Source organism: Garra rufa, chromosome 9, assembly GCF_049309525.1.
Source record: "Garra rufa chromosome 9, GarRuf1.0, whole genome shotgun sequence".
NCBI lineage: Eukaryota > Metazoa > Chordata > Actinopteri > Cypriniformes > Cyprinidae > Garra > Garra rufa.
The window spans coordinates 11610558-11682428 of record NC_133369.1 but is presented as its reverse complement, the minus strand read 5'-3'; the positions used below and the strand labels follow the sequence as shown (position 1 = coordinate 11682428).

General features: G+C 38.3%; 4 protein-coding genes, 1 long non-coding RNA gene and 2 pseudogenes across 6 annotated transcripts in view; 5 read left to right on the top strand and 2 right to left on the bottom strand.

The window, feature by feature from the left end:
• The window catches only part of smarcc1a (SWI/SNF related BAF chromatin remodeling complex subunit C1a), a 24443-nt gene extending 13191 nt beyond the window's left edge, over positions 1 to 11252 (bottom strand). Inside the window, exons 1-20 of one of the 2 annotated variants that reach the window (XM_073846936.1) lie at positions 11053 to 11252; positions 9496 to 9615; positions 8419 to 8504; positions 8212 to 8293; positions 7978 to 8070; positions 7821 to 7890; positions 7608 to 7677; positions 6768 to 6843; positions 6486 to 6611; positions 6079 to 6194; positions 4989 to 5116; positions 4563 to 4622; positions 4431 to 4468; positions 4104 to 4222; positions 1583 to 1654; positions 1323 to 1436; positions 1060 to 1213; positions 860 to 970; positions 697 to 756; positions 343 to 601 (exon numbers count right to left, since the gene is read on the bottom strand). In XM_073846936.1, the coding sequence (XP_073703037.1) occupies positions 343 to 601; positions 697 to 756; positions 860 to 970; positions 1060 to 1213; positions 1323 to 1436; positions 1583 to 1654; positions 4104 to 4222; positions 4431 to 4468; positions 4563 to 4622; positions 4989 to 5116; positions 6079 to 6194; positions 6486 to 6611; positions 6768 to 6843; positions 7608 to 7677; positions 7821 to 7890; positions 7978 to 8070; positions 8212 to 8293; positions 8419 to 8504; positions 9496 to 9615; positions 11053 to 11238 (2140 nt within the window). In that variant the 5' untranslated portion in view covers positions 11239 to 11252. The remainder of the gene's footprint in view (positions 1 to 342; positions 602 to 696; positions 757 to 859; positions 971 to 1059; positions 1214 to 1322; positions 1437 to 1582; positions 1655 to 4103; positions 4223 to 4430; positions 4469 to 4562; positions 4623 to 4988; positions 5117 to 6078; positions 6195 to 6485; positions 6612 to 6767; positions 6844 to 7607; positions 7678 to 7820; positions 7891 to 7977; positions 8071 to 8211; positions 8294 to 8418; positions 8505 to 9495; positions 9616 to 11052) is intronic. The other variant, XM_073846937.1, reaches the window with a different exon arrangement.
• Positions 11253 to 16619: 5367 nt separating this feature from the next.
• Positions 16620 to 19186, top strand: LOC141342370 (fucolectin-like; annotated as a pseudogene).
• Positions 17930 to 30077, bottom strand: LOC141342371 (uncharacterized). The gene is made up of 3 exons (XR_012356684.1): positions 29776 to 30077; positions 18250 to 18430; positions 17930 to 18067 (listed from the first exon to the last, which is right to left on the bottom strand). It is a non-coding gene; the product is annotated as an uncharacterized lncRNA (long non-coding RNA).
• A 4858-nt stretch (positions 30078 to 34935) lies between these two features.
• Positions 34936 to 42144, top strand: LOC141342368 (uncharacterized; annotated as a pseudogene).
• An 825-nt stretch (positions 42145 to 42969) lies between these two features.
• LOC141342369 (uncharacterized) lies at positions 42970 to 47608 on the top strand. Its single transcript, XM_073846810.1, has 6 exons — positions 42970 to 45034; positions 45748 to 45824; positions 45953 to 46247; positions 46331 to 46485; positions 46680 to 46962; positions 47143 to 47608. Exons 2-6 carry the CDS (start codon positions 45752 to 45754, stop codon positions 47291 to 47293), a joined length of 957 nt encoding a protein of 318 aa, XP_073702911.1. The 5' UTR covers positions 42970 to 45034; positions 45748 to 45751; the 3' UTR covers positions 47294 to 47608.
• Positions 47609 to 50797: 3189 nt separating this feature from the next.
• pkdc (protein kinase-like domain containing) lies at positions 50798 to 53908 on the top strand. Its single transcript, XM_073847613.1, has 2 exons — positions 50798 to 51417; positions 52789 to 53908. Exons 1-2 carry the CDS (start codon positions 51347 to 51349, stop codon positions 53762 to 53764), a joined length of 1047 nt encoding a protein of 348 aa, XP_073703714.1. The 5' UTR covers positions 50798 to 51346; the 3' UTR covers positions 53765 to 53908.
• Positions 53909 to 55815: 1907 nt separating this feature from the next.
• On the top strand, positions 55816 to 64337 carry herpud2 (HERPUD family member 2). The gene is made up of 9 exons (XM_073847539.1): positions 55816 to 55935; positions 56696 to 57066; positions 58545 to 58622; positions 59340 to 59441; positions 60654 to 60790; positions 60890 to 61015; positions 61570 to 61893; positions 61981 to 62083; positions 63716 to 64337. The coding sequence occupies exons 2-9, from the start codon at positions 56920 to 56922 to the stop codon at positions 63890 to 63892; spliced, it is 1194 nt and encodes a 397-aa protein (XP_073703640.1). The 5' UTR covers positions 55816 to 55935; positions 56696 to 56919; the 3' UTR covers positions 63893 to 64337.
• Positions 64338 to 71871: the final 7534 nt, after the last annotated feature.

Below are 71871 nucleotides of genomic sequence, written 5' to 3'. Positions count from 1 at the left end.
GGATCGTTTGAAGCCGCATTTAAACTGCATTTTGGAGTTTCAAACTTGGGGCACCATAGTAGTCCTCTATATAGAGAAAAATCTTGAAATGTTTTCCTCAAAAAAAACAATTTTTTTATGACTGAAGAAAGACATGAACATCTTGGATGACAAGGGGGTGAGTATGTTAGCTGTACATTTTGGTTCTGGAAGTGAACTTCTTTACCCCAAAAGATCTTCTCAACCCAAATTGATGTGCAGTTATTTGATTTGAGATCGACACCAAAGCCTGACACTGAAGTAAAAAAAAAATGGCCACACTCATTTAAAATAAGGTTGATGCATCAAAACTTGACAACATACCAAGAGCTGCTTTAGCAGCAGCTGCCGCCACACGTGGGTCAACCACAGAGGCAAGGAATGCAACAGTGCTCATGACGGGATTTCCTGATTGGCTGAAGGGAATCGGCTGGTAAGCCAAAGGGCCTAGCGAAGCTTCAGAGCTCTCCAGGTACTGATCCTCTATGGGCAACCGCAAAAAGTGCAAAATGCACTCATCTTGCGTACGACTGCCCACGTGCTCCGAAACCTTATTCCAGTCATCCTTATACATCTCCAGAGCCTGAATTAAATTTAAATAACATTATTAAAAACAAAACAACATGAAAGGAGAAATGTATGATGCACACCGTTTTAGTTTAAAGATTCAGATCTCACCTCCAACAGAAGCAATGTTTCTTGCTCAGTCCACTCTCTGCCACCTGCCGCCCCTTTACCCTTTAAGGCAAGGCACATGATCACATCAAGAAACTATAAAAGATTAAAGGAAAAAAAAGCAGTGACAACTTCCAAGTATTAGGTCTGGTATTAGACAACTTGCCTTGGGATTCTTCTTTGAGTAAATATCTGTACGAAGGCCAAAGTTCTGCAGGTCAGTTGGCTTGTCTTTGCCCTTTTCTGGGAAGTTCAGCATCTGCTGAGCAGGGGGAACCTGGAATGAAAAGCAGAGACTTTATTGCAACTGTTTCACAAGAAAGCTTGTGCCTTCTGGGAATCAAAACGGAAATAACCCCTGTTCACCTGTGGGGGGCGGTGGTGCAGCGGCACCAAACCAGAGGGAGTATCAGCCAGGACGTTGAAATGTGGTGTTGGTGGAGGGCCCATGGGGAGGGGTCTGCTCTCAGCATCAACCTGGTAGTTCACCAAACCCCACTGCTCCAAAAAGGCATGCACTCTGAGGAAAAAAAAAGACAACACTGAAACAACTAAAAGAAACAAAGTAATTAATGCGAGGCTCTCTGCATAATATTTGAAAGAATTAAAAGCTAAATTAAAATTCTGACCTCATGACCGCACACACATCTCCAGTGAGGTTTCTCCTACAGGAGGTGGAGGTCAGGTACTCCTGAGGATTCAGCCGGTATGTGTCAATCATGAAGTTACGATAAGCCAGATAGCTAAGGAGAGAGTAACAAACAGGATATAAAAGTTGAGACAAAAAACAAAACAAACATGCATCGTAAGAGAACCGCAAAGAAACGGGTGGATAATATAAAATGTATGAGATTTTAATGTAAATTAAAATGAAAGGGTGCAAACTTACATCTCTGGAGTCTTAGATTTGTTTTTGCCATTAAAGAACTCTGGCAGGGCACGCCTCTCAATTTCATGTATACTGGTAAAAAGAAAAGAAAAACATGAATATGCAATGACATAGATAACTAAGAAAATGTAGAGTGGGCTTTTTCAGATTCCAAATTTAATTTTTGGTTAAGGTGGGATGTCATTTTTACCTTCTTTAAAAATAAAATAAAATAAAGAAATACATTCCAGCTTAACTAAAAATTAGGGGTGGGAATCTTCAGGCACTTCACGATCCGATCCGATTCCGATTCTGGGAGTCACGATCCAATTCCAAAACGATTCTTGATCTACATTTTTCCCCCAATTAATTCTTCTGCTGTGCAAATACAACTTTACAATTTTAAAAACATGTAAAATTGCAGTTTATATGCTTTTTGTTTATAGTTGAAATCTCTGTAAAAGTAGGTGTGTCAATCTTCACTGGTTTCAAGATTCAATCTAATTTAATTACTGTTTTCATTATTAACCAAATATCGTGATGCTCACATTCTTAGTTTTCAATAGTACTGCACATGGCTACATTTTCATATGTTTTATATCAAATTTATTTTGTGCCAATTTTACTTTATTTTTTAAACTATATAAGCAAGGTACTTTTTAAAACAATTACTTATTTAAAATAGGGTGTTCTTTAGGTATCTGAAAGTTTACAGACAATAGTTTTTCTTTTTTCCTCAGCATTACTGCCGTTTTATTATTACTGATGAGATCATAGACAGGCAGCTTTAACAAACTAATGCACAGCAGTGGCGAACGGTGACTTTTTTTTTTTTTTTTAACCAGGCATGCTTAGTGCTAAAACCACCAGTAATACCAAAAATAATTATATCTTTAGATTATTTAGAAACCAATAAAATCAGAGACGAAATCATATTTTAATATTTCCTCTTTTCCCTGTTTATTACCTATTATTTAAAAAAATTATAGTGGACTTTCACATTTTGAATTGTTGAGAAATTATGATAATATACAGTTAGGATGTTCAAACACAATATGATTTTCGGCAATCAGGATCTGGCAGCAACAGTGCGTTTTTCCGCTTGGGCGAGCGCTTCGCGGACAGCTTACCCCGCGAATAAAGTCATGCTCATGACAGAAAAACAGAGAATGCGCATCAATTCTGAGGAGTCGAGGAAGATGCGGAGAATCTGCTTGCCCGGAAGATTCTATCTCAAATAAGGGATCAACTTATAAGCATGTTTATATTATTTAACACGTGAACGCAGTCTCTCTGACAGGCTGGGTATGCGGAGCATTAGCAGCTTATATGGACGGAACGCCACTGATGCACAGATCTATTTCGATATATCAGATGTTTTGTCCTGCTCTAAAAACATAACTGACTGTATGTACAGTTTCGTTTAAAACTATTTGAAAACGCAAGTGCATTTAACCGCATCTGCAATCGAGCTTTAGGACGAACAAACACAAAGCGCACGCGAAAGTCTGTCAGTGCATCTAATAGTACTGCATTCCAGACGGCAGAAATGAAAGCATAACTTAAGTAAAACACGGCGGGTGGAAACACACCATGTCAAGCAGTGCGCACGAGTCTCACAGTGCAAATGCTGTGCAATGAAGCAGGCAGCGTCTCTAGCGCGCACACCTGCCATATGCGGAAAAAAAAACAAGCTCAGAATCGATTCTGAAAAATTAGGAATCGATTCAGAATCGTTGAAGAGAGAATCGCGATGCATCGGAGAATCGATTTTTTCTCCCACCCCTACTAAAAATTGTTCTCTAAACCAAACTTTGTCTGTCTAATTTGTCTGCCAGGGGTCCAACCTCCAAGAGGGCCACAGAATGACTGCAGTTTTATAATAAGTTAAATAACTCTTATTTAATGTCATACTTTATTAAAAGTGTAAAACTACTTCATTGTAAAACATTTTTATACTTTAATTGTCATTTTAAATTACACTATTGTTTTGTAAAAAGCTGTTAAAATCCCCCCCCCCCCCAAAAAAAACCAGCACCTTCATCACAATTATGTCAGAACATACCAAAGGAAATATTACAGCATATGTGACCCTCGACCACAAAACCAGTCTTAAGTAGCATGAGTATATTTGTAGCAATAGCCAACAATACATTGTATGGGTCAAAATTATTGATTTTTCTTTTAGAGAAAGATGTTCCATGAAGACATTTAGTAAATTTCCTACTGTAAATATATCATAACTTAATTTTTGATTAGTAAAATGCATTGCTAAGAACTTCATTCGTACAACTTAAAGGAGATTTTCTCAATATTTTTAAATTTTTTGCACCCTCAGATTCCAGATTTTTAAATAGTTGTCCTAAAAAAAAAAATTACCCTTATGACTGGATTTGTGGTCCAGGGTCACATATGAGGGAAAGTCTTCAAAAATTGTATTGCAACAAGTCAAAACGGTTAAGAACCACTGTTCTATAACACAATTCCATTCAAACAAGCTCTCAAGACATTGTTACAGCACATGGAGGAAGAGATATGATACCTGTTGTAGTCAAACCAGGCAGCATAGCTGGGTATAATGATGTGATGGGTCTGTTCGGTCACGTTGTCCTCAGAATCGATCAGGCGATTGACTTCTGTTTTGCTCTGTTCATCCTCCTCCTGTCAATCACAGTTTGTAAAGACTTTCAGAACAATTTGACTCAGTATAAATGGCTTGGCATTAAAGTCATAAATTGATAGACTACTCAAAAAACAACTTATGCATATAGTGCAAGGGCTGTTACCAACAAAAAGCTGTGCATCTGATGTAATAATGGAAAGAAACTTTACAAAAACATAACTGGATTACAATATGAAGAGACTGTACCTTGCCTCCAGACGCTAGCGAATCATCTTCCTGGTCATCTAAGATGGCAAACAAAATGAATGTGATTATTTACATGTTCTCTCACAAGATATCACATTCATACCCAGAACAAATCAAAAGCAGAGTACTTACCTAAATCAGCAACTGTTCCACCTTTCACAGGTGTGTTCTCACTGTCCTTTTTCTGATTGACTGCAAGCAAAAAGGCAGAAGACATTAAGCAAAGCAGCTGATGATGATGCATCAGACAATTCAATACAATACAATTTAAAAGCTTTCAGTGTAAAGTAGGACAATGAAAGTAGGGCGCAGCGTGTAATAGCAGTGTCTATTTTAGCCATGCACTGAATTGCCATCCATCCAGAGGGGCTTGCATATAAAAAAAAAGTGCTCAGAACTATGAAATGAAAAGCACTGAATAAAAAAGTCTAGTATGCACAGTATTCTTCTAAGTCACTTACTAAGTGTGCTACTGATAACAGGAGACTTGCATTCTTTAAAAAAAAAAAAAAAACCACCACCTGTTCAAATAAGATACTACTAAACAAAAAGACTGACCATTTTTTGGCAATGTAACTTCCTCCATCCCTGGCACAGGGGAGGGATCTTCCAGGTCCTTTGTGAGGTCTTCATCCTGCTCGTCATCATTTTGATGTCCACGGCGCCTCCCCTGTGATCCAGGATTGCTGTTTAAGGTAAATGACTGAGAATGTGACATTTAATTTATACAAGAAATGTTTTTCAAGTAGCAAATCAACATATTAGGATGATTTCTGAAGGATGCCATTAATTGTAAAAGCCCAGTGAGATTTTTGTTTGCACAAAGAGTGACAACAGCCAGTGCTCCAAACAGAGATCTGATCTCATCATGATGTCTGTCTGGTATCACAAAGAAAAAGAACAAACCGAGACAGACTAAATCCAGAAGAAATGTGGCAATGATTCCAAGATGCTTTAAGAAACCTACCTGCAAAGCTACAGTACTGTTAAAAGTTTTAGGTAGTTGTGTAAAAATGCTGTAAAATGAGGATGCTGTTAAAAATACTGTTATAAATACACTTTTTCAATTAAATTCTATTAACTAAATAAATCTACATTTTGTGTGATCACCCTTAACGTTTAAAACAGCTTTTGCCATAGGTGCACTTTTTGCATAGGTGCACTTTTTCAGGTGGCTTTGCAAGAAGTTTTCTTGAAGCATCTTTGAGACATTACCACAGCTTTTCTGGATTTAGTCTGTCTCAGTTTGTTCTATTTCTTCATGTCATTCCAGACAGACTGGATGATGATGAGATGGTTTCAGACTCCTTGTGCAAACAAAAGTCTCGAAGGATTACTACAATTAATGGCAAAATGAATGTTTGGAAATGTAAACTGATATTTCTTACTAACACACTACAGAAAAAGATAGAAATAACTGACTTAAAAACATTTTTAGCTGGTGAAAATAGTGTTGTAATTATTTTGGCCACCACTGTAAAATAATTTTTTTAAAACATTAAAATAGAAATCAATTATTTTAAAATGTAATATATCATAATAATACAGTTTTTAACTATTTTTAGCATAAGAGACTGAAAAACATTTTAAACATCTTACCGACCCCAAACATTTGAACTGTGGTGCGTATTTATATTTAGATAGTTACCCTTTCTTGCCCTTTTTGCGGGACTCTGCAGGGGTGCTGGGTGGGGATGGAGAGCGCCTCCTCTTCTTACCGGCAACCAGGGACTTGCGGTCCTTGCGATCGGGTGTACGGGAAGACTGATCAGAACCATGGAGGGGTGAAGGATGAGAGAAAGAGCGAGAGAATGAGAGAATGGAACGGTCTTACACACAAGGGGGAAGGGGGAGCTGAAGGGATATTTGGGCGGGTGGGTGAGGTACGTGAGGGTGAGGTAGCGAGGAAGAGCTTTAGAGGATGATTGACAGACGCACAGACAGTGACAGAACAAACCCTGCCGAGACCTCGAAGGGTCTGGCTTGGCAACACAACGAAAATCTGAACATGCACCATATCTATTTCTTCAGCGCTTATGTCTTTGGGTCTCTTACCACTTCCTCCCCTGGGAAGATCCGCTGGCGGAAACTCACAGGCTTCTTGTTCTCATCCACTTCGTAATCTTCCTCATTCATCCACTCGTTGAAAGCATCTGTGTCGCTGACCCATTTTGCATGCACCTGAGGGGATCGCAGAGCGTACTGAGAAAAGGCTGGAAAACTGAATCTGTCTGTACCACTTACAATATGATTCTGCTTTATACTGTAAGGCTTTTGAAAAGTGTTTATTTTAAAACTGTAAATTAGGGAACATCAAAACATTTACAGATCCCTTACCCTCCAAGGTTTCTCAGAGCTTGGTGGATCCTCAACATCTCCATCCACATCACTTGTTGATACCCATGTGTCATAACTGCAGAGTTAAACAAGCACAAAGTTATCATAAGAAAAACTGATAAATAGACAACATATAAGATCTTAGATAAACAACATTTAGCTAATCACCTATAAATTATATAACGTTTTCACGACGCGCCATCAATCGGCCATATTGGCAGCACTGAACGAAACGTGCATATTTCGCTGATTATTGATGCTGAAATTGTCATTTATTGTCATGTTTTGGGCTGTACTAATCGGTCAGACATGGAAAACACTTGGGAGTACTATAGACTGCCAAAAGTTATATCAAGGAGAAGAGTGTAAAAAACTGTCTGAGGAACCAAAGGCGTTTGTGGTTGGCCAAACTGAACCAGGATTTCCAGGGCAAAAATCTTGACAACATTCATGCTTGCTCTTATTTACAGTCAGGTAGGTGAAATATTAGGCTAATATTTTAATTAATACTTCTCGTACGTATCTTTACCACCTATTAACTTTAGTTTGTCAAAACATTGCACCCTTTCCTGCTTACGAAGTCCTTCCCTATATGATTTATCAGCTTCCACACATTTTTTTCACAGGTTTAGACAGCATAAATTAGTAGAACAACATATTCAGTAGTACAATAACCATGCAAGCCATGCTGTTGTTTACATCCGAGTATCTCCAATATGGTCGTGCATTCGGGTAACTGAGCAAATCGTGACGTAAGCTGCAAACCCTCTATATAAATTAAAACTTTTTTTTTTTGTTTCACACAAACATACAGTATGTGTGAACATACAAACTACCAACCTGTCAGGGTAATTGCCCCAGTGAACCAAAACTTGCTTGTCTTTGCGCATGACGGGACGTAGCCATTCCTCTGAAAGACAGAAGCAGAATTTAAAAGTTAAGTAAAAAAAAAAAAACCTATAATGTCCAAATAAAAGAAGTGATTGAGGAATGAAGATAGGATAAGACTTTAGTTCACTCAGAAGTCTTTTGCTTTAAAAATCAAACACCAACCTTCTTCCACCTGGGCTGGGGAGGGGTAAATAATATGAGTGGCCTTTGACTTATCCTCAGTGATGGTTCCCTAGAAATGTGAGTGAAACTAAAACATCAGAGAAGTGCAAAGACCACAAATTGAATTTCAACAACTTAACCGATCATCGCTTTTTACCTGATGTCTCTTAATGATGTCTTTGAGCTTGTTGGCTTGTTTTTGCTCCATGTCAGACACAATGTACACAATTGGTCGGGTCAAAGAGTTGTTCTGAAGAAAAGAATGAGATATGCATTAATACATACAGAGAACCTTCAATGTAACCACATATTCAGGACAAAATAAACAAAGTACATTTACAATGACTCCTATTATATATCCACTAATTTGCTTCAGCACAAGGATCGCTACCTGAACAAGCGTCTTCTCAATGGTCATGAACATCTCCACATTTCTATCCATTCTGGATGGGTTCTGCAGATCAAACCTTCTCCTGAAGAAATAAGCACATCAATTAAACATATTAAAGCATTAGCTTTTAAGCATTACTACTTTGGTTGCAGTCATTGCAGGTATAATCCCAACTCTCTTTTTAACCCTTCCTGGGATTCTACTCACCAGCCCTGCTCACTTTTGAACTTGTATGCAGAACCCAGAATGTGGCAAAGGGCTCCTCCAGGTTTGAAATCCAAAAAGCTCTTTGCCTAGAATGACAAAATAATGATAAAATTTCACTTTGGTTTACAATCATGTAAAACTGTGCACATTTCTGCAGAACTGTACTTGAATTACACTACTAGTCAAAAGTTTTTGAACACAAGGATGTTTAAAGTCTGGATGTATACATTTATTAGATCCAAAGAACAGCACAAAAACAGTACAAATCTGAAATATTTTTAATATTTGAAACATGTTTTCTATTTGAATACATTTTAAAATGTAATTTATTCCTGTGATCAAAGCTAAATTTTCAGCTTCATTACTCCAGTTTTAAGTGTCACATGATGCTTCAGAAATCATTCTAATAAGCTGATTTGCTGTTCAAGAAACATTTTGCATTATTAGGTGGGGGGGGGGGGGGGGGTAAAAAAAAATATAGAAATTTATACTTTTATTTAGCAAGGATGCTTTAAATTGATGACAGACATTTATACTGTTACAAAAGATTTAAATTTCAGATAAGTGCTGTTCTTCTGAACTTTCTATTCCTCAAAGAAACTTGAAAATAATCTATTCAGCTGTTTTCAATATAATAAAATATACTCAAATAGAAAGCAGTTATTTTAAATAGTAAAACATTTTCAGAATTTTTTACTGTTTTTGCTTTGGATCAAATAAGTGCAGGCTTAGTGAGCAGAAGAGACTTCTTAAAAAAAAAAATTGTCCTAACCTTGGTAGTGTACATAGAGAGCATCAAATATGATCAAAAGCACCTCAGCACGCAATAGCAAACTTCATTAGTTCTTGTGCTTCAAACATATACTATATTTAATGTACTCTATTTATGTGCACTGATCAGTGTTTGTATGTGAATAAAAACTGTGCCTCTATAAAGGACTTGGATTTAACCACTCAGTTCCTACATTTGCTTGTTTTATGATCTTTGGACTAGCTTTAGTTGTGTTTGAAGAAGAGTGAAGCGTTATAGATTTGGAACGCGAACATGCAGCGTAAACACTGCAAATCCAGACTTACTGGTAGTTTGGTAAGGGCAGGATTGCTGACTCTACGCCCAAATGCATCCTCCTGAAACTGCAGCAACTGCACCACCAGCGCAGCCAAAGTTTTGCTTGTAGGAGAGTCCGTTTGGACATACTGCAGAAAAAGGAAAAGCCACAATAAATAGCAGAAAATCAATCAGCAGTGTCTAACATTGTGTATATAAATATATGATGTTTTCAGTAATGATACAAAAATATCCTCAAATTTTAATTCTAGCAATCATTACAATCTTATATCCGGCTGATAATACAAGGGGCATCTTTTTTGGCAATGTTGCATTCAACAGGCAACTAGGTGAGACACAGGGCCCACGACTGATCCAGATAGAAATTTGTGACCCATTCTCAATGCGAAAGTGCCCAAGCATGTTGCTCAAAAAAAGTTGCCTGGCAAAATTACTCAAAAAGTTGCTCTGTGCATCATCAGCTTGAACATCATACATGAACTTCATTCACAAAAGTGCATTACAGGAGACTATGGACTATGGGTTAAATTATCCAGTGCCAGCAAATATCTGCCAAAGAGAAACAACATGCATGCGTTACCTCTGCCTCAAAACACTAACAAAAGTCCCATGGCTGTAAAAACTGCGGTTTTCCAGAAAACCTTAAAGTACCATGTAAACACAATGACGGGTGACAATGTTAATTATTCTGTAGCACATGTATGTAACTAATGTGAGACCCTGGACCACAAAACAGCTATTTCGTACAATACAATGTATGAATCAATATTTTTATTTTATGCCAGGCATCATTAGGATATAAAGTAAATACCATGTTCCATTAAGATATCTTGTAAACTTCTCTCAAAACCTAATTTTTGATTAGGAATATGCATTGCTAAGAACTTAATTTGGACATCTGTAACGGGGCTTTGCTCAATATTTAGATTTTTGCGCGCCCTCAAATTCCAGATTTTCAACTAGTTTTATCTCTGCCAAATATCGTTCCATCCTAACAACCCATACATCAATAGAAAGCCTGTTTGTTCAGCTTTCAGATAACCTTTATGGCTGGGTTTGTGGTCCAGGGTCACCTATTATATCATTACTGATTCACAGTACCACCAGAACTTCTAATGAACCAACATTAGAGAACCAGTAAACAAACTCCAGCATAAACAACTGAAGCTTTGTGGAGAACCACCAAGTGTGCTCTTACTTTTAAAGCGATGTTCTTTATTAAAAAGAGAGCATGTCTCAAAAACGTTGCAAATAAAGACAGTAATAAGGCACATTTTTAAGACACAACCATCATTATGGCAGATCACGCATCTCAGTCACTATCGTTAGCACGGAAGCTAATACAACAGTCCACAACACTGCCGCTTAAAACATCACAAGAGCAAAACATGCAGACTAAAATGCCAGTCTGGAGCCTAAGCAACATCTGCACCACTGCTCTGATTCGAACCGTTCGAATAATCGATTGTAATAGCGAATAAACTACAGGTAAGCAAGCGTGCCGCTTCTTTTAGCTATTGTGTGATGCGCGCCCCCATTCAACGGGCGCCTCATGAGCCGCAGACCTTCTTATAATGTTTGCCGATCCACAGCCGAACTGTCTCCAACTGAGACACCGTTTCCGAGCTCTCCCAAAATTTGGAAGAAGGCCCTCCATCTTTTTTTCGTCCGATCGAGGAACCGGCGCCCGCCTGGCCGGCCGATGGTCCTCCGGAGCCCGTTCCGCCCGCTGCAGTCGCCGCTGTCGCCATTGTTTCTTTATTAGCGATAGAGGCTAGTCGGTGGAAAATGTTTTAAAACAACACTGCGGCTGCGCAACGGTCGACGCAAGAGTCGTTGGCTGAAGGAACTCTCGCGAGATGTCATTGTGTATGAACCAAACGAGATGTCAGTACATAGAACATGTGTGACCCTGGACCACACAACCAGTCATAAGGGTTCATTTTAAGTTTTCAACTGATGCATTGTTTTTTTAAGATACAACTGTTCGAAATTCTGGAATCTGAGGGTGCGAAAAAAATCTAAATATTGAGATAATCGCCTTTAAAGTTGAAAACATTTTCCACCGAATTAAGTTCTTAGCATATAACTTATCAAATTGCGTTTTGATATATTTACGGCAGTAAATTTACAATACATCTTAATGGGACATGAACTTTTTTAAATATCACAATGATTTTTGCCATAAAAGAAAAAGCGATAATCGATAAAAAAAAATTTCTGTGCAGAGAACATACAGAGGATAGATATACACTTATTTTTTTTTTATTATATATTCTACTTTCTTTTTAAAATTCTTAAATTAAAATATAATTTGGTTGAACTCGTATTCTTGATAATACAATTCGGATACAAAATATTTCAAATCAATGCAAATTAAATTTATAAATTAAACTAAATTTAATGCCCATTATGTAAGTGAAGTTAGAGGCCGTAATCATTACAGATTCAGGAACGATAGCGCTATCTAGTGGTAACAATGTCTAGTAACTGTTTCTTTTACTGAATGAATATTGTTCATCCAAAGTTTTTAAGTATCTTTACATCACCACTTCTATCCACAATATGGTTCTATTTGCTTCTCTTTTACCTTGATTTATATTTCTCTTGTGCTCAGATTGGCTAAAGATATCTACCTTATAATGACCATCCATCACCAACAGAAACCCGGAGATGACTGATTGAGCTCAAGGAAACGATTACAGCAACCCACTAATATGTTGAATGAACTTAAACACAGATATATACATTTAAAAATGTCTAGCTATTAACTAAATTCCAGTAATTATTAATTGGACATTATTATTTTAAGAAAGAGAGAAAAAAATCACAACAATGCAGCAAAATGTCTTATGATTAGGCTACTAAACAAATCAAGCTTGTTTGCCATTCCATCAGACTTGTGATTTTAGGCTTTTGCAGAATGCAACAGGCAGCATTCTGTTATTCTTGAGCTAATCATATTGACTTGACAGAGCCATTTTAGAGTTATGTTATTATTTTATTTAAACGAAATTTTTCAGAATAATTATGCTTTTATTTTATAATTACGCTTTTAAAAGATTCCCAGCATTCCAGGTCATCATAGACATAGATCGTAAAATGTCTTATAAAACTTAATCAGAACCATCTTAATCAGGATCATTTATTCCCACAGTAAACAGCTACCACAAACACTTATTTCTGCAACAGTATTTCTGCTCTAATATGAGCATGATCAAGACAAATCCATCTACAACTGTAATAATCTATTTTCAGTAATTCAGTAAACTCTTTTATGACGAAATGTGTAGTTACCTTGTTTTGCCTCTGTATGGCAGTGTAGGCATTAAAAACAGTTGAAGTCAAAAGTTTACATCAGGAGTGCCAAGCCTGTTCCTGGAGATCTACCATCCTAGAAAATTCAGCTCCAACCCTGACCACACACTCCTGAACCAGCTAATCCATCTCTTTGGTAGCACTTGATAATTACAGTAAGCTGTGTTGGAGCAGACCCCTGGTTTACATACACCTTGCAGAATCTGCAAAAGTTAAATTATTTGACCAAACTAAGAGAAATCATACAAAATGCATGTTATTTTTATTTAGTACTTACCTAAATAAGATATTTCTTATAAAAGACATTTACATATAGTCCACAAGAGAAAATAATAGTTGAATTTATAAACATGTGTTGTTACCTGAATGATCCACAGCTGTGTTTTTGTTTGTTGTTTTGTTTAGTGATAGTTTTTCATGAGTCTTTTTCTTCAGAAAAGTCCCTCAGATCCTACATATTCTTTGGTTTTTCAGCATTTTTGTGTATTTGAACCCTTTCCAACAATGACTGTATTTTGATATTCAACTTTTCACACTGAGGACAACTATTACAGAAGGTTCAAATGCTCACTGATGCTGGAGTAGTAAAAATGATGCATTAAAGGGATAGTTCACCCAAAAATGAAAATTTGGTGTTTATCTGCTTACCCCCAGGGCATCCAAGATGTAGGTGACTTTGTTTCTTCAGAAGAACACAAACGAAGATTTTTAACAAAAACCGGTGCAGTTTGCCAGTCATTTAATGGAAGTGGATGGGCACCAGACCTTTAAATGTAAACAAAAACATGCACAGACATCAAATTACACATTAATGTATTAAGACATGAAACGATCGGTTTTTGCGAGAAACTGAACAGTATTTATATAATTTTTTACCTTTGCAAGCCACGTCCATCTGTCATGAGCACAAGCTCATCATCCAGCTTGTTACACTTGTACACGCTCTGGTGTAGTATACGCAAACGCCGTAAGGGGAAATCGGTGAAAAGTCCCGGATGAGTTTGCGCAAGCAAATGTAATCTTTAGCTTTAAATCGGTTTGAACAATCAGGATAAGCGCAAGTAATTACCATTTTTGAATAGCCGCTATACCCACAATCTCTGTCCACTGTGTAAACAATGAGTGTTGTATACATGACAGATCGCTTCCGGTGTTTACTAAACTAGGCCAGAGCGTGTACACATGTAACGAGCTGGATGCTGAGCTTGTGCTCATGACAGATGGACGTGGCTGTGTATCAAAGGTAAAAAATGATATAAATACTGTTCAGTTTATCGCAAAAAACTATCGTTTCGTGTCTTAGGACATCAATGTATCGTCACGAGTCGCAGGGTTGGATTTGTCTGTGCATGTTTTTGTTTACTTTTAAAGGTTTGTTGCCCATCCACTCACATTATTTAGCTGGCAGACTGCACCGGTTTTCGTTACAAATCTTCGCAAACACATATAGTTGTTGGGATATGACACATTATCCCAAAAGGACTTTGTCTTTACATGTATGATTTTGTTTGTTTTTGGTTTTGTTTGTCCATGTACCTATGATTGACCTAGTTGATGTATGCACTGTAATTTGTACCTACAGTGTATCCAAAGAGTATTCACATGTGCTTCACTTCAGTGAACATCGGTGCACAGCCATCTTCAGATCTCTCCACAGATGTTCAATTGGGTTCAAATCTGGGCTCTGGCTGGGCCACTCAAGGACATTCAGAGTTGTCCCATGGCCACTCCTTTTTTATCTGGGCTGTGTGCTTAGGGTCATTGTCCTGTTGAAAGATGAACCGTCATCCCAGTCTGAGGTCCAGAGCACTCTGGTGCAGGTTTTCATCAAGGATGTCTGTACATTTCTGCATTCATCTTTACCTCGATTCTGACTAGTCTTCCAGTTCCTGCCACTGACAAACATTCCCACAGTATGATGCTGCCACCACCATGCTTCACTGTAGGGATGGTATTGGCCAGGTGATGGCAAGGAGCAGTGCCTGGTTTCCTCCAGACATGACGCTTGGCATCCAAAGAGTCCTTCAGGTGCCTTTTGGCAAACTCCAGGCTGTCATATGCCTTTTACAGAGGAGTGGCTTCTGTCTTGCTCCTCTACCATACTGCCTTGATTGGTGGAGTGCTGCAGAGATGGTCGTTCTTCTGGAAGGTTCTCCTCTCTCCACAGAGACGCTGGAGCATTTTCATTCTCCTTGGCATCACATGCATATTTTTATAATAATAATAATAATTCATTACATTTATATAGCGCTTTTCTAGACACTCAAAGCGATTTACAGTGTCAGGGGCATCTCCTCATCCACCTCCAGTGTGCAGCATCCACCTGGATGATGCGACGGCAGCCATAGTGCGGCAGAACGCCCACTAGCTTACTGGTGGAGAGGAGACAGAGTGATGAAGCCAATCAGAATATGTGGATGATTCAGAGGTCATGATGGTCAGAGGCCAATGGGCAAATTTGGCCAGGATGCCGAGGTCATCCCATCTCTACTCTTTTCGAAAGACAACCTGGGATTTTTAATGACCACATAGAGTCATGGCTTCACTAGCACCTCTTCCTGCAGCAACCTAGTTTTCCCACGAGGTCTCCCATCCAGGTACCAGGACCAGGCTCAGCCCTGCTTAGCTTCAGTGGGCAACCAATCTTGGGCTACAGGATGATATGGCTGCTGATTTTATATGATTTTGGTTTTGTTTCATCTTCCTTTGTACCTATATTAAACACTAGTTTGTTTACTTATTTACTCATAGTCAGTGCTGGGTAAATTATTAGGGTAGTTTATTAATTCCTTATTTCTTTTTTTTCTGTATGTAATACCATTTAGCTTTGACTATATTCACAAATGTCCTGTAAATACATTTAGACTATGTACTGTATATAACAAACAATTATGCACATTAACAAACAATGGTAATGTATAGCTGCGAAACACTAGCAAACATATATATGTAATGTAATACTTGGGCACGTAATGTCATGCATTTTATTATGTTGATATATACAGTGCTGCTTGAAAGTTTGTGAACCCTTTAGAATATTTTCTTAGTGCAGAACCACTTAAACTCTGTAATGTTGGTGGGTTTCCTCCTATGAACTGCTTGCTTAGGCCCTTTCACAACATTTCAGTTTAAAAGGTCTGGACTTTGACTCAGCCATTCTAAAATATTAACTTTGTTCTTCTTTAAACAGTCTTTGATAGAATGACTTATGTGCTTGGGGTTGTTGACTTGCTGCTTGACCCGTGTTCTATTGAAACTTTGTTCTTAAACAGATGTCCTGACGTTTTTTTTTTTTTTTTTTTTTTTTGCTGGTATAATTCAGAATTCATTGTTCCATCAATGATGGCAGGCTGTCCTGGCCAAGATGCAGCAAAACAGCCCCAAGCCATGATACTACTTTGATCCCTGTTCTTTGAATAAAACAGGTCACATACTGACATTTGATCATTGCACTGACTGAAACATATCTGCACGATAGACTCTATTTTCACCTTTAAATTAACTGCAAATCAAAGAAATTCACATACTTTTGCAATGTACAGATATGTAACTCTGGATAATTTTTCTCAATAAATAAATGACAAAGAAGATATTTTTCTCTCACTTGTTTGATTGGGTTTGATTCTGCATACGCAGGCCTTATGCAATCCTAAATGTTACCTCAAGCTCGACAAACAAACTCACAAACAAAATGTAGAGCTATGGTAAAACATGTTTATCTAAGATGACCTATTTAGATAAAACCCCAGATTATGAAACCTAAGATTATAAAACCTAAGATTATGAAAAAACTGACAGTGCTTACCAGATTAGTTTATTTTACCTCTTACGTGCAGGATAATGAAAATGCGCAAGATTTTCCTACTTTGGATTGTTGCGATAGCATATTTTACAGACTCAACTGCAGCTAAAGGTACCCAAATATTTTTAATTATACATTAACACTCAAAATTACATTACAGGCATTAGTAACATTTGACTGCAAATTGCATTTTTATCAGAACAGGTTGTCACCCTTTGATTTACATGTTGTTTTTGTTTGCATGTTCCCTTCTAACATTTTTAAACAAGTGTTCATTGTTAATTGTTGTTTTATGAATGTGTACATAATTTGTTGTTCGTAATTTTTCTTAAAATGTCTTATTCAGCTTATAACAGCAATGTGTCATGGGGGGGGTTACACGTAAAATAAATGCAAAAGTGACGGGATGGACAAGAAAGCTGAGGTTCTAAGCTTTCAACTGATACCATGTACTGTATGTCTAGTGTTATGATTCGTGCTGGACGAAACGAGACGCGAGACAGGTTACAAACAAAATCTTTAATATAATCTTTAGGCAGGAACAGACAGGAACACTGAGATTCCACACACTTCCATTCCAATTCCACCCACGTTGACAACAATAAGAACCGACAATGAACTCATAACAGAGAGAGACTTATACAGGGAGACTAATAATTAAACACAGGTGACGGGGATAACAGAATAATGAGGGCCAAACCAAAGTTAACGAGATAACAGGGGAAGACAAAGGGAGAAACCAAATGAACAGACAGACAAAATGTAACATCTAGTTCATTACTCCAGAACTTATTCATTTATTACAATAACTCTGATGATGCAATTTTGGAGCTGAAGAGGTTAAATGCAATATTATATATTGACTTGTTCATATACTTCATATATGTATATTTATCAATTTCAGGCAGAAACCTTGCTTTATATGGCAAGGCCACACAATCACACCTGGTCAAAAATCCTTTGTCAGGACATGGCCATGCCATTAATGCTATTGATGGAAATCATGATCCATATTATGAACATGGATCCTGTACTTCTACTGAAACGCAAAATGACCCATGGTGGAGGTTAGATTTACTAGACGATTACGTAGTGACCTCCATAACTATCACCAACCAAAAAGAAATATCCTGAAAGACTTGATGGAGCTGAGATACACATCGGGAACTCTCTGCTGAACAATGGCAACAGCAACCCATTGTAAGAAAACTACAAAACATTTTTAAAAGGCTCTCTTACAGAACAAGGTGATTAGGTTACACACACACACACACACACACAATCACACATTGTGCTGTGATTTCTGTGCAGGGCTGGAAAGATTTCATCCATTACAGGTGGGAGATCCCAAACTTTTGACTGGGAGAAAGGCATTTCAGGCCGTTACATCAATGTGGTCATACCTGGATCTAATCGCCTTCTTAGCCTCTGTGAGGTCGAGGTTTATGGTTATCCAGCTCCTGACGGTGAGAATATGAACATTTATAAACAATATTTAAACATTGTAGCTCTGATCAAAGTAATTAATCAAAAGAAATAAAAAACAGCAGAAATTCAAGAAAGTCATATTTTAGATATAACAATGTTGTTGTCCTATATTTTATTTGTAGACTTTAAGACAAGTTCTTTGTTCAAAACTCACTTGGAGCTCATCTGTTGTTGTAGGTGAAAATGTGGCTTTACAAGGGAAAGCTACACAGATTTCTCTCTATGGAAACTACTTTGCATTCAATGCCAATGATGGGAACAAAGATGGCGTTTTCAAACATGGATCCTGCTCCCACACTGAAAAAGCTCTCAGTCCCTGGTGGAGACTGGACCTACTGAAAAGACACAAAGTGTTTTCAGTAATAATAACAAACAGAGCAGAATACACTTCTGTGAGACTGAATGGGGCAGAAATCAGAATTGGAAACAGTCTGGACAACAACGGCAATAACAATCCCAGGTAAATGAATTCAGCTCTAAATCTCTTCATTTTTCTTTAAATGCATTTAGAATTTCCTGCAACATGAAAATTAGTAGTATAACTAGTTACAAATAGGTACAATATTTATGTTTTTGTTTTTAATCTGATCACTTGCATTTAATTACGCTGACTTCGAGTGTAGCTGCTAGGTTTGCTTTGGATATGGAAAGTAGTTCTCAAAAAAGGAGTTTCTCAAGATGTTTAACTCACTCTTTCCTCACACTACATCCCTGCTGAAAAAAACAGCTAAAACCAGCCTAGGCTGGTTGGCTGGTATTGGCTGGTTTAAGCTGGAAGTAGCTGGTTTTAGCTGGTCTCCCAGCCTGGCCAGGCTGGTCAGGCTGGTTTTAGCTGGTGGTTTTCCAGCCTGACCAGCTAAGACCAGCCTGACCAGCCTGGCCAGGCTGGAAAAATGGCCAAAACCCCTCTAAAACCATCCTGCCGACCAGCTATGACCAGCTAAAACCAGGCTGGTTGACCAGCTAAAACCAGCCAACCAGCCTAGGATGGTTTTAGCTGTTTTTTTCACCAGGGATATAATGACCATCACCAACAGAAACTCTGAGATGATTGATGGAGCTCAAGAAAATGACTACAGCAACCCATTGTAATATGTGACCCTGGACCACAAAACCAGTCTTAAGTCGCTGGGGTATATTTGTAGCAATAGCCAAAAATACATTGCATGGGTCAAAATTTTTGATTTTTCTTTTATGCCAAAAATCATTAAGAAATTAAGTAAAGTTCATGTTCCATGAAGAATTTTTGTAAAATTCCTACTGTAAACATATCAAAATGTAATTTTTGATTTGTAATATGCATTGTTAAGAACCTAATTTGGACAACTTTAAAGGTGATTTTCTCAGTATTTTTGATTTTTTTGCATCCTCAGATTTCAGATTTCAAATAGATGTATCTCAGTCAAATATTGTCCTATCCTAATAAACCATACATCAATAGAAAGCTTATTTATTGAGCTTTCATATGATGTATAAATATCAGTTTTGTCAAATTTAACCTTATGACTGGTTTTGTGGTCCAGGGTCACATATGTTAAATGAACTTATAACACACATAGGCCTATAAATGTCAAAATGTCTAGCTATTAACAAACTACATTCCAATCACTGTTATTAATGTCTTTTTGAGAATAAAAACAATCATGCAGCAAAACATCCTGTCTAAATACTAAACATATACGTCTATTTAAGCTTGTTTGCTATTCTGTCTGACTTGTGATTTTAGGCATAGCATCTTCTGTTCTTTTTCTAAATATGACACGATGCAACAGGCCACATTATTTTATTCTTAAGCTAATGCTTTGCCTCTGTATGGCAGTGTAGGTATGCAATACTTCATCTTTAAATGTGCCTCTTCTGCTCTCATCTGCGACGTCTGATTCTGTTTATTGACAATATAAGGTTGTATATAAACTACCTCAGCTCTTTAATGATTGGACCGTTGAGTTTTATGGGCTACTCATATTGCACAATGAAAACCACAACCTGAACACATATGCCCGAAAAAACACACACTATTCTCATAAAGCAAGTCGTTTATTTTAAACAATTTATCACTTAAAATTGTTGAAGTGTCTATTTACAGTAAGTGCAAATATCCCACCTTGTTGGCTATTTACAGTAACTTTGCTCACCAAAACGTGTGACTGAGCAAGTCAACACTACAAAACACCAAAATTCCAGTGGCTCTGATGTTAGATGGTGAAGCACATGCCATAGTTGTTTCTGACGCAATTGACTCTGGTTCGAATCTGCCATTTGCTGAACTTTTTTTCTCCCTTCTCAAATGTCATCACATCAGAAATGCATTTACTTTCTCTTTTCGAAAGACATCCTGGGATTTTTAATGACCACATAGAGTCATGACCTCGGTTTAATGTCTCATCCGAAGGACGGTGCTTTTTGGCAGTTGAGTGTCCCCGCCACTAAACTGGGGTGCTAGGACCCACACAGACCACAGGGTGAGCACCCCCTGCTGGCTTCACTAGCACCTCTTCCTGCAGCAACCTAGTTTCCTTCCGGGAACTCGAGCCGCGTCAGGAACGCTATGGGGAACGCCATTGGCGGGCCGCACTCTGAATCATGTCTACAACCAATGAATGACGGGAGTGACGTCACAGGCGCGGTGACGTCAGCGACCGGGAAGTATAAAGCGCGTGCGTTTGAAGCCGGCGGCAGCTTTTGTCATTCAGCGAGAGCGCTCTGTGTCTGTCCCGGTCATACTGCTGTTTTTTCGTGCCAGTTTGCACGGCTTTTATTTGAGTAGTATGACCTCTAAAATGCAACCAAAGGGGGAAAGAAAGTTAAGAAACTAAGGCGGTACAAGCAGCCACATAGATAGTGTGTTCCTCCCTGCCAATGCTTCATTGTTGGTGGGGATACACACAGTCTATGTGTGGTCTGCTTGAGTGTAGAGCACGCACAGTCAGCCCTCGAAAAGGCTGACTGTCCACAGTGTGAGCGTAAAAAAAAAAAAAAAAAAACTTCCACTGCGGGTGCTCTGTTCCCGGAAGGCTCTCTTCGAGGAGGGAGCCTTCGCTAGCGTTTCTCGCGGGTCTGGCCCCGCTTCCGCCGAGGCGGAGCGGTAGCTGCACTCGTGGGGATCGCAGCTCGATCTATTAGAGGGAAGGGAGACCGGTGTTTAAAAAATACCCTATCTCCTCTCCTATCTGGTGGATCGGTAAACGTCCTACTGGATAAGGAAGCCCGCAATGCGGTTACTTCCTTCCAGGAAAGGTTTTCAACGCTTCCCATATCTTCCTCCGAGGAGGTTGATGTGAAGAACGTTGTCAAAAATATTCAACCGCCCCCCCTGATCGCCTCAGTATGATGAGCTGGTGGTTGTGCTGACTAATGCATTAGCTAAATAAGAAATATGAGCCGCAGAAAAGCAAACGCTATGTTTTTTGCGGACTAAGTCAGCACTTCCAAAACAGAGCTTTCTGTCCTTCCCCGATCTGCACACTGAACTGTCTAGATCAAGGGAAAAACTAGAAAGAAAAGATGATGCCGCGGGTTGAACAGACGCTAGCCAGCTATCTGTCGCCCAGTCTGGCATCATCCTTGAAAGCTCCGTCTTTGCTCTCCAGGCCGCCTAAATAAAACTTCAGGCTTGATGAGCAAATGTACACGTGTCAGGGTTCCTGACGGGAAAAATGAAACCCCAGCTGTGTACCAGCTCCTCACATAAGAGGCTCATAATAGGAGCATTGCAGCCCGTTTCCCTCCGGTGACACCTAGAGGGCGGGATTAGCAACACTCCTGACCGGGGGCTTCAAGACTGAGCCCGGTCCGAGGGTCGTGCTTTGGTCTAAGAGGTCCTCGGCTAAACGGCCCCGACTTTTATACCACAGGGCCGATGAGGGCAGCCCCTCTCGGGGAGGTTTGCGGTGCACCATAGAAAAACATGGTGACCACACCTTCTCGGGCCCTCAGGAGATCTGTCAGCTAACCCTGCCAGTGTTACAGGGCGCGGCAATCTCCCGCAAACGTCAATTTCTAGATGTTCCGCCCGGAAACGTAGCGGACCTAGAAAGTTTGCAACCCCCACGTGGGTCTTAAGAGCAACTAATTCAGGTGCATCCTGCCAGTTCGCTGTTACAGGGCACCGAATCAGTTCCTCAAATAAATCCAGAAGCCAGCCTCGAGAGGCTGGTTCCCTTAATAGAATTTCTGGCAGCGTGGAAACTACTGCCAAATAATTCTATGTGGGTCCTGCGCACTGTAGAGAAAGGTTATTGCATTCAATTCGGCGCCAAGCCGCCACCTTTCAGCGGGGTATTTCCAACTTTAGTAAGCCCCGAGCAGGGTCTGGTAATGGAACAGGAAGTAGAACTCTCCTGAGGAAGGAGGCCATCGAGGTGGTCCCTCCTCAGTACAGAAAGTCTGGGTTCTACAGCCAGTACTTTATTGTTCCCAAGAAGGATGGAGGGCTTCGGCCCATTTTAGATTTCAGGCAGTTGATCCGCTCAGTCAAAAAACTGAAGTTCAAATGCTGACTGTCAAACAGGTCATGTCTCAGATCAAGTCCGAGGACTGGTTTGTCACGATAGATCTAAAAGACGCATACTTTCACGTCTCCATCCTTCCACAACACAGGAAGTTTCTCAGGTTCGCTTTCAGGGGCAAAGCTCACCAATACAGAGTGCTTCCTTTCAGCCTAGCCCTAGCCCCCCTTCAACATCGAGGTGTTGTTCTTGCTCACATAAAAGAATTGGGGTTGAGATTCAACACCAAGAAGAGTGTGCTCTCTCCACTACAGAAGACCACTTATCTAGGTGTAATCAGGTATTCGACCACGATGCAGGCACGAATGTCACCTGCTCGGATCGAGTCGACCCTTACTGCAGTAAACGCGGTCAAGCTAGGCCTGTCACTCACTGTCAAACAGTTCCAAGTACTGTTAGGTCTTATGGCAGCAGCATCCAACGTGATACCTTTTGGTCTGCTGTACATGAGACCACTGCAGTGGTGGCTCAAAACCAGGGGGTTCTCCCCAAGGGGAAACCCATTCCACAAGACCAAGGTCACGCGGCGCTGCCTTCGTGCCTTGGCCATGTGGAGAGAACCCTGGTTCCTCTCTCAGGGTCCGGTTCTGGGAGCTCCTTGTCGCCGCGTCACGCTAGCGACAGATGCATCCCTTGCCGGATGGGGAGCGGTCATGAGTGGCCGCTCAGCCCAAGGTCTATGGAGCGATCACCATCTCTCCTGGCACATAAAACTGCCTAGAGCTGCTGGCCGTATTCCAGGCCCTGAAGAGTTTCCTTCCAGACCTGAGAAACCGTCACGTGCTGGAGACAGCACTGCGGTGGTTTATTATATAAATCGTCAAGGAGGTATCTGCTCACGCCCCTTATACAAGCTGGTGTACCGGATTCTCCTATGGTATCAAGGAAAAACCTCTCTCCCTGAGAGCAGTCCAATATTTCTGGACGTGGGAGCAGACGTCCTGTCGAGGCAGGGGCCGAGGCCCGGGGAATGGATGCTTCACCCAGAAGTGCTGAAGCAGATCTGGAGAGTGTTTGGCCAGGTTCAAGTGGACCTGTTTGCGACTCAAGAGATATCGCAATGTCCCCTCTGGTACTCTCTAGTGCCTCCAGCTCCTGCGGGACTGGACGCTATGGTACGCCCTTTCCCCGATCGCTCTGCTCCCGGGAGTTCTGGAATAAGTGTGACCCCTGAGGGGGCACACCTCATAGAGGCCAGTCTCTCAACCAAGGTTGCCGAGACCATCCCTCACTCCAGAGCTCCCCCTATGAGGAAACCCTATGACCTAAGAGGAAGTGGTCTACTGCATGGTGTAACCCAGTGTTTTTCAACCTTTTTTGAGCCAAGGTACATTTTTAATTGAAAAAAAATCACAAGGCACACCAACAATCGAAACTGTAAAAAAATGAAACTCTGTAGCCTATTAGGGCTGGGCGATATGGCAAAAAAAATGTATCACGATAATTTTTTTCATATCAGTCGATATCGATAATTATTACGATAAATGTCAAATCTTTATATCTATCAATATTAAAGGCAGATTTTTTCTCCTTAATGAAAGAAAAACCAGATAGTTAATTATTATTTATGATTTATTGTCAGAACAAGACACATATTTTCCAAACAATGATCAATTGAGGTAGAATACAGATTAGAATATTACTATCAAAATCAACATCAATAGAATACAATATTATTAATATTAATAGAATATATACAATTCTTAAAAAAAAGAACTGTAATATGATGATTTTTAAGTAGGCTATATTTATCATTCAACAAAAATAAGAATAGACAAATCTTTTCAGCATGCCAATCCCTTTGTGTAGCTGATTTAACACATTTTGTAAAATGTTTTAGCTGTCTGACAATATAAATAAAAAAATGGCTCAGGGCTCTATACTTACTTTTCTTGCTAGGAGCACTTGTGCTCCTAACTTTAAAAAAAATAGGGGCACAGTCAAAATTTTAGGAGCACATTCTAACCAATAATCAAAACTCTGATAAAAAAAAAATTAGCCTTCCTATTACAAGGTGCTATTTGACTCCTCAAAGTGATTTACAGGGGAATTTTGTTTTTTACCTTTGTTTTTATCCTTTCATTTGTTTAATGAGGCTCAGATGTGAAATGAATGCAATCAAAATCATAAATTCATGTTGTGATTAATGTTTTTAATATAAAATTATGACTACAGAAATTTAAATAACTGAACAGATCTGCCAGCAGGTGGTGGCAAGACACTGATTTAATTACTGAATCATATCGTTCATTTGATTCGTTTGAACGGATGGTTCATTCGGGAACAAAGCAAGTGACTGTCTTTATGAATGGGAAAGTGAATCATTTCACTAGATTCGTTTAAAGACGCACGTTTCATTCATAAACGAAACACCACTGTGTTTGAATGGAGATGCGCGCAGTTGTGACTTGTTTCAGATTGTTCGACGTTTGACGAAGAAATAGAGCTAAATCAGGCAATAGTGTTGTAGTCAGTCAATGTAAGTCACTTAATAATAACTTCTTTTTTATTTAACTGCTGTATTAAATAGACCAATTAGGTGAAATTGAATAATATCCCACGGCACACCTGACGATCTCTCACGGCACACTAGTGTACCGCGGCACAGTGGTTGAAAAACACTGGTGTAACCAACACCAATTTGACCCAGTTCACTGCCCGTTTGGTACAATACTGGAGTCTCTGCAGTCTCACCGTCCGCAGGACTAACCCACTCCACCTTGATGGTTTGTTAGTGGGTAGAGTCCCCTGGTCATACGTTTCCTCCACGGTCGGGAGATCAAGGCTTCATCAGGAAGTAATGAAGCATGGAGAATTCTCATCCAGACTCAGTGGGACCTCTGGCGACTCGATAGATATCGCAATGTTCTCTCTGGTTCTCCTTAGTGCCTCCAGGTCCGCCCGGACTGGACGCCATAGTACAGACGTGGCCGAGGCTTCATCTGTGCATATTTTCCCGATCGCTCTGCGCCAGGAGTTCTGGAAAGAGCACGCCGGTATGGCTAGTCCGAGCATGGGTCTTGGACCTCCCCTCTCAGGCTGGGGGCGCGATCTGCTACCCCCACATGGAGAGGTGGAAGTTATGGGTATGGCCCCTGGGGGGGCGCAACTCGTAGACTCTGGTCTCTCAACCGAGGTTGTTGAGACCCTGCTCTAATCCAGAGCTCCCTCTACGAGGAAACCTTAAGTGGAACCTGTTTGCTTCATGGTGTCACGAACACCATCTAGACCAAGTTACTGCCCATTGGTACAGTACTAGAGTCCCCGTAAACTCACCTGTCCACAAAACCAGCTCACTCCACCCTGAAGGCGTTCGTGGCGGCTTACTGGCCTTCCACGCCCCTTGTGGTGGCTCGTTGGTATGGTTTCCTCGGCGGTGCACTCAGGTTGAGACCCCGAGGGGTCTCAAGCCTCTATTACCTCCACTCTTGGAGTGCGACCAATGGGAAGTATATCTGTCCAGTGTGAGCACTGGGCACATAGAAAAGCGGCCACATAAGAAAGCAGGTGGCACGAACAGAGCTATCAGTAGATGGATCACGGATGCCATTTCTACTACTTCCAAGTCCTCTGGTCTCCCAGCTCCATGGGGAGCCAAGACTTACTCTTCCTGAGGCTGTCTGCCTCTAAAAAGCTCTGATGGCAGTTGTCCTTAGCCAGGACATCTGCAGTGCTGCGGGTTGGTCCTCGCCTCTGACATTACGTCAGATTCTATGAACTCGACCTCAGAGCCGCCCCAGGCTCCGCTGTCCTCTCGACTTAGCGAGACTAGGTCCACAGAGTCAGCCACCTCCCTAGCCAGGAGGAGACTTCTCAAGGCGCATTCTTTCTGCGGATAGAAGAGAAGTCGTTCTTCGCCACGACGCTCCTCGTGTGCCTGAGGGCCGAGGAGTGTCTCTGCATCCTTGTGAGCCCGAGGGCCGAGGATCAGACTGCCCTACTTTGTTCTCGTGTGCCCAAGGGCCGAGAACCATACAGCCCTCTTGTCCGCGGAATGCTAGACAATGGCTTATTCCCCCTCGTGTTCTGGCGCAAGAAGCTACCAGACCGAGTGTATTTCGGTCCCTCTGGTTCTGGCCTTTCCCAGACCAAGGACTAAGACTCCACGTGTGCCTGAGGGCCGAGGAGTGCCTCCTGCGCTGGCTGGGCAACCAAGCAGAGGCCCACTGCTATCCTTGTGCGCCTGCGGGCCGAGGATTTTACAGCCCTCTTGTCCGCGGAATACTAGACAATGGCTTATTCTACTCGTGTCCTGGCGGGAATACCAGGCCAAGCTTTCGGTCCCTCTTGTCCTGGCAGAACCCCAGACAAAGGACTAAGACTCCTCGTGAGCCCGAGGGCCGAGGAGTACCTCTCGCACTGGCTGGCGAACCAGGCAGAGGTCCACTTGTTCTCGTGTGCCTGAGGGCCGAGAACCATACAGCCCTCTTGTCCGCGGAATGCTAGACAATGGCTTATTCCCCCTCGTGTTCTGGCGCAAGAAGCTACCAGACCGAGTGTATTTCGGTCCCTCTGGTTCTGGCCTTCCCAGACCAAGGACTAAGACTCCTCGTGTGCCTGAGGGCCGAGGAGTGCCTCTTGCGCTGGCTGGCTACCAGGCAGAGGCCCTTACTGTCTCCCCGTGAGCCCGAGGGCCGGGGATCACAAGGCCCTCTTGTCCGCGTAATGCTAGACAATGGCTTATTCCCTCGCGTCCTGCCGCAGTTCCAGGCCAAGCTCTTGAGTCCCTCTTGTTCTGGCAGAGCCCCAGACAAAGGACTACCTTCTCCCCGTGAGCCCGAGGGCCGGGGAGAACTCTTGAGGTCGAGTGCACTGTCCTCGTGGGTCTGCGGACCGAGGACTACCTTACACCATCTGTCCGCGGAATGCTAGACAGTGGTCATTGCGGTCCCTCTTGTTCTGGCTCTCCCAGACAAAGGACTAAGACTCCTCGTGTGCCTGAGGGCTGAGGAGTACCTCTCGTTCTGGCTGGCGACCAGACAGAGGAAGACTACCATTCCTCATGTGCCCGAGGGCCGAGGACTACAGGGCCTTCTTGTCCGCGGCATGCTCTTTCTTTCCACCCTGGTTAAGCAGACACTGCGCAGGGCTTGGAAATTATGGGGGCGTTGGTAGTCTCGTTCCCCATAGCGTTCCTGACGCGGCTCGAGATCCCGGAAGGGAACGTCTCAGGTTACGTATGTAACCCTAGTTCCCTGAGGGAACGAGACGCCGCGTCTCGGACCATAATTCCCGCACCCTGCGGCGCTCGCTTCATTCCTAAAAGAGCTGCCGCCGGCTTCAAACGCACGCGCTTTATACTTCCCGGTCGCTGACGTCACCGCGCCTGTGACGTCACTCCCGTCATTCATTGGTTGTAGACATGATTCAGAGTGCGGCCCGCCAATGGCGTTCCCCATAGCGTTCCTGACGCGGCGTCTCGTTCCCTCAGGGAGCTAGGGTTACATACGTAACCTGAGATGTTTTCCCACGAGGTCTCCCATCCAGGTACTGACCAGGCTCAACCCTGCTTAGCTTCAGTGGGCAACCAATCTTGGGCTACAGGATGATATGGCTGCTGATTTTAGTTTTGTTTCATCTTCCTTTGTACCTATATTAAACACTAGTTTGTTTACTTATTTACTCATAGTCAGTGCTGGGTAAATTATTAGGGTAGTTTATTAATTCCTTATTTATTTTTTTCTGTATGTAATACCATTTAGCTTTGACTATATTCACAAATGTTCTGTAAATACATTTAGACTATGTACTGTATATAACAAACAATTATGCACATTAACAAACAATGGTAATGTATAGCTGCGAAACACTAGCAAACATATATGTTATATGTAATGTAATACTTGGGCACGTAATGTCATGCATTTTATTATGTTGATATATACAGTGCTGCTTGAAAGTTTGTGAACCCTTTAGAATATTTTCTTAGTGCAGAACCACTTAAACTCTGTAATGTTGGTGGGTTTCCTCCTAAGAACTGCTTGCTTAGGCCCTTTCACAACATTTCAGTTTAAAAGGTCTGGACATTCTAAAATATTAACTTTGTTCTTCTTTAAACAGTCTTTGATAGAATGACTTATGTGCTTGGGGTTGTTGACTTGCTGCTTGACCCGTGTTCTATTGAAACTTTGTTCTTAAACAGATGTCCTGACGTTTTTTGTTTTTTTTTTTGTTTTTTTTTGCTGGTATAATTCAGAATTCATTGTTCCATCAATGATGGCAGGCTGTCCTGGCCAAGATGCAGCAAAACAGCCCCAAGCCATGATACTACTTTGATCCCTGTTCTTTGAATAAAACAGGTCACATACTGACATTTGATCATTGCACTGACTGAAACATATCTGCACAGATAGACTCTATTTTCACCTTTAAATTAACTGCAAATCAAAGAAATTCACATACGTTTGTAATGTACAGATATGTAACTCTGGATAATTTTTCTCAATAAATAAATGACAAAGAAGATATTTTTCTCTCACTTGTTTGATTGGGTTTGATTCTGCATACGCAGGCCTTATGCAATCCTAAATGTTACCTCAAGCTCGACAAACAAACTCTTAATGCAGAGCTATGGTAAAACATGTTTATCTAAAATGACCTATTTAGATAAAACCTCAGATTATGAAACCTAAGATTATAAAACCTAAGATTATGAAAAAACTGACAGTGCTTATGTAACCCAGATCCCGTGTAATTAGAAAAATAAAGCTAAAGTGGTTTAATACAATGAGACTGGGCCTGGGCTCGTTGTAGGGAAATACAACTTGTTTTGTATGCTACTTAATAAATGTATATTTGTAATACTCTTGGCTATTCTTATAATGACCACCACAACTATTTTAGATGCAATAATATTTACAAGTATTTATTTACAATATGAAATAAAGGATGAATGTATCTTAGAATAAAAACAAAAAACAAATCACATGGGTATGAAAAAAAATGGAAGAGAAAAAAACTTACAAACAAATAAAACTTCACTTTCCCAAAAGGAAAACCTTTCTGTGGTTATATTGAAATCAAATAATTATTCCCTCTGACAAAATGTCCAAACCCGTTGCAGGCCTGTTCAATGACACTTTGTGTGCGGTGGGGCCTAAAAACTGTAATGGCCGCTTCACTCAGAACTGAGCATAAACAAAAAGCACGTGCATGTGAATGCTAGTACTCACGAATCCAGGGTAGTCAGTAGGGGCAGAAAGGAATGGAGAAATAAAGGCTCAGTACGGCAATGGCGATAGCAAATGAAGAAACACCACACAACGGGTCACACCACGGCAGCAGGGCACTTCATGGCAGGACAGCAAGGCAGAAAAAACAGGGCCTTCGATTGGAAAAACCCCCCTCTCTCTCTCACCAACGTCCGTCTCTTCTTGCAGGTCACACCAAAGTTTATGTCAGGACCACGAGTAGTCGACCTTCACAACAAAACATTAATGGTTCCCACACCACGATGCCTCCTTCATTAGCTCTCTGTTCGATAGCGTTTTTTTTTTTTTCATTTTTTTTTCATGCGTTCTCATTTCTCCCCACACAAACCTGTGCCACTAGTCCCGCCCCTTACACAGCGAACGTTACTCTGATTGGCTCGAGTATTAACACAACCAAAAACAAAACAGGAATTAAATGATTGACATGTGAACAGTTAACAGGTTAGATTATACAGATAAACACAGCTTCTTCTTCTCTACTTTTCTCTCAGAATGAAACTCAAAGACTTTTGTATGAGTTTATATTAAATTGTAAATAGTCTTATTTATTAAACTGTACATATTATATTTATGCTTTTTACTAGCACACCTTTTAACCATTTTTTTTTTAAACAACCATGAACTCTATTTATGAACCTTTTTTTTTACAGCCTGTTATCATACTGTTACTTATCTTTTATGCTCTGAAACATATATGAATTTTGTACAGGGCTACACCCTCCCTCTTCTGAATGTGTAGATGTCCTCATCACACCTTTTGTCCCTCTTCAACTTGGAAGGGCGATTCCTTTTGTCCTCCATGTACGTTTTGGATGTTTTAGACTTTTTCCTTGGTTCGTTGTCTTGGTCTGGAGGGTTTAACTTGAGTTGGATGACCATGCCATGGTGCATGATGGTAACTGGTTCACAAGATGGATGACCAGGTTTCTCATAAGTTAATCTCATAGGTGGCTTTCGTTTTCTCAGTGATGTCCGGACTGTAGAAGACCTTTCACTTTCACTTTTTGGACTTTTAGCAGCTTTATTACATCTGTTTATTTGTAATGGAGATGAGCTGACTCCCTCTTCTGAATCTTGCGAATCTTCTTCCACAGATTCAGTATTTGTCTCTTGCAAATCGGAGTGTGACGGGGGGGGGGGGTGCAGCACCTTCAGACGGTTCCTCATTCTCTGTTTCTGTAAGTTGTTGAGTTTCTGTAACTTCACAGCTTTCCTCCTCAGGGTTTTCACTCTCATCATTCTCCACAGAGTGATTTATGTTTATCCGTCTCCTGACCTCATCCATATCAACATCTGGAGAATGGTGGACAGCTTCAAACTCTGAGCCTGATGACTCCGTGTCACTTTCTTCAGACTTGTTTGGTTGACGTTTCAGAGTACGTTGAGCTCTCGTTACAGGTCTCCGAACAGAGCTTGTATCCTCTGATGGGTTAGACATCCTGACCATGTAACCGATGGGCAACAGTTGATCTCGATGGAGAGTTTTCAGCACACCTGAACCATGCTCTGGTTGGACCTTATAAACAGGCAGGTTAGGCAACTTCTCCACAACAACATACGGTATTGATTTCCATCGATCTTGGAATTTATGTTTGCCTTTTAGACCCACATTTTGAATGAGAATTCTATCTCCTTTTTCCAAAGGTAGATCTCTCACGCGTTGGTCATATCGGGCTTTGTTTTTCAGATGATTCTTTGTAGCAGCGGCAGATGCCAACTGATAAGCTTTTTGCAACTCTTTCCTCATCCTGGCGACGTACTGTTGGTAGGAGGTTTCACTTTCACCATTTGGCGAGATTCCAAAACAGATGTCAATGGGTAACCTTGCTTCCCTTCCGAACATGAGATGATAAGGGGAGTATCCCGTGGAATCATTTTTTGTGCAATTGTATGCATGTACCAGGTAGGTGATATGTTGACTCCAATGTTGTTTCTGTACAGTATCCAGGGTACCAAGCATGGCTAAAAGTGTTCGATTGAATCTTTCTGGTTGGGCATCCCCTTGAGGATGGTAGGGGGATGTTCTTGACTTCCTAACCCCAAGCATGGACAAGAGTTCTTTGATCAGACGACTTTCAAAATCTCGGCCCTGATCCGAGTGTATCCTTGCAGGTAGGCCATAGTGCACAAAATACTTGTCCCACAATATTCTTGCAACTGTAATAGCCTTTTGATCTTTTGTAGCAAATGCTTGTGCGTAACGTGTATAATGGTCTGTCACTACCAACACATTAGCAACACCTTTAGAGTCAGGCTCTATTTGCAAAAAGTCAATACAAACTAAATCCAAGGGGCCATTACTTGTTATTTGGTTCAAAGGCGAGGCATGCTGAGGGAGTGTCTTCCTGGAAATACATCTACCACAGGTTCGAATGTACTGCTCGACCTCAGTTGTCATTTGCGGCCAAATAAATCTGTCCTTTATCAGTTCGGTGGTGCGTTCCACTCCCATGTGTCCACACTCATCATGTAAAGACCTTAACACCATTGAGTGGTATCTTGCGGGCAAGACAAGTTGTTTGATCTGTTTTCCACACATCTTTTCTTTTACTCTGTAGAGTAATCCATCTTTTAACTCCAACTTGCGGTTTTCACGTAGGAGCAGCACAGTTTCAGGTGAGTCATTCTTTGAGCGTGTAAGACCTTTATTCTTCTCCAGTGCTTTCTTTAATGGCCCATTTGTTGGGTCCATATCTTGTGATGCTTGAATATCTTTTGAACTCAACTGGTCAAGAGTGTTCATGCTAAGGTTCACTGGAAACACATAAGCTTCAGGTACTGCTGTGGCAGGAGCTCCCAACTGATCAACCAATCTGTCTGGCACATCAGCCTCTTCACTGACACAGACTCTTTTGCAGAGGGCTTTGATGCCGGCTGATGGGACACTAGTCCACTCTTTTGTCTCCTCTGAAATGTACTGTCTGGACAACAAATCAGCATCAATATTGTGTCTCCCTGGTCGATACTGGATGGTGAAATCGTAGGTGGCGAGGGCGGCGAGCCACCGATGTCCAACTGCACTGAGCTTGGCGGAGGTCAACACATATGTTAAGGGGTTATTGTCAGTTCTCACAATGAACTTGGCTCCATACAAGTAATCGTGAAACTTGTCCACAACAGCCCATTTTAATGCCAGAAATTCCAATTGATGGACTGGATAGTTGTGTTCTGAGTCTTTAAGCTTACGACTGGCAAAAGCTACTGGCCTGAGACCCTCAGGATATTCTTGGTTCAGGACAGCGCCTAAACCATTCATACTAGCGTCCACATGCAAGATGTACGTCTTTGTGGGGTCAGCGAAAGCCAACACTGGGGCATTGATTAAACAAGCACGGATACACTCAAAAGCGTCCTGACAGGTCTTTGTCCACCGTTCTCCGAACGGCTCTAATGGCTTGAAATAGACTTTTCTTGGGTCAACACTTTTTTTAGTCTTGGGGGCTTGCCAAGTGGGGGCGTAACCCTTGGTGAGCTCGGAGAGGGGACGGACAATGGCAGAGTAGTTTGCAATGAACCTCCGGTAATAACTGCAAAATCCGAGGAAGGACTTCAGCGGTTTCAGGTGAGTGGGCTCTTTCCAGTGCTTTACTACCTCCACTTTGTCTGGATCAGTAGCTATTCCTTTAGCAGAAACAATGTGACCCACATACTTGACCTCGGGCTGGCAGAATTGGCATTTGTCGATAGAAACCTTCAATCCGACCTCCTCTAGTCGGTCCAACACCTTGAGAAGACGTTGCTCATGCTCCTCAAATGTCTTGCCGAAAATGATGATATCATCCAAGTACACGAGAGCTTCCAGCAGATGCATATCGCCTATAGCTTTTTCCATTAAGCGCTGAAATGTTGCCGGTGCTCCTGTGATTCCTTGGGGCATGCGCTCAAATTGATAGAAACCTAAAGGGCAAATAAACGCGGTCTTCTCTTTGTCCTCCGGAGCCATCTCTATCTGGTAGTAACCACTGCACAGATCCAGGACAGAGAACCATTGGCTGCCTGATAGAGAATCCAAGGCATCGTCGATGCATGGCATTGTGTACTGGTCTGGTGTGGTGCGGTTGTTCAGTGTTCTGTAATTCGATACAGATTCTTATCTTCCCATTCTTTTTGCGGACTACAACTATTGGTGAGGCGTATGGGCTACGGGACTCAGTGATAATGCCAGTGGCCAGTAGTTGTTGTATGTGTCGCCTCACATCGTCTATGTCTGCAGGGGCTAGTCTCCTTGACCTTTCCCTGAAGGGTCTGGGGTCATGCAGGCGTATGTGGTGTTCAACACCCTTGGCGCGACCAACATCCCACTCATGCAGTGAGAAAACATTCCGCCTCTCAGCCAACTTCTGTTGAAGCCGATTTTTCCACTCTTCGGGAATGGGAGAGTCCCCGAAATTAAAGAGACTTGGGTCTAGGGTTTCAGCTGGGAGGTCGGAAGGCTGAACTGGGGTAACTGTGTCCACAGCATACATCTCAGCAACGATGGTCCCAACTGGGATGGACGTTGTCTTTTTGGACTCATTCTGAATGAGTACAGTGAAACTATTTTGGTCTGAACTCTATTTATGAACCTTTTTTTTTTTACAGCCTGTTATCATACTACACGTTACACGTAAAATAAATGCAAAAGTGACGGGATGGACAAGAAAGCTGAGGTTCTAAGCTTTCAACTGATACCATGTACTGTATGTTTAGTGTTATGATTCATGCTGGACGAAACGAGACGCGAGACAGGTTACAAACAAAATCATTAATATGATCTTTAGGCAGGAACAGACAGGAACACTGAGATTCCACACACTTCCATTCCAATTCCACCCACGTTGACAACAATAAGAACCGACAATGAACTCATAACAGAGAGAGACTTATACAGGGAGACTAATAATTAAACACAGGTGACGGGGATAACAGAATAATGAGGGCCAAACCAAAGTTAACGTGATAACAGGGGAAGACAAAGGGAGAAACCAAATGAACAGACAGACAAAATGTAACATCTAGTTCATTACTCCAGAACTTATTCATTTATTACAATAACTCTGATGATGCAATTTTGGAGCTGAAGAGGTTAAATGCAATATTATATATTGACGTTCATATACTTCATATATGTATATTTATCAATTTCAGGCAGAAAACTTGCTTTATATGGCAAGGCCACACAATCACACCTGGTCAAAAATCCTTTGTCAGGACATGGCCATGCCATTAATGCTATTGATGGAAATCATGATCCATATTATGAACATGGATCCTGTACTTCTACTGAAACGCAAAATGACCCATGGTGGAGGTTAGATTTACTAGACGATTACGTAGTGACCTCCATAACTATCACCAACCAAAAAGAAATATCCTGAAAGACTTGATGGAGCTGAGATACACATCGGGAACTCTCTGCTGAACAATGGCAACAGCAATCCATTGTAAGAAAACTACAAAACATTTTTAAAAGGCTCTCTTACAGAACAAGTTATCACTGTTATTAATGTCTTTTTGAGAATAAAAACAATCATGCAGCAAAACATCCTGTCTAAATACTAAACATATACTAGTACATGAATGTTATTGGAAAAATGAAGATAACTACAAAAGAATAGATATACATTGACTTAATTAAGTTTAACATAAAAACCCGCCTTTTAAAGGGTATATGCACCTGAAAATAAAGAAATAAATGTGTTAGACTGAACCAGGAAACAGCAAGAAGGGGGTGTTTTGGATATTGATATTGCTATTATCTATTTCAGTGTTATATTGTTTGTTTGCTTTTAAGTTAATGCCATATATGCTTTGATTTATAAATGTTTGCACTTGCAGAACTTGTTTTTTAGGATGAATTAAGCAACACTTGCAAAAGTGCAAATATTGATTTAGGGGAAGACTACTAAACAGATGGAAGGGGCCTCTGTCATGACTCACAGACATTGTTGAGTAACTGGAATTGCCCAATAATTATTATAAAAAGGTCTGAGGAGTACACTTCTCTTTAGATGCTGTGAGACTTTACTTATAACTGAGCCTCAAACGAGAACAACCACAAGGAAGTCTTCTACATCATTCCTAAAGGACTGCAACCGGCGGACGGGTGAGTACTTTATAGTTTATGCTAGATATGACTATCCTTACCCTACCTGAATAATCATAGGGTGTAGGAAAAAGGACAGCGAAGGCCCACAAACCTCTATAAACTGGAGCAACGTCGTAAAGAAGAACTGGCCAAAATTCCTCCAGAATGATGTGAAAACCACTTGGTTTGTCACCCGTGACTTTTTCCTAATGCCTTTATTTGTGCTAAATAAATAATAAGAAGTTGTGTTATGTCGATTGTTGTTGTTGATCAATTTCTTCAAAATTTAAGACCTGCCAAGAACCAGATTTTTTTTATTATATAGTGAAAACCATCAAATTCAAAAGGTCTCTTTGTATCACAAAATTTATCACAGTTGTGTTAAAGCATGTTCATATCAGATAATTTAAATAAAGCATCCACACATTTTAATCATTTAAATGAAGCTGACCCCTTGGTTTTGAATGATGACCAGCACTTAATGCCCATAACTTTAGTCTTTGAGAAATCCTTATTCTGTTTAAAAATTAATGTGCATTTTTAAAAGTCTCAGTATCAATGTCAATAAATCATTAATGTGATCCTATCATACAAGTACGTTTAAAAAAATATTTTCATGTGCATGTTATCATTGTGTGACATTTTACTTACTTAAGTGACTTCAGTTACATTCTGTTAAATCTTAAAACTCTTATAGTAATTCCATTATAAAACTAAATTAGAAATCATAAAATTCTTTTAATTAAACTGTAAATAAAAAACGTATTTTTAAGAAGCCTGGTTTTTATTATTTTCAGAACAATGGAAATGCATGTGTTTTTCCTGCTTTGTATTTCTATGATGCCTTGGTTTACAGACATGACTACAGCTGAAGGTAAGGATAAAAAATGTACAGTTGGTTTATTTTAATAATACAGATGTGCTTTGCAATACATTATTGGCACCGCTTCCTTTTTTTGGTATAGAAATAACTTTTGACTAATGTGCTTTGTCAATTTCAGACAAAAATCTGGCTTTATATGGCAGGGCCACACAATCAGACCTGGTTGGGAATCCTTGGACAGCAAATGGCCTTGCCAGCAATGCTATTGATGGAAATCGTGACCCATATTATGAACATGGATCCTGTACTGCTACTGAATGGCAAGATGACCCATGGTGGAGGTTAGATTTACTAGATGAGTACGTAGTGACCTCCATAACTATCAATAACTGAAAAGAAGTTCCTGAAAGACTTGATGGAGCCGAGATACACATCGGGAACTCTCTGCTGAGCAACGGAAACAGCAACCCATTGTAAGAAAACTACATTACTATTTATTAACTATTTATTAACTATTTATAAAGTGATAAGGTTACATGAACACAATCACACATTGTGCTGTGATTTCTGTGCAGGGCTGGAAAGATTTCATCCATTCCAGGTGGGAGATCCCAAACTTTTGACTGGGAGAAAGGCATTTCAGGCCGTTACATCAATGTGGTCATACCTGGATCTAATCGTCTTCTTACTCTCTGTGAGGTTGAGGTTTACGGTTATCCAGCTCCTGGTGGTGAGAATATGAACATTTATGATCAGGATTTAAACAGTGTGGCTCTGATAAAAGGAATTAATCAAAAGAGAAAATAGCAGAAATTGTAGATTTAACAATGTTGTTGTCCTATATTTTATTTGTAGACTATAAGACAAGTTCTTTGTTCAAAATCAAAACTATGAATTCACTTGGAGCTCATCTGTTGTTGCAGGTGAAAATGTGGCTTTACAAGGGAAAGCTACACAGATTTCCCTCTATGGAAATGGCTTTGCATCTAATGCCAATGATGGGAACAAAGATGGTGTTTACATTCATGGATCCTGTACCCACACTGAAAAAGCTCTCAGTCCCTGGTGGAGACTGGACCTACTGAAAAGACACAAAGTGTTTTCAGTAATAATAACAAACAGAGCAGAATACACTTCTGTGAGACTGAATGGGGCAGAAATCAGAATTGGAAACAGTCTGGACAACAACGGCAATAACAATCCCAGGTAAATGAATTCAGCTCTAAATCTCTTTATTTTTCTTTAAATGCATTTAGAATTTCCTGCAACATGAAAATTAGTAGTATAACTAGTTACAAATAGGTACAATATTTATGTTTTTGTTTTTAATCTGATCACTTGCATTTAATTACGCTGACTTCGAGTGTAGCTGCTAGGTTTGCTTTGGATATGGAAAGTAGTTCTCAAAAAAGGAGTTTCTCAAGATGTTTAACTCACTCTTTCCTCAGGTGTGCTGTGATCTCTTCCATTCCTCCTGGTTTTTCCACCATGTTTAAATGTGATGGGATTGAAGGACGTTACATTAATGTTATTATTCCAGGAAGGGAAGAATATCTTACACTGTGTGAGGTTGAAGTGTATGGATCACCACTAGACTGAGAAGCACTAAATACACCTATTAATGTAAACCTAATAAAGCGATAATTAACCTGTAATCATTTTTACGTAATTCATTTTAGAGCCAGTAATCATTGGATTTTCAATAGCTTAAAACGTCTCGGGCTACGTATGTAACCCTGGTTCCCTGAGAGAACGAGACGCTGCGTCATTCAACGCTTTGGGGAACGCCATTGGCGAGCCGCACTCTGAGTCATAGTCTATAAACAAATCAGAAGACGGGAGTCACATATAAAGCACATGTGTTTCAAACCGGCGTCAGCTTTCAGGAATGAAGCAATGCGTGGCAGGGATGCGGGAATTATGGTCCGAGACGCAGCGTCTCATTCCCTCAAGGAACCAGGGTTACATACGTAACCCGAGACGTTCCCTTCCGGGAATTCGGCTGCGTCATTCAACGCTTTGGGGAACGAGATGTCAACGCCCCCATAATTCCAAATCCCTGCCTAGTGTCTGTGTTGCTAGGCCAAGGGAAGGAAAACGTTGGGTCTGGTGAATCACGCCAGAATACAAAAAGTCTCCACCTGGTGAAATTGCCAGGACGCGAGTGGTAATACACCTCTGTCTGGTGAACTGCCAGAACAAGAGGGAAAAAGGCAGTGCCTGTAATACTTACCTGCCAGGACACTGGAAGATCTCCCTGGGGAAATTGCCAGGACGCGAGAGATAATACACCTCTGTCTGGAAACCGCCAGAAAGCAGAGGGAGGAATACACCTCGGCCTGGGGAACCGCCAGGAAACACGAGGGAGATAATACACCTCCGCCTGGGAAACTGCCAGGACCCGGAGGGAGAGTAATACACCTCTGTCTGGGAAACCGCCAGAACGCAGAGGAGATTCAATACACCTCGGCCTGGGGAACCGCCAGGAAACACGAGGGAGATAATACACCTCCTGGGGAAACTGCCAGGACCCGGAGGGGGAGTAATACACCAACCTGCAGCACTGCAGATGTCCTGGTTAGGGACACCTGCTAACAGAGCTTAAGAGGCAGCCAAGCCTCGAGTAAGGTGAGCCTTGACCTCCAAGGGTAATGGCAGGCCAGAGGGCTCATAAGCAGTAGAAATGGTATCCACGATCCATCTACTGATAGTGCTGTTTCGAAGCAGGGTACCCCCCGCAGGGGGAAATACCACACAGCAGTGCTCTGTTCTACGCCACATATGTGGACGTATGTGTCCAGTGCTCACACTGTACACATTCGCCAAGTGCACCGCGAAGGAAACATATGACCAAGGGGTTCTTACCCACTACCCACTTACCCACCGAGAGGGGGCCTGGTAGGCCGATAAAGCCGCCACGGATACCTTCAAGGTGGAGTGGGTTAACCCTGCGGAAAGCAAGATTGCAGGAACTCCAGTACTGTACCAGTCGGGCAGTAAACTGAGTCTAAAGGGCAATCATGGCGCTATGAGTGAACAGGATCCGCTTAAGCCATAAGGTTTCCTTGTGGCGGGAGCTCTGGATTAAGGAGGGTCTCAGCAACCTCAGTTGAGAGACCGGAGCCTATGAGTTGTGCCCCCTCAGGGGTCACACTCTTGTCAGAACTCCCGGGAGCAGAGCGATCAGGGAAAAGCATACAGACGAAGCTTCGGCCATGTCTGTACCATGGCGTCCAGTCCCAGAGGAGCTGGAGGCACTAGAGAGTACCAGAGGGGACCTTGCGATATCTCTCGAGTCGCAAAGAGGTCCACCTAAGACTGGCCAAACACTCTCCAAATCTGCTTCACTACTTCTGGGTGAAGCATCCATTCCCCGGGCCTCGGCCCCTGCCTCGACAGGATGTCTGCTCCCATGTTTAGACATCCAGGGATGTGCACTGCTCTCAGCGAGAGGAGTTTTCCCTGTGATCACAGGAGGATCTGCGGGGCTTCCACAACCAGCAATTGGCTGCCAGTTTGTCAGAAGGGAAAGGAGACAGGGGGTTAGCCGTCTCAATTCCCAACAGACCTAGCTGCGACCGAGTGCAGCTGCCGTTCCGCCTCCTTCTTATTCAATAACCAGACCCTGCTCGGGGCTTACAGTAGTAAGAAACGCCCCGTGGAAAGGTGGCGACTGAGCGCCAAACTGGATATAAAATCCTCTTTCTACAGTATGCAGGACCCATGTAGATATATTCGGCAGTAGTTTTCACGCTGCCCAAAAGTCTACTAAGGGAACTAGCCTCTCGAGACTGGTTTCTGGTGTTACTAGAGATATTGATTCGGTGCCCTGTAACAGCTCACTGGCAGGAAACACCTGAATCGATTCCTCTGAGGATCCCGTGGGGGTGGCAAACTCTCTAGCTCTGCTACGTTTCTGGGCGGAACCACTAGAGAAAGGTGTTCGCGGGAGACTGCTGGCCCCTGTAACACTGGCAGGGTTAGCTGACAGATCTCCTGAGGGCCCCATAAACTGTGGTGAACCACAAACCTCCCCGAGAGGGGCTGCCCTCATTGGCCCTGCACTGCAGTAGTCAGGGCCGTTTAGCCGAGGACCTCTCAGACTGAAGCACGACCCTCAGATCGGGCTTAGTCTTTGAAGCCCCTGGCCAGGAGTGTTGCTAACCCCGCCCTCTAGGTCTCACCGGAGGGACACGGGCTGCAACGCTCCTATTATGAGCCTCTTATGTGAGGAGCTGGTACACGGCTGGGGTTTTCCTGCTCCTGTCCAGCAGCCCCGCTACGTGTACATTTGCTCGTCAAGCCTGAAGTTATTTAGGCGGCCTGAAGAGCAAAGACGGAGCCTTCAAAGATGATGCAAGACCGGGTGACAGATAGCTCGCAAGCGTCTGCTCAACCCGCGGCATCATCTTGTAGCCACGCTCATCCAGCCCCGCCACACTACCGTAGTAATCAGAGGACGGGGTGAATAAGCGGCCTGAAACTGGTTCTTCCATGATCTAGACAGTTCAGCATGTAGATCGGGGAAAAAACTGAAGGCTCCATTTTGGAAGTGCAGACTTAGTGCACAGAAAACATAGAGCTTGCTTTTCTGCGGCTATTGTCTTTTCCAGCGGGCCAGTTAATGTTGAATCTGGCTACCGCATTAGTGAACACCTCCAACAGCTCCTTATATTGAGGCGATCAGTGGACAACGTTCTCCACATCAACCTCCTCGGAGGAAGATAGGAGAAGCGTTGATGCCTCTTCCTGGAAGGAAGGAACCGCAATGCGGGCTTCCTCATCCAGTAGGAGGTCAAGTGATTCACTAGGTGAGGAGGGAGATAGGGGATCACCTGTCTCCATTCCCTCTAGTAAATCAAGCTGCGAACCCCACGAGTGCAGCTGCCGCTCCGCCTCGGCGGAAGTGGGGCCAGACCCGCGAGGAACGCTGGTGAAGGCTCCCTCCTCGAAGAGAGCCCTCCGGGAACGGAGCACCCGCAGTGGAAAGCGATCACACTGCGGGCAGCCAACCCCCTCGAGGGCTGACTGTGCATGCTCCACACCCAAGCAGACTACACACAGACTGTGTGTATCCCCACCAGCAATGAAACGCTGGCAGGGAGGAACACACCTTCTGTGTGGCTGCTCAACCACTCTAACTCTTTTCTTTCCCCCTTTTGGCATAGTTTGCTCAAATAAAAGCTGTGCAAAAAACTGGCACAAAAAACAGCAAACTATAGACAGACACAGAGCGCTCTCGCTGAATGACAAAAGCTGACGCCGGTTTGAAACGCACGTGCTTTATACTTCCCGGTCGCTGACGTCACCACGCCACTATGTTAAATGAACTTAAACACACATAGGCCTATAAATGTCAAAATGTCTAGCTATTAACAAACTACATTCCAATCACTGTTATTAATGTCTTTTTGAGAATAAAAATAATCATGCAGCAAAACGTCCTGTCTGGTTACTAAACATAAACGTCTATTTAAGCTTGTTTGCTATTCTGACTTGTGATTTTAGGCATAACATCTTCTTTTTCTAAATATGACACAATGCAATGCAACAGGCCACATTATTTTATTCTTGAGCTAATCATATTGACAGAGCCATTAGGCCTACATTGTTATTTTACTTAAAGTAAATCTCTCAGAATGCTTTATTAGTTAACTTTTAAAATATTCCCAGAATTCCAGGTCATCGTAGATCGTAAAATGTCCTGTAGAATTTAATCATAAGCATCAGGATAAATGTGCCTCTTCCGCTCTCATCTACAACTCATCTACATTCTGCCTGTTGACAATATACCATTGCATATAGACTACCTCAGCTCTATAATGATTAGACCGTTGAGTTTTATGGGCTACTCAAATTGCACAATGAAAACCACAACCTGAACACAGTTGCCCCAAAAAACACACACTATTCTCTTATAAAGCAAGTCGTTTTTAAAAAAAAAAAAATTTTCCAGAAAAAAAAAAACAACCAAAACGGAGTGTCTATTTACAGTAAGTGCAAATAGCCGCCTTGTTGGCAGAGGCTATTTACAGCAACTTTGCTTGTGTGATTGGGCTATTTAACACTGCAAAAGACCAAAATTCCAGTGGCTTAGATGTTAGATGGTGAAGGACATGCCATAGTTGTTTCTGACGCGATCGACTCGGGTTCCACACCTCCATTTGCTGAACTTTTTTCTCCCTTCTCAAATGTAATATCACATCAGAAAGGCATTTATTTTCAGCAAAATGAAGGAAATAATCAAAAAGTTGAAAATAAAGTATCGGTTTGCACTTTATATATAAAGAACCTTGAGCATCCATGGAACCTTTCAAATGCAGAAAATGTTCCTTATAGTGGAAAAAGGGTTCTTTAGATTTTTAAAATGTTCTTCAAAATAGTTCTTTTCAGAACTGTTCATTGAAAGGTTCTTTTGGAAATCAAAAATCGTTCTTCTATGGTATCACTGAAAAAACACCCCTTTGGAACTTACATTTTTAAGAGTGTAGGGAGGGCTTATATTGTCCCAATAAGGTGCATCCATTTAATCATTTGAATTAAAATTACACTCAATACGTTATTATTGCATACTGTTTTACAATGTACTACAATGCTGAGGTGCAGATAACTGCCACTATTTACAATAAGTAGAATACATTGCAGAAAACCCTGCTATTTTAACAGTTTAAATAGCATCTATTGCTATTTTTACTTAGTGTAAATACCATCAGTTTATCTGGCCTTTTAAATTAATGTAAACTAAAACCATTGTAAACAAAACTGAATGTACCATGTCATGTTCAGTTTCATATAATTCATAGACTAATTAATTTACATGTATTTGTTCAAAACAGATAATGCGTATCAACCAGTGCACATAAACTCAAAAACACTAATATGTCAAGTTTGAAAAGCTATAAGGCCCTGTTTGCTGTATTATTACAAGAGACTCCTTTAGAAATAGTCTGCAGATAAGATGCGGGGATGGAGCCAGCCTAAGGCTGAAGGTTCAGTTCAAAGGTCATTTCTGTAAAACTGAATGCTGATAAAACTGAATTCAGTGTCCAAACCCTGCAAACAGACTAGTAACACTACTTGAAAGGTAGTACAGAACATCCAGACCTTATCCTGACTGAAATGATATGGCAAGAGCTGTGCATAAACAAAGACCCACAAACCTTAATAAACTAAAGCATTGTCAGATGAGTGGGCCACAATTCCTCCAGAACGATGTGAAAACCACTTAGTTTGTCACCCATGGATTTTTCACACGGTGTGTTGTCGTCACGTGTTGTTGTTGATCTGGGTTTTCATCTGATATGGAAAACCATCAAAATAGATAAATCATTAATGTGATCATATTGTACAGGTACATGTGCATGTGATCATGCATATGAAAACATAGGTGACTAAAACTATGTGACAAACAGGATGTGCTACAAAAAGATGAAGTGAAACTTTAAAGAATGATTGACATGCATATTTGGAGAGGAAGTATTAGAGTAGAGATTAAATCAGTAATGAAAAGCAGAACAAACTTTAATTGCAAATATATGATAGATATGAACAAACCTAAAAAAGAAAAAAAAAATGGATTAAAGAGTACATTAATGTTTTTGGGAAAGTTAAGATAACTACAAAACACCAGATATACATTGAATTAAAAGTTTAACATAAAGACCAACACTTTTGAAGGGTAAAAATAAAGAAATAAATGTGTTAGACTGAACCAGGAAACAGTAAGAAGGGGGTGTTTTGGATATTGATATTGCTATTATCTGTTTCAGTGTTATATTATTTACTTGCTTTTTAAGTTAAAGCCATATATGCTTTGATTTATAAATGTTCGCACTTGCAGAACTTGTTTTTTAGGATGAATTAAGCAACACTTGTGTTTAATAATAGGGAATTGTTTAATAATAGGGAAGAGAACATGTTGCAACAACAAAAGAATGTGAGCCAGGTGAAGATTAAGGGGAAGACTACTAAACTGATGAAAGGGACATCCGTCATGGCTCACAGACATTGTTGAGTAACTGGAATTACCCAAGAATTATTATAAAAAGGTCTGAGGAGTACACTTCTCTTTAGATGCTGCCTGCATTAAGCGTGAAGGACATCTGAAACCTAACGAGGGGCGCTTAGCAGCATCTCCAATATTGCTGTATTGTAGCTTACCCGATTTGTTTTATTTTGGCATTAACTGCTTTGAATTGTAACCAATAAAATAAGAGATATTGTTGTTAAGATTGCCTCCCGTAAGACTTTACTTATAACTGAGCCTCAAACGAGAACAACCACAAGGAAGTCTTCTACATCATTCCTAAAGGACTGCAACCTGCGGACGGGTGAGTACTTTATAGTTTAGGCTAGACTATCCGTACCCTACCTGAATAATCATAGGGTGTAGGAAAAAAGGACAGCAAAGGCCCACAAACCTCTATAAATTGGAGCAACGTCGTAAAGAGGAATTGGCCAAAATTCCTCCAGAATGATGTGAAAACCACTTGGTTTGTGTAGAAGTTGTGTTATGTCGATTGTTGTTGTTTATCAATTTCTTCAAAATTTAAGACCTGCCAAGAACCAGATTTTTTTTATTATATAGTGAAAACCATGAAATTCAAAAGGTCTCTTTGACTGTATCACAAAATTTATCACAGTTGTGATAAAGCATGTTAATATCAGATAATTTAAATAAAGCATCCACACATTTTAATCATTTAAATGAAGCTGACCCCTTGGTTTTGAATGATGACCAGCACTTAAACAGATCCTTATTCTGTTTACAAATTCATGTGCATTTTTAAAAGTCTCAGTATCAATGTCAATAAATCATTAATGTGATCATATCATTCAAGTACTTTTAAAAATATATTTTCATGTGCATGTTATCTTTGTGTGACATTTTACTTATGTAAGTGACTTCAGTTACATTCTGTTAAATCTTAAAACTCTTATAGTAATTCCATTATAAAACTGAATTAGAAATCATAAAATTCTTTTATAACGAAACTGAAAAAAAATCCATATTTTTAAAAAGCTTGGTTTTTCTTATTTTCAGAACAATGGAAATGCATGTGTTTTTCCTGCTTTGTATTTCTATGATGCCTTGGTTTACAGACACGACTATAGCTAAAGGTAAGGATAAAAAATGTACAGTTGGTTTATTTCAATAATACAGACGTGCGTTGCAATACATTATTGGCACCGCTTCCTTTTTTTTGGTATAGAAATAACTTTTGACTAATGTGCTTTGTCAATTTCAGACAAAAATCTGGCTTTATATGGCAGGGCCACACAATCAGACCTGGCTGGGAATCCTTGGACAGCAAATGGCCTTGCCAGCAATGCTATTGATGGAAATCGTGACCCATATTATGAACATGGATCCTGTACTGCTACTGAATGGCAAGATAACCCATGGTGGAGATTAGATTTACTAGATGAGTACGTAGTGACCTCCATAACTATCACCAACCGAAAAGAAGTTCCTGAAAGACTTGATGGAGCCGAGATACACATCGGGAACTCTCTGCTGAGCAACGGCAACAGCAACCCATTGTAAGAAAACTACATTACAACTATTTATAAAGTGGTAAGGTTACATGAACACAATCACACATTGTGCTGTGATTTCTGTGCAGGGCTGGAAAGATTTCATCCATTCCAGGTGGGAGATCCCAAACTTTTGACTGGGAGAAAGGCATTTCAGGCCGTTACATCAATGTGGTCATACCAGGATCTAATCGTCTTCTTACTCTCTGTGAGGTTGAGGTTTACGGTTATCCAGCTCCTGATGGTGAGAATATGAACATTTATGATCAGGATTTAAACAGTGTGGCTCTGATAAAAGGAATTAATCAAAAGAGAAAATAGCAGAATTTTTTAGATTTAACAATGTTGTTGTCCTATATTTTATTTGTAGACTATAAGACAAGTTCTTTGTTCAAAATCAAAACTATGAATTCACTTGGAGCTCATCTGTTGTTGCAGGTGAAAATGTGGCTTTACAAGGGAAAGCTACACAGATTTCTCTCTATGGAAACTACTATGCATCCAATGCCAATGATGGGAACAAAGATAGTGTTTTCATTCATGGATCCTGTACCCACACTGAAATTGCTCTCAGTCCCTGGTGGAGACTGGACCTACTGAAAAGACACAAAGTGTTTTCAGTAGTGATTACAAACACAGTAGACAATGTTCCTTTAAGATTGAATGGAGCAGAAATCAGAATTGGAAACAGTCTGGACAACAACGGCAATAACAATACCAGGTAAGCGAATTCAGCTCTAAATCTCTTTATTTTTCTGTAAATGCATTTAGAATTTAGTGCAGTATGAGAATTAGTAAAAAAAAAAAAAAAAAAAAAAAAAAACATATAACATATAACATATTTTGCTTCGGATATTAGTGGTGGTTCAGAGTTTCTTAAGATGCTTAACTTTTTCTTCAGGTGTGCTGAGATCTCTTCCATTCCTCCTGGTTTTTCCACCACCTTTAAATGTGATGGGATGGAAGGACGTTACATTAATGTTGTTATTCCAGGAAGGGAAGAATATCTCACACTGTGTGAGGTTGAAGTGTATGGATCACCACTGGATTGAGAAGCACTTCAATAATTAAACAGGACCAGGGTATAAACTGTTATCTTAATCCTTGTTTGTTTTTTGTTTTTTTGGGTTGTTGTTGTTGTTAGCTGTTATCGCAATATTTGCTCTTCCAGTTGATATTATGAGATACCAAAGAAAAAAATGCATAAAAAAAGATGTAGGTGATTTGTGTTAAAAGAAAACAATGGCCAATATGGGCCACACTTTTTGTAATGCAAGACAGCTGTGGTATTTTTGTGTTGTTAAAATAGGAGTGTCTTGCAAAATGTAAAATAAGAGGTGAACACTTCAAAATAAAATTTTAATTTTTAGAATTAAAATGGCATCGCTGTCATTCTCTAGAATTCTGTATCTAAATGTGTGTGCTTTCTATACACCATTTTCTTCAATGCGGAAGTAAGCCAGTGGGTGAGACTTTCGGTTCATTATCCGCTATAGGGAAATATATGGAGCTCATATTATGACAAAACTTTTTGAATTTGAATTGTACAAATTTGAATTATTGACAAGTGTCATTTCACAAAACTGAATATTATATGGTATTTAACATAGTTCTGAATTCGATTTTTTAAAACTTGAATATTGAACATTTGAAATTGAACACAACTGAATTTTCAAATCGCAGATTTTCAAATATGTATTTTCAAACAGCAGATTTTTGTTCCGATTTCTAAGACTTCAAATATTCAGTTTTTAAAAATACAACTTCAAGTTTTCAAGATGAAAAAAAATTCGGAACATCAAATTCAGTGTTCAAAATTCAAAGCGCAGAAATTCAGATCGTACAGAAAGTAGGTCAGAGGTTATGCACAGGGAAGATGATCTACGAAAAGTCGAACGAAGCATTTACTGTGACCGAGAGGGGGCATGTTTGGTTCACTTAGGCTAGTTTTGCCGTGGTCACAACATATTAACTCGTGGGTACGTGATAATACGCCGTGGCCACAAGTTATTATTTCGTGGGAACATCATATTAACTCGTGGGAGTATGCATGTCATGGCAACAAGATCTTTTTGTAAAGATAATGACATGCCGGAATCGCCGCGCGGCTGCTGCCTTCTCTTGTAGTGGAAGCGTTTTGTGCAGTTGAGGCGGTGTTCGCGACGCGGTCACAGTGCGGACGCTGCCGCTCACAAAAAGATTTTAAAAAAATTATCTTTGGCTGCGCCTGCTGCGAAGCGCCGTGTTCGTGGAAGCGGCAGGATTTGGGGTGCAGGAGCAAAACTTGCACTTCGCCTCCGCGCCGCTCCCATTGAAAATAGACACTCGCGACTGCCGCGTCCCGTGTGAAAAGGCCTGAAGTGATTTGTGCTGTTTTGGGAAAGACATTGCTATAGTTGCAAACAACAAGATCACATTTGATTTCATTAAAAATAAACACAACAGAAATGTACTATATGTGTTCTTCTATTTATAATTCATAGTCCCATGAATAGTCTTAATGTCAGGCACATCTCTGTATTTTTTTTTTTTTTGATTGATCATACTAGGAGAATTCCATTACATGATCTTCGTTTTCAACACTACCGACAAATGTTCTATTTGTTGTTAAAAATCTGGTTAAAGGACATAACATATTTTTATCTCTGGCGGCGCCTGACGCAAAGAGACATAAGTGGCAGTATTTTGGCTGCAGGAGCACCGCTTGCCTGTTAACGGATCGGTTCTTTATATTTCATATTTGTATATTATTATTATTAAAAAATAGGCCTAATTTTATAATAATTATATTAACTGGTTAGGGCTATATTTATGGGCTATATTTATTGTTTTATATGCTTATTTCCCTTTCAGTTCGTGTAGTGCTTTAATTAACTCTCTGTATAATTATGCTAGTATTATTAATATGCTAAAATATTTTGCAAATACTGTAAACGCCTGACAATTATGCCAATTAAGTTTTTACTTTATTAATGTATTTACCCCAGTTTGTGACGATAAATGAGCATATTGTGTTCATTGTGTTTCAAATGAAACTGCGTGAATGATTTATTCCTTAACTATAAAAATTTAATAGTTTATCAATAAGCCGAAATTAAATATGTTATATTCACCCTTTAATCTGCACTTCCAGTAAAAATTCCTCGTCGGCAAAACTTTCAGAAGTCAAGAGATCTCAAGTATGATACAAAGCTATAGACAACTAACACAACCTTTTATAGCCCGCATACTAATAACAGCCTAGATATGTATGTAGTCTAATTTGTTGGGGAGTCGCTCTCCAAACATCGGGTATTAAAATTGCCTTTGAATACGCGTGCGCGTTTTGCATTCAGTTTCGTTTTACGCAAAGCCGTGTAACTATGTATACACTGCCATCTTGTGGCCACGACATATTATCACGTACCCACGAGTTAATATTATGTTCCCACGAAATAATAACTTGTGGCCACGGCGTATTATCACGCTCCCACGAGTTAATATGATGTTCCCACGAAATAATAACTTGTGGCCACGGCGTATTATCACGCTCCCACGAGTTAATATGATGTTCCCACGAAATAATAACTTGTGGCCACGGCGTATTATCACGTACCCACGAGTTAATATGTTGTGACCACGGCAAAACTAGCCTAAGTGAACCAAACATGCCCCCTCTCGGTCACAGTAAATGCTTCGTTCGACTTTTCGTAGATCATCTACTCTTCCCTGTGCATAACCTCTGACCTACTTTCTGTACGATCTGAATTTCTGCGCTTTGAATTTTGAACACTGAATTTGATGTTCCGAATTTTTTTTTCATCTTGAAAACTTGAAGTTGTATTTTTAAAAACTGAATATTTGAAGTCTTAGAAATCGGAACAAAAATCTGCTGTTTGAAAATACATGTCTATTTGAAAATCTGCGATTTGAAAATTCAGTTGTGTTCAATTTCAAATGTTCAATATTCAAGTTTTAAAAAATCGAATTCAGAACTATGTTAAATACCATATAATATTCAGTTTTGTGAAATGACACTTGTCAATAATTCAAATTTGTACAATTCAAATTCAAAAAGTTTTGTCATAATATGAGCTCCATAGAAATAAGGAGAAGAAAAACAATGTGCAGTAAATTATAAAACTGTCTGCACTACAAACCAGTGTGCTCATAATTAAGATAATACATTAAAATAATATGGTAGCTGGACGTGATAAGATCAAAAGCCAGAGCCATAAAATTGACAAATGGTCATGCCCTTTTTCACGGGAAGAAAAAGCTGGACATAAACTAAAATAACTGCTTAGTTATTATGAAAGTAGGTAACACAAAAATATAAAACTATAAGTCAAGATAATCTTTTTTTTTTTTTTAAACAAATACTTTGCAGAATTCTCCTAAAGTTTTCTATTCTACAAACATAAGGGTGTAAAAAGATGCTGCGTAGAAATACTAAGGCCCAGACTGACCCCTAGTGGAGGGAGTACAACCAAAAGTTGTGGTCCAAGAGATGATTGATGAAGCTCAACAGCCAACTGGAATATTTTATGATTTTGTGCTCATCTGATAAACTGTGATGCTCCACTGATGAACTGAAACTGTATTCCGCATTTTTAATCTGCTAATCTCATTCGATTTCTCCAGACTCTCCATCTTCTACTTTTTTCCAAACGGAACAAATGCAAAGAGTGTTTGTTTGCTAAGATATGACAAAAGGCAACAGCTAAAATTCTGTTATTCTAGAGCTAATCATATTGACTCTAAAAGCCATTATATTATTATCTTATTTAGTTTCTTTAAAACTCTGAATTTCTCATAATGATTATGTTTTCTACTCAGCTTTTAAAGGATTCCCAGCATTCCTGGTCATCGTAGATCGTAAAACGCCCTCCAAAACACTTATCACTGTCACTCAAAAGGCTTAATAACATTATAGTTAGACATAGTCTATTTTGTTTCGCCCTTCGGTAACTATCCACAACACACTGTGGGGGAAAAGGTCAATTTCTTCGTGGTTTCCAATTATCTTTTCTGAGAAATAATAATGAGAATACAGTTGTCAAAATATTACTGCGGTTCAGCTCATTAGATGCAAACACTACATTTCCCAGAATGCATTGTTCCGTATGCCGGAAGACGAACCCTCATTCTCAACTTCCTTTGCCGAACACGTTCGCTTCGCTTCAAGTCTCGTAAGGTAAATGTAAACATAGGAGCTAGCTAATTATCCGATTCCTCTTTTGCTCTTTGAGATGCGACAAAACATTTCATGATTTCCATTCATTTTTGTTTTATTTTCGATCTTTACCTTTATCCATTCAGTGATCAAGCTGTAACCAATATATCGTTTTATACAGACTTTTCCTATATTATATAATTTGTCAATTCAGCCCAAAATTTAACGTGAATATCTTGTTTGGCTTTTGTTCCAGTACTAATAAGTACTTCTTACGTGTAACTTGCCGCTAGGTGATGCATTTTAATACAAATCTTTTTTGGTAACAATTTTTAATTTATTATATATTTGTATGCGTTTGTGGTTGTTAATTATGTTTAATTTATAGCTATTGGTCATTATTTTATGGATTTGTATGTGATGTGGCTATATATACACTACCAGTCAAAAGTTTTTGAACAGTAATATTTATAATGTTTTTTTAAAGTCTCTTTTGCTCACCAAGCCTGCATTTATTTGATCCAAAGTACAGCAAAAATAGTAATTTTTGTAAAAAAAAATTCTATTTAAAATAACTGTTTTCTATTTATATTTTAAAATGTAATTTAGCTATTCCTGTGATTTCAAAGCTGATTTTTAGCACAATTACTCCAGTCACATGATCCTTCAGAAATCATTCTAATATTCTGATTTGCAGTTTTATTTATTTTGTTAAAAAACATTCATTATTATTATGTTGAAAATAGAGTTTTCAGGTTTCTTTTATGAATAGAAAGTTCAGAATAACAACATTGATCTGAAATTTTGTAACATTATAAATGTCTGTAACAACACTTTTGATCAATTTAAAGCATCCTTGCAAAAAAGTATTCATTTCTATGATTTCTTTCCCAAAAGAAAAAATACTGACTACAAGCTTTTGAATGGTATAGTGTATAATGTTACAAAAGCTTTTTATTTCAGATAAATGCTGATCATTGCATCTTTCTATTCATCAAAGAAAAAATGTACTCAACTGTTTTAAATACTGATAATTAAATAATAATAATAAAAATGTTAATAATAATGAATATTTCTTGAACAGCAAATCAGCATATTGGAATGATTTCTGAAGGAGTAATTATGCTGAAAATGTAGCTTTGAGCAAGAATAAATTACATTTTAAAATACATTCAAATAGAAAGCAGTCATTTTTGATAATATTTCAAATATATAAACAATATTTCACAATATTACTGCTGTATTTTGGATCAAATAAATGCAGGCTTGGTGAGCAAAAGAGAATTCTTTAAAAAGCTAAAAAAAAAATCGTACTGTTTAAAAACGTTTGACTGGTAGTGTATATATGTGTGTATAATACAAACCAAATTTTCTGCTAATTTCAATCTCCAGAATGAAGCAGGAACACCAAGACCTCATTTTGAAAGCATGTGGAGCAAAGTCTCTCCAAATTGGTGCAAAGATTCAGACTTTGTGGAGCGGTTATGGTGAAATAGTACGAGTCCATTTGGAGGGATGTGATCGTCCATCTGTGGTTGTCAAACATGTGATGTTTCCCCAAAAACAGAAACATCCAGGCGGCTGGAACACAGACACATCTCACCAGCGCAAGGTGCGATCCTATCAAGTAGAAAGCCACTGGTACCAAAACTACACTACCAATGAACGCTGCCGAGTTCCCGCTTGCCTTGCTGTCCGGTCATTTGGTGATGAGCAGTTGATTGTTTTAGAGGACCTTGATGTTGCAGGATTCCCAGTGAGAAAAACCTTTGTTAATGATGCTGAAATAAAAGCCTGCCTCAGCTGGATTGCCAGCTTTCATGCACTTTTCCTCAACGTCGCCCCAGAGGGACTTTGGCCTATAGGCACGTATTGGCATTTAGAAACAAGACCTGAAGAACTAGAAGCCATGTCGGATCAAAAACTCAAAGCAGCTGCTGCAGAAATAGACAGCATTCTCAACAACTGCCGCTTTAAGACAATTCTGCATGGTGATGCGAAACTAGCTAATTTCTGTTTCTCCAAAGACGGTTTGCAAATTGCAGCGGTTGATTTTCAGTATGTTGGTGGAGGCTGTGGGATAAAGGATGTTATTTACTTTTTAGGCAGCTGTATGGATGAGAGAGAGTGTGAAAAGAGAGTGCCTGGCCTTCTGGATTACTATTTTACAGAGCTACGTAAATCCTTGGATGAGAAAGCCTGCTTTCCAGAGCTGGAGAAAGAATGGAGGAGCATGTTCGCTTTCGCTTGGACAGACTTTCATCGCTTTCTTCTTGGATGGATGCCGGGTCATCATAAGATTAATAAGTATAGCAAAAGACTCACTCAGGAGGTTTTAAACAAATTGAAACAATCCCAGTCAAACTGAAACACAGAGTAAGAAAGATATGGGGTGCTTTTGAATTGTAAATGTGTCTTGGGGCTGTACTGCAAAATGCTGATTATTTCAGAACTGGTTTTATTGTGTGTGTAATGTAAGCACTTGATTATGATATTAAAATACTTATTTATATTTTTGAATTCTTTGTTTGTTTTTAATGTTTAAGCATTACCTGCACACTCATCTTTTTCATTTTATAATTAGATAAAATTATAAAGGCATCATTAACCTTCTTTAGAGAATTGGCTTTATTCTGCATAATGTGAACACTTGTTTAGTAGATAAACAAAATACAGGTTTTCTAATAAATATTTAATATATACACTACCAGTCAAAAGGTTTTGAACAGTAAGATTTTTAAGGTTTTTTTTAAAGTCTCTTTTTTGCTCAGTAAAAAAGTACAGCAAAAACAATCACATTTTGAAATTTTTTAAACAATCTTTGGGGAAGATATTTTTACTCGGGTGAGTTTAATTTTTGTTTCCTCTTCAAATGCCTTTAAAATACTATCTATATTTTAATGTTAATTCATATTGAGCATTATTACCCTTATTTTTTACAATGAAAAATAACTTTTTTTCCAATTGAAAATATTTTAAAATGTAACTTATTCAGGTGATTTCAAAGCTGAATTTTAGTGTCATTACTCCAATCACATGATCCCTCAGAAATCATTCTAATGATAATTCTAAATCTGATAATTCTGATTTGCTGCTCAAAAAACATTTATTATTATTAAGTATTAATTTCTTTCTCAAAAGCTTTTGAATGGTATAGTGTATAATGTTACAAAAGCTTTTTATTTCAGATAAATGCTGATCTTTGAATTTTTCTGTTCATCAAAGAATCCTGAAAAAAAATACTCAACTGTACTTAAATAATTGGATTAAATAAATGCAGGCTTTGAAAAACATTAAAAGTCTTACTGTCCAAAAACTGTGTGTATATACACACAAGACAAAAAGAGTTTAAGCATAAAAAAGTGTAACACTGCTTTAAATGGTTGTTGTTTCAAAATAATATATATGTATATATTATAAGTTTTCTGTTTAATTTAATTGCATTTTTGTTTTTCTGAGCAAAAAATAAATAAAATACCCAATAAAAACACCCACTAAAATGTTATTCAGTGTAACAACCTTGTCAGGCATATTTACAACAAAAATCAATTTATGACATATTAAAAGACAAATTACTTTCACCCCAAATACTAATTAGTTGTAATTCTTCATTTAAAAAAAATTGCCACTATCCTAGGTTTTGCCTATTTGTGAGTAAGAATTTTTTACTAATTTAAAACACAATAAAATTTAATATGCTCAATTATTATTTTATATTTTAATACGTACAAGTCAAAATAAGCATGTTGTTTGAATTTGTGCATAAATATTGTGTACACTGAATGACAACATAACATTATTTAACATTTATTCTCCAAAAACGTATTTGAAACCTTAAAAGTAGACAGTTTATTAAATTTAATGTGCCTTCTTTGGTAATAAAATCACTTTTGTAATTTTTTTTTTTTTGACGTTGACATCTATCAAATAGACTTTGAAATTAAATGAATACATATTTTTAAAACAGAACACATTTAATGTTTAAATTTTTAGTTATTATTTTTTATTTTTTATCAAAAATGTTTCCTGATTTGCCTCCTGTTGTTTGAATTACTCATTTTGACTGATTGACAAACTATTTAGAACAAGGTGCATATAAAGTCATTTATATTAAAATATTTAGTTTTTATCTACAAAAACATCCCCTAGTCGTTAATTGAGCTAAGTAGTTAAGCTACATTTATGTTAAATGTATTTATGATAATAAATAAATAAAATATATAACTTTTCCTTCGCCATAAAGACCCTCTTTCCCCGCAGTTTAAAGAGTTGCCTTATCTTTTGACGAACCGGTGTTGAAGCCTTACCTTCATGCTGAACCAGGAACAGCCTACATTACTCCATAGCAGTATTTGATAAGAGAAAGAAATTGCAAAGCTGATTTCAGGTCAGTGCATTCAAGCTCCTTTTTTGTATGTGGAAACATCTCCAAATGTACGGAACTGCCTGCTCTGTTTTGCTGTGCTGACGACATTTCCGGAGTTACGCCCGACTCCATTTTACGCGAAAACAATCTTTGGGGGAGATATTTTTACTCGGGTGCGTATAATTTGTGTTTCCTCTTCAAGTACCTTCAAAATATTATCTATACTTTAACGCTAACTCATATCGAGCATTCTCACTGTCTGTGGGATTAATGTGGAGCCTGTAGCTCACTGGCTAGCTAGCTGGCCATTATCGTCTGATGTTTATTTTCTGTGCATTTACTGTTAATTTACCGTTTAACAATCATTTTAAAGAAAATACTTTAACTATTCATATTCTTTTTCTGATTAAGCAGACCATCAGTTAATCTGAGGTCATAATATGTGTTGTAATGTTTGGTTTAGTTACCTGGTACTAGCCTTGTATCAGTAGGTGCTTGGTAACTGGCATGAACATGATACATTTCTTATTAATTATATTTATTGTGTCGTTTCATGATATTTGATCATTTACTTTAGTTCAAAAGCTTCTTCCATCGTCATATATGTAAATGTCACATGTCAATAAGGTAATAATTTCAGCTGTATATGTAGATTTGATGCAACTGCTGGGATCTTTTAGTCAGGTGAATAATTGTATATGATTTTTAAGCACATATGACACAAAATTTAAATTTAGCCCGTGAGTTGGAGCTGCTATGCTTTGCATTAGGTGTTAAGAGTCTAATGAGCTTATCCCTCTAGCATTGCCTTCATGCAAAGTGGTAAGATTTAACAGGCCTGTTTGCATGCCAACCTGATATTTTATACAAAAGGAAGTGTCCTGTTTTTATCTACAAGTAACGTGTTTTTTCTCTCTCTGTTTTTCTTTGTAGGCTAGTTAAGTGCGTCCACCTGCCGCTGCCACATTCCTCTCACTAAAGTTGTATGTCAGATGTTGAGTGCTGAGACTGCCTGGAGAGCAACATGAAGGATACTTGCGAAGTTTGTCAACCATGAATCAAATCTGAGGAAGGAAAATATCCCTACCCTTGAACAGGAGGACCGGTGCTGTGTGGCGTCCCTGTTTCTGAGTTCAAGAGCTGCTTTATTATGAACCATGGACCCGGGTACAGTTGACAGCCCCGTTACTCTTGTCATCAAGGCACCCAACCAGAAGTATGATGACCAGACCATCAATTGTTTTTTGAATTGGACAGTAGAAAAGTTGAAAAAACACATTTCCAAAGTGTATCCTAGCAAGCCGGTGAGTTTATATTATTGTCTTTTTCCAAAACATTTGTATGTATGCAAATTGTCTAATAGTAACTCTGCAGGTAATTCTTATATTGTATTTTCAGAAAGTTTTGGAATATTTGTCCTCTCCCCAAATCTGTCACTACCGAAACACAGTAATAATAATTTAATTATAAGGGTTATATTGACCCATTAAAATTTTGCATATGTCTATATTGTTAATACATTTTTTGCTATTTTATTACATTTTTTTCAGAGGTTAATTAATAACAATTGTATGTAATTGTTATTAATTGTAATATTGTAATAATTGTAATAGTTAAAAAATGTAATTTATGACATTTGTTGTATTTTGAATCCAATTTTCATTAAGGATTCATTAGTTTGAATATACTTAGTATACTTTATTTTTGACAAAACATTGCATGCTTTGGTAGCAACCACATCACATTACCAGAATTTTAACTTGCATAGTAAAACATACTAAAATACAAAAAAATGCATAACTGTACTAAAATTGTTTATTTCCCCCAAATATAAGGATTATGTGTTCCCTTTTGTCACTACCGAAACAATGATGTCATGTTTGACCCTCTAACTCTAGCACCCTCTATTCTAATTCTATTCTTTAAAAAAAAAAAAATGCATTTTTAGACTTATACTCCATTCAGTTACTTACTGCTAGTTTTCTTAAAAAAAAAAAAAAACACTAGCTTCTCTGTTCTTGTTGTATTCTGTCTATTTTTAGGCCTCTAACACTAGTTTTCTTTTTCTTTTCTTTTTAGATTTTTTTATCTATGTTCTTTTTATTTATTATATAATTTAAAAAAACTACTGCGTTAGGCTAAATGGGGCTTGTCATAGCACTTGCATGTTATTGCTCTTTTATTGATTTTGATTGCTTCCATTGTCCTCTTTTGTAAGTCGCTTTGGATAAAGCGCCTGCTAAATGTAATGTTTTGTGACTGTTTCAGTAGTGATAAATTTATGGAATAACACTCAAAAAAAAAAAGATATCTCTCACCAAATGTTTCAGTAGTGACAATTTTAGATACTTTTGAACCTTGCTCAAAGATGGTAATCAGCACATGGTTAGCTAGCACAGTTCTAAACAGTGGTACACATATAAAAACTAAATGTTAACTCCCAAAAAAGGGTGCTTAATTGCAGAAAAAGGTGTTCAGTAGTGAATTTTCAGATTTTAAACACATTTACTTTAAAATTTACTATCTACTCGCCATGTACTGTAGCTATGAGACAGAGTGACAAATATTTCTGATCATAAATGCAGGGGCTTTTTTCCTCATCAAAACAGATTTGGAGAAATTTAGCAACAGTGGGCCCTGCATTGAATGGGTGCCGTCAGAATGAGAGTCCAAACAGCTGATAACATTTTCATCTGAGAGTCTTTTTTATCATACCCTTCTTTTCTTGCACTTAGATGAGCCTAATTATAAAAAAAGTCCTTGTTTATGTTCCTTCTTTCAGTTATCTAAGGACCAGAGACTTGTCTATTCTGGACGGCTTCTTCAGGATCACTTGCAGTTGAGGGATGTGCTAAGAAAGGTATGCTCCTGTTCTCTGATGCATTGAGCAAAAACAAGTCAAGTGTTTAATGTTGCTTCAAACTGATTTGAGTGTTTCTAATTGTTGAGATGTTGAAACTGCCACTTTACTTTATTGATCTCACCAACTTAGATATTTATGACACAGTTATTAGGCCATCCAACCACAAATAATCTTGGGGTGATTTTTATTAGTTTATTTCCTTCATTTTATTTATTTTAAAGTCGGCATAATATTGAATTTCTCCCTGTCTATTTTCTAAATGCCTCTTATATTGAATGGTTCATCCATGCATATGTTTAATTATTTTACTTTTTTTGTCATTAAAAAATTCTAAGCTCAATGTTATAAATTGATTCACTTGGATATATACAGTGGTGGCCAAAACTATTAGAACACTAGTATTTTCACCAGCTAAAAATGGTTTTAAGTTCATTGTTTCTATCTTTTGCTGTAGTGTGTCAGCAGGAAATATCAGTTTACATTTCCAATCATTCATTTTGCCATTATTTGTAATAATCCAGTGAGATTTTTGTTTGCACAAGGAGTCTGACAACAGTCATGGTTCATTTTTTCAACAATAACAAATGCAAGAACTTTGCAACACCTTTTTTTAACTAACACAAAGTGTGTTCATTGTATTCTTTTAAAATGTTTGATCAGTGCTCAGTTTTTTTTGTACTGACTGTAATTACTGGATTTCTTTAATCCCAACAGCAAGATGAATACCACATGGTCCACCTGGTGTGTGCGTCACAAAGCCCCCCGTCATCCCCCACTTGCGGCAGCCCTGTTAGCACCACCGATTCCAGCTCTTCAGTGAGTGCATAGAATAAAAAATAAATAAATCATTCTATGAAGACCAGTTACTTTTTGTCAGTAACACTTTACACTAAGGTTTCATTTGTTAATGTGGTTAACTACATTAGTTTATATAAAAAATGAACAATGCTAAAGCATGTATAAATTCTAGTTTATGTCAAAGGGATAGTTCATTCAAAAAATGAAGATTTTGTCATTTACTTACTGTCAAGTTGTTCCAAACCTGTATGAGTTTCTTTCTTCTGTTATACACAAAAGAAGATATTTTGAAGAATGTGGGTAACCAAACAGTTGCTGGAACTTTCATAGTTTTGTGTTCAGCAAAAGAAACGGATACAGGTCTAGAACTTGTCAACTTAACATAGGTTAATAGGTAATATTACTCATTGTTACACTGCAGTTTCAAAAAATTTGTTTTTTAATGGAGTCTCCTATGCTCATCAAGGCTGTATTTATTTGATCAAAAATACAGAAAAAACATAATATTGTGAAATATTATAGCAATTTCTAATATTGGTTTCCTATTTTAATATACATTAGCCGTTACTCCAGTCTTCAGTGTCACATGATCTTTCAGAAGTCATTGTAATATGCTGAATTATTATCAGTGTTGAAACAGTTGTGCTTATTAATATTTTTAGGAACCTGTGATACTTTTTTTCTTTGAATAAAAAGTTTAAAAAAAACAGCATTTATTCAAAATAGAATCTTTTCTAACAATATGATTATTTATATATTTTTTTCCATTTAACACATCCTTGCTGAATAAAGTATTAATTTCCTTTTTTTTTTAAAGAAAGAAAAAAATTACTGACTCCAAACTTTTGAATAGTAGTGTATATTGTAACTGAAAAAAAAGTATCACAGGTTCCAACATTGATTATAAATCAGCATTTTAGAGTGATTTCTGAGTAATGATGCAGAAAATTCAGCTGTGATTCACAGGAATAAATTGTATTTTAAAGTATATTAAAACAGAAAACCACTATTTTAAATCAGAATAATATTTCAGAAAATTACATTTGTTTTTCTGTATTTTTAATCAAATAAATGCAGCCTTGTTGAGCATATAAAAAAAAAACATTACAATTTTACTGATCCTAAACTTTTTGAACGGCAGCGCATGTCATGTTGGTTAATGGATTATCTAATGTTAACAAATGACACCTTATTGTAACATTATGCCCATTATTCATTGTTCTTTCCTAGACGTCAGACAGTGCTGGTCCATCCTCATCTTCTACCCCTAGTCAGGAAACTTCAGCCAACTCTGATGGTCTAAGACACCGGGGGATCCCAACACAAACACATGGCCTCAATCCTGCCCCTCCTGGTGTGATGCAAAGGTAAAAACACAAATAACACTCTCAAATAACTCACTCAAGGCAAAATATGTTGTTTTTGAGGCTTTTGAGTTTCATTTTGTACATGTCATTCTCTCTTAGGCCTGAAGGAATGCCTCTTCCCATGCAAGATGGTCCCGCTGCTGGCTTCCCCGCCCACCCTATGTATATGCCGATGCAAATGTTTTGGTGGCAGCAGATGTATGCCCGGCATTATTACATGCAATAGTAAGTTATTATGGCACAGTTGTTATTAAATACAAGGTGTGTGACCCTAAATAATGTATTTGAGCCCTTTCATACTTATTATTAAAAAAATGATTAAAAATTCATCAGAAGTGAAAAAACATTTATAATGTTATAAAGTCGACATAGAATATACCAATCTTTCCACAAAAATATTAAGCGGCAAAAACATTTCCACATTGAAAATAATATTTTAGAGCACCAATATTAATTGATGATAAGCACCAAATCAGCATATTAGAATGATTTCTAAAGCATCATGTGACGCTGAAGACTGAAGTAATAGCTGCTGAAAATTCAGTTTTGCATCACATTAATAAATTACAATTTGCAATATATTAAAATAGAAAACAGTTGTTTTAAATTGAAAAAATATTTTACAATTTTACTGTTTTTACTCTATTTTTAATCTTTTAAAATATTAAAAATATATATTTTTCCCCCCTGCTTTTTACTTTTTATACTTACTTGTTTTATATGCACAATTCACCTGTGTGCAGTATTTTGCTCATTATCTTTCATTCACAATCTTTTAGTCATGCTGCCATGGCAGCCTCCCGGGCATCCAACTCGGCCCCCTTTCCCGCTCCCAGTGCTGGCCCCGCTACTCAGCCAGCTCGACCTAACGAACCTGCAGCCCCTATGGGGCCCAACCCCGACCCTGAGGACCGCCCTGCCAACCCCAACATCCAGATGAACGCTCAGGGAGGAGCCATGTTGAACGACGATGAGCTCAACCGAGACTGGCTGGACTGGATGTACACAGTGTCACGTGCTGCTATTCTGCTCAGCATAGTCTATTTCTATTCCTCCTTCGGCCGCTTCGTCGTGGTTATCGGTGCCATGCTGCTGGTTTATCTGTGAGTCATGTTTTAAATAGAAGCTGACTGATAAGCAGAAGTTGAATATTGTATTTGTGCGTCATTGTCTCTGTTTGTGTACTTCAGACACCAGGCTGGCTGGTTTCCCTTTAGAGCAGAACTGCAGAATCCAAGAGCTGAAGAAGGCCCACAGGATGAGGCTGAGCAAAATCAGGATATGCAAGAGATGGTTAGTTATAGAGGTCAACTTTTGCCGATATGGTAAAAAAAATTTTTTTAAGAAGTCTCTTCTGCTCACAAGCCTCCAAAATACAGCAAAAACTATTTTTTAAAAATATTTTTACTATTTAAAATACTGTTTCCTATTTAAATATATTTTAATATTCATGTAATTCATTTCTGTGTTTTCAAAGCCAAACACATGATCCTTCAGAAATCATTGTAATATTCTGATTTGCTGCTCAAAAAAACATTTATTATTATAATGTTAAAAACAGCAGGGTAGAATTTTTTTCAGTTTTCTTTGATAAATAGAACAGTATTTATCTGAAATAGAAATCTTTTGTAACATTCAATTTAATCACTTTTCATCAATTTAAAGCTTCCCTGCTAAATAAAAGCAAAAAATTAAATTGAAACAAAAAATTAAGAAACAAAAAATTAAACTGACTCCAAGTTTTTGAATGGTATAGTGTATAATGTTACAGAAGCTTTTTATTTCAGATAAATGCTGATCTTTGGATCTATTCATCAAAGATTCTTGAAAAAAATGTACTCAACTGTTTTAAATATTGATAATGATAATAATAATAATAATAATAATATCTATAAATGTTTCTTGATCAGCAAATCAGCATATTAGAAGGATCATGTGATGCGTAATATTTGATTGCATGAATAAATTACATTTTAAAATATATTCAAATAGAAAGCAGTTATTTTAAATAGTAAAAAATATTTTACATTATTAGGCTTGGTGAGCAGAAGAAATTATGCCCATGAATGTATGAATTCACTTTTGAAACTAAAGTTATTAATTCATTTATTTATTTAATTAGGTCCCAATATATATTTCTTAGCTTTTTAATGACTATTCTATTATTTAAAGAAGTGGAAAATAGAGATGATAATGTGTTCAGTCAGTCCAATGTTTTTAAAAGATGGTGCATATGTACATATCATGCAATAATGTGATTTTTCTGTTAGCAAATGAGCATTTATTTTAAATTATCTGTGGTTTAATGTTAATGAAAGAATTATCTTATCCATACATTTGTGGGAAAATACAGTAAAAAATGATATTATGAAATACTATAATTTCAAAAATCTTTTTTCATCTTTAATTTTCTATTTATTTCTTTGATGGAAAAGCTGAATTTTCAGCAGCATTTTTTTTTTCAGGATCCTTTGAAAAGTTCAAAATAACACCATTTAATTGAAATAAAAGTCTGTTTGAATTTATCTGAAATTAGAAACATTCTCATTCTAAATGTCTTAATTGTCACTTTTGATCAATTTAAAGCTTCCTTGCTAAATAAAAGTATTAATTTTTTATTTCAGAAAAATCTTACTGACCCCAAACTTTTGAACAGGCGTGTATATTATAGAATAAAATCTTTAGAAACAAAAAAAGTCATTATATGTTGTTAAGACTCTCAGGGGTCTTTAAAACCGACACATTTCGCAATAATCGGATATTACCAATAATCTTAAAATGGTCACACATTATTGTGAAAAGACTTTGGAAAATTGTATGTGACTTTATCTATGCAAAGAACACATGTTTATCATCAACCAATCTAATGGTTTTATTGGTATTTATAATAAACTTACCTATCTCTCTCTCTTTTTTTCTCTGTAGGAGCGTATGATGGATGAGGGAATGGAGGAAGATGAGGGGGACAGCGGGGAGGAAGGTCCAGAAGATCCCATGAACGCAGACCCGCATCAGCCGGGCTTCCTGTCGGCCGCTTGGTCGTTCATCAGCACTTTCTTCACCTCCCTCATCCCTGAGGGACCTCCACACGCTGCCAACTGAACTCGGATGTCTCCACATTGTCTGTGGACAGTGGAGAAAAGAAACTGACAATAGACATAAAAAAAAAGAATAATAATAAAATACAAAAACAAGTACAACATGGTCTGCCATGTCCTGGCAAGTCTGTAATGCTGCTTCAATGGTGTTCAATTTTCCCCCATGCCGTTGCCTAACGCTTTTCTTCCCGCCTTTGTCTACAAGTCGGGCTGAGGTTTCATGGATGTTCTGTCCATGCTGTTACGAAAGACTTTTTTTTTCTCAAGACTGGTTGATTAAAAACATAAGACCATAAGACTTAGTGAATCATGCAGTTACTTTAGTGCATAACTATTTTTCTCTTCCTTGTGTGTAAATAAATAGTAAATATTTACAGATATGAATATATGCATCTCATTGAAATAAGGTGTGTTTTTGAATAAAATCAGGTTTTGGTTTCTTATGGTAATACATGGTAGGGCTGTAGTCAAGACCACCTTTGTCGAGTCCAAGACAAGTCCAAGACCAGGACTAGTCGAGTCCAAGTCAAGACCGAGTCCAAAGAGGTTCGAGTCCAAGACAAGACCGAGTCCAAAAAAGTTCGAGTCCGAGTCAAGACCGAGTCCAGGACAGGAAAAAAAGCCGTATGCATGACATCATCAAGACAATCATTTTGGGTTATTATTTGTTGATCTAAAAGCAAAAACAGTGTCACAACTAGACTTGTAGTCAAGACCGCCTAAACCGAGACCAAGACACTACCAAGACCAGAAGGGATCGAGACCAAGACAAGACCAAGACCAAGACAGACCATGTCAAGACCAAGACCAAGTCGAGACCAAGACCGATACCAAGTCGAGACCGGAGGAAAAAAAAACAGACTAGTGTTGAAGCCAAGGTTAATTTAGTTTAGCTTTTTAAAATTTGTTTTATTTTGGTATAGTTTTCAAATTTTCAGTAAAATTTAGTTTAGTTTTTATTAGTTTCATTAACATTTTTTTTAGTTTTAGTTTAGTTTCTATTTTGTGAACACATTTCTATTTAGTTTTTATATAGTTTAGTTTCAGTTTTAGTTTTTTTGAGATTAAATAGAGATCACGATTTCCTCGCAATTCTAAACTAAGCAAAATAATGTGAGACAAAATATTAATTGCTTCAGTCTATTTAAAAGTGTTTAATTCATTTTAATGAATTCTTAATAATTTAATACATAATATTTATATTTAAAATAGAATATGTTTAACACACCGATTTTTTATATTAAATTTATGAAAAAGTGGTTTGAATGAATAAATGACATGCTCACAAAAACATCACTGGATGAATCTGCATTTTTGAATCAATCTCTATTCGTTGACAAATACATTTTTTAACAGTTGTTTCCATCTAGTGGCGAAACAATGCAATCGACACAAACATTATTTGAAGCGCCAATTACTTTCAAAAGATGACGTGCTCTGTTTTAATTTCTACCATAGACATCACATCAGTGTTTATATCCAAACTATGACCTTTAATCATAATATTGCTGTGATAGTATGAATGACTGGGTAACAACACCCATGATTTAAGTATAAGTATAGACATTCCCCTTGATATCATATAATCTATTAATCTAAAGAAAACAGAATGATGACATATGGTGATACCTCATAATAGCAGTGTTAGAACTGATATACAAACACCAACCCACTACTATTACCAATGCTCGGTACTAGTACTGAGCATTTAAGCAACTAAATTACAATATAGCTAGCTTCACTGCAGATGTACAGTAGTGTAGAAAAGAAGTGACCAGTAGGGGAGAGCGGGGCACAACCTAACACTTTTTGAATTTCGCGGTTTATGTAAATCCACTTGGGGTTCAGAGTACAATTTTTATCCACATTATTTTCACATTTGTCTAGTACAAATATATCGCTTTGTTTCATATTTACAGTGTATACGTTTTTCGTTATTTACCTCAAAAGAAAGGAAGTGAAACGTGACAACATGCCCCATAGATGGGGTACATTGTAACATCTGAGGGGCGCGTTGTAACACGACCATATGACAGCTTAAAATGTTATCTGATCAAATGAAAAAAATATACACAACAAACTAAAATACATGTGTTAACTTTTTCAAATGAAGTAATGACGTTTTAAAAAAAAATAAAAAGGGTCTAATTTTGGAGTTTGACAATGAACATATCGCGACGATGCTTTGAACGGTCCTGATCGCAACACACAGCGGTACAGTAGTTCAAAACAACGTGGACAAATAAATGAAACATATAGACATTCAGAAAAACATTCCCGTCCCTCCACACACAGCTCTCATAGAACACGACACACATAAACCAGCCAAAATGCTTTACATGTCTTGAAATAATAACATCTGAACATTAAACATTGATTGTCAGCCTTTATTCACCTGTTTCTTGTGCTTTCTAATCAAAATCCTTAGAAGTCAATAGTGTAAATTGCACCGCTTATGTCATGTTAGAGTGTGTGTGAATCAATGAAAATTAACGTTAGCAGGGCACGCAGATGCAGAGCGTGCTGTGCAAATATAATCTAGTGTGTGATTGGTTATTACTTTTTTTGTTTTGTTTTTTTGTTTTTGTGATTGGTTATTGGTAGTGATGGGTCGTTCGGGCAGATGACGTGACGAAAAATAATATTTTAATTAAATTCGGGCGGGTGAAATGAAAAAATTAAAATTATAAACAGTTTAAAATGTGTGCTTACTGGAACATAATAAAGACACCTGGACTCGGTCGAGACCAAAAGCCATATTTGGCAAGACCAGTGGCCGAGACCGAGACAAGTCCGAGTCTGAATACCAGCGAGTCCGAGACAAGTCCGAGACCATAAAAAAACGGTCTCGAGACCGGACTCGAGTCCAAGACCGGACTCGAGTACTACAGCCCTGATACATGGTTTGGATTTCTTTCAGCTGACCAACTGAGACACCACCAGTGGGCGCCACTGATTTAAAAAACAATACATCTGCAGGCACAGATTTCACAAATGCTTCTTTTCTCTGATTAATATGTTTTGTTACTCTCTTAAATTAAAATATTAAGAGATATTGGCCCCCTGGCATTTTTAACATTTGTCAGAGCAATTTTTATAATAACATTGTTTTTATAAAAACCATACTATGTTTTCTTTAATGTCAGATACTCAAATTTACCCAATCATTTTAATCTATATTTAAAACTGTTGTCAATAACAATAGACTGTTTAAAATTGCATCTAAATTATACATGTAAAACACAGGAGCTCATAGAGCTACAATATTATGACAACATTATTGTAGATTATTGCTCTTTTTATTGTAATAATTATTATTAATATCGATGTAGAAAATAATATAAGAACGTTAAGCAAAAACTCAAGTTCGTATCTGCACTGTGTTGTTTATAATGAGGGAATTCGCTAGTGTGCAAACTCATCAGAAGCTCCGGCGTTTTCAGCGCTGACTAATTTAAGCGCCTCTGATTGGCCAGTGCATTCCTAAAATCAACAGTAACGCATTTGATTGGTTATAAGGCTCAACGCTGCGCAAAACATTGCGTAAAAGCAATCTGATGCAGAATTGACGCTTTGCCTTCATTTTAATCGCGACAGTCGTAATACGTTGTTTAAATTGTGCAAGGGTATTTTTTGCCTCTTTGTCTTAAATTTATGGTGCATTTTTGTTCGTTTTGGTGGCATCCCATTTTACTTTTTTGAAATAAAAGCTGTCATCTGCATTCCGGAGCTACAGCCCTCCGTCCAGTCAAATACTGACACTGAGGTGAGATGGAGACAAAGTAGACCATCATGCACTTCAGTGCCTTCAGAAAACCTCTAATCAAATGAAGATGGATTTTGTACGGTTCATTGTAGCAACACAATTAATTATGCATGACAGAGACATTTATTGGGCTCATTTCACCCGGACTCCACTAAGTAACTGAACAAATCGGGTTACAGTCCCTCTTCCCAAGGTAGGACAACTCTTATCAGGAGAACAGATCTCTGTCTGACAGACCATGATTTCATCATGACTCCATCCTTTGTTGGATAGACCTAGACAAATGTAGTTGTTGAAATTATTTCGCTTGAATTAAGTGGATTTCTGCAGGAATACAAGAAAAGAGTAAAAACAATGTGATTGATAACTCTATAAATTAGAGGAGACCTAGTTGTCACAGGTAATGCTTCTAAGTAAGACGATTTAGTGGGTTTCAAACAACAAAAACAAATGATAAACAAATAGAAATATTTTTTGTGAATTCTGTCCTCTGAGCTAAAATCCTAAAAAAAAGCTAAAAAAGTATTATTAATAGTAAATCGAAAAATATAGCCTAATATTATTTTTTGTAGTATTTATTGACTGTTTAAAATAAAATCTCACTTTCATTCAATCAGTCTAGGACAGGTGATGTTGGGACAAGGATATTTTTCACATTATTGATATTTTGAGGGGCAGTGGCCCATACCCAAATAAAGGGACACCAAGGGGGTGGGTGCTTGTTATTACAAATTATCCAGTTGTTACAAAAATACAATTAAAAGAGAAGACAGCACACTCTGTAATAATTTCAGACTTTATTAGTTAGATGTTTTGATGAGTGTGGGCTCTCTCCCTCACTCTCTGATCCTGCTTCTGCCTCATCTTCAATATGAAAAATAGGGGAGAGTGGGGTAAATTGAGCCATCCCCTGTATCTTGGCAACTGTACACTTTTATAACAGACATTACAGATGGTTGATGGTTGTTACATTAAAGCAAATTTATCCAGGTCTAAAAATATTTAGGATACATATAGGTGATTTATCAACATGTAAAACCATGCAAATCATTTAGCTAAATATTAGCCTGAATTGATAAGCCAGCTAGTTTCTTTCCCCAAAATGGCAGCTATGGGGCCATTAAGTGAGTAGTTAAGTTAATTCTGCCTCATGATTTATTTTTAAATAATTATGTTTTTCCCTTGGGTTTGAATCAGATTGAGTCAGATGGCCATTTTAGACCAAGTGCATCTTACAGTCTAAAAATGCTGGGTTGTTAGTCATTAATTTCATATACTTTACAGCATAAATCTGTATTATATACAAATAAACAAGTAATTTAGAACGTTTATATTATTTTTTTAAACTATTTACAGGCCTACTATTAACATTTTTTAATAAAATATTATAAATATGTGTTATAGATTACTAGTATCATGACAAGTGATTATAAATATTATAAATACACCTAATTACAATAAAATAATGTGAAAAACTGCAAAAAATTCTATGATTTACTTGATGACTTGTTGGTCTTGGAGCTTTGAATTCATGTTTGCAATTGAACTGCCTTATAGCCTCCCTTGATCTTTCTCTCTTTGTCTCTGTCTTCTTTTTGTAAAGGCATTGTTTTGTCTACAAAGTGTGCCAACAACAACACATTTTGTGTTATTTATATTAAATCTAATAGAGTATAATAATTGGATTAGACATAAAACATAAGATTAGACATTCTAATTTAAACTTGGATATTTTGTTGTAAGCACTTTTAGAAGACCAAGAGCGGATATTTAGCGCAACGGTAACAGAACGCTTTCAGCTGGGGTAATGGGGGGATTGGTAAGAGGGGCACCTCAGCCCATGAGGACAGAGGGGCAGTGACTCTAGCCACGGGCCACCCCCTTGTGCAAAGCCCTGGCTCTAGGGAGCCATGACAAGAAACTCTCAACTGGCAGTGGCAGGAGAGCTCTGTCATTGTGAGGTGAAGGCAGAGAGCTCTGGCATTTGGACAGCTGTGGCAGAAACCTCAGGAATGCAGTGGCCATGATGGGACAAACAAAAAGGAGCAACCAAAAGAAGTATGTACATATATATATATATATACAATATATACACATCTCTCTGAAAGCAGATCTGTAGATCTGATCTGTATCAATTAGAATAGAAGAAATGAATTATATCACACATACCATGGTATGACCTGTAGGGTGACCTCCTCAGAATGTCCCTGACTTTGGATGTCTCCCTGTTTATCACAAGGTTCTCCAGTTTGTATCACGGTGGAGCACTCCGCGGAGGCAGCACATGTTCGCAGCGTGAGCCACCTGCCTCATGATCTGCCTTGTTGTTCCTTCGTTGAGGCTCCCACCGTGACGCCTGACGAACTCCACCAGATTCTCACAGGGAGAGGGACATTCAAGGATCATGACAAAGTGGTCAGGGTGGTCCGTCCAGTCCAGCAGCCTGATGATTTCTGGCACGCTGGGACCTTTATTAGCCAGGATGGTGAGGGCAATTTCTTTCGGAAGAGGGTTTGGATGATCGGGCTGGAGGAATTGAGTTTTTATGATGGTAACATGAGGGTGGTTTCGCAAATAGGGATTTGTGTTAATGTCAATATAAGATGTTAGGCTTTTCATAGCTGTCAGTTATAATCATCAAAATTAAAAGAAATAAACACTTGAAATATATCAGTCTGTGTGGAATGAATGTGTACATTATACATTATACAAGTTTCACTTCTTGAATGGAATTAGTGAAATAAATCAACTTTTTGACGATATTCTAATTATATGAGCAGCACCTGTATATATATATATATATATATATATATATATATATATATAAATGTATATGAATATTTTTAATCAAATATATTATGTATATGTATTATTACATACGCTATATATAAAATGTAAATTAGATTTTAAACAAAAAAAAATATATATATATACACACAATAACTTATATATAAAAATATATATAAAATTACATATATGTAAAACGTAAATTAGATTTTAATCAAATAAATCATCTATCTATCTATCTATCTATCTATACACACACACACACACACAATTACATATAATATATATAAAAAAATATATAAAATTACATATACTATATATTTAAAATGTAAATTACATTTTATTCAAATAAAAATATTTATACACACACAATTGCATATAAAAATATATAAAATTACATACTATATGTAAAATGTAGTTCATTATATATATATGACAACGACATGTTATTGTACATTTTTTTACATATATGTAAAATGTAAATTACATTTTAATCAAATAAATTATATATATATATATATATATATATATATATATAATGTACATTACAATTTATTCAAATAAAAATATTTATACACACACAATTGCATATAAAAAATATATAAAATTACATACTATATGTAAAATGTACATTACATTTTAATCTAATAGTTCATTATATATATATGACAACGACATGTTATTGGACATTTTTTCACGAAAGGTAAAAAAAAAGGTTCATTAACTGTATATTGTTTATCCTTCAAAATAATTGTGAAAATGTTAAAAACAAAATATAAAATGTCATTTTTGTACAACTTTTAAAGTTGCCTTATAAAATAAACCTAGACTGAGAAACATTCACTGGAGTAAAAACAACAACAACAAAAAAAAGTGACAAAAGAAGTGAAATTTACATCCTTAAACCACACGATTCTTATATTACATTTAAATCTATACAAACTCTATCCGCTATAAAATTAAAAATAGGAGAGTGTAAGATAATGTTCCAAGTATTAAAGAAAAAAGTGTTTTGTTTGACTCAGAAATTGAATCTACCATCTAATTACGTATTTTTCAAATAAAAGTAAGTGAGGCATCTATAAAGCTAGGTCAACCAGTGTTTAATAGAGGCAATAAACAACGTGGACTCCCATTGACAGGGATGTGGGTTAACCTTAATTCACTGGCAAAGACAGCAGACAGTTTTCCCTTCCTGCCCATATCACTGAAAATGTGCTCCTTTTGTCTTAGGGACAAATTAAAGAATCATGGCGGGAAGAGAAAAAAAACATGCAAAACTGAATGAAATTACATTAGATTTAGCTGGCAGTCCTTGCTGTGTAAATGACACTCTTATTCCTTAAAATGGACTCCCTGGTGAACTGTTCCTTTCAATTTATTTCTCCATAGCTCACAGCCTCAGACCGCCCTCCTGCTATCTCTTTAAT

Excerpts from the sequence above, each read along its gene's own strand:
- LOC141342369 (XM_073846810.1), top strand. The coding sequence starts at position 45,752 with ATGGAAATGCATGTGTTTTTCCTGCTTTGTATTTCTATGATGCCTTGG. Across the intron at positions 45,825-45,952 it reads AGACACGACTATAGCTAAAG|ACAAAAATCTGGCTTTATAT; the intron begins GTAAGGATAAAA and ends TGTCAATTTCAG. Across the intron at positions 46,963-47,142 it reads AACGGCAATAACAATACCAG|GTGTGCTGAGATCTCTTCCA; the intron begins GTAAGCGAATTC and ends CTTTTTCTTCAG.
- pkdc (XM_073847613.1), top strand. The coding sequence starts at position 51,347 with ATGCCGGAAGACGAACCCTCATTCTCAACTTCCTTTGCCGAACACGTT. Across the intron at positions 51,418-52,788 it reads TTCGCTTCAAGTCTCGTAAG|AATGAAGCAGGAACACCAAG; the intron begins GTAAATGTAAAC and ends TTCAATCTCCAG.
- herpud2 (XM_073847539.1), top strand. The coding sequence starts at position 56,920 with ATGGACCCGGGTACAGTTGACAGCCCCGTTACTCTTGTCATCAAGGCA. Across the intron at positions 61,894-61,980 it reads GCCATGCTGCTGGTTTATCT|ACACCAGGCTGGCTGGTTTC; the intron begins GTGAGTCATGTT and ends TGTGTACTTCAG. Across the intron at positions 62,084-63,715 it reads ATCAGGATATGCAAGAGATG|GAGCGTATGATGGATGAGGG; the intron begins GTTAGTTATAGA and ends TTTTCTCTGTAG.